We start from the raw sequence: 72,089 nt of genomic DNA, 5'->3' as shown, positions 1-72,089 counted from the left end.
AAAAAAAAATCAATTTTTTGGAATTGAAAAAGTACTATGGCCCCTTAATCGGATTCGATTTCTTCTTCTTGATCACGGCTTTGGACCGAACACCGAGCGCTTTGTATTTATTTATAGCCAGCTTGAATCAAAATCTGACAACCCCAAATAAGCTATCGGCCAAATCATATAAGCATTTAATCTTCCTTCATTCAAGAGTAGTTCTGGTATAGGGGATAAGACGTTTGCATTCTATGCGATATGTCATGAGTTCAATCCCGGTTGAAGGAGGAGCAATTTTTGAAAATGTATGAAAGTTTTTTTCTGTGCTATTTGTGAATGTTCTCGAAAGCAGTTGTTTATTTTTGACAATTTCGTCTAAATAAAATGTCGATATAGCAGATAAAGGCAAAGAAGTTTTTGTTATATTTTAACAAAATTGTAACAAAACCTGTTAGATATATGACAACAAATTTTGATATAATTTTGTTCTAAACATAACAAATTTTGTTATGTTTTGCTACAACTGCATATAAGTTCTGATAGAATTTTTGATATTTTAACTACTAACGAGACCAAAATTATAACAAATCATGTTAGAAAAACCGTCGTAACAGAATATCATGATTTGTAATAATTTTGTTACGTTTGTCTGATCGGGTTATTATTACGTTCATTTGAGTTTCGGCCATTCGTAGATAATTCAACTCACCCTATACGCATTGATTTTTAAACTGAGTAGATTGGACCTCTTGGAAACCAACAATGGATTTCTTAACGGCCATTATGCCTACTATACATTACGCCTTCCGCACATTATGCCTATCGTCCTTATGCCTAACGTCCATTATGCCTAATGTATTCATGCCTATCATCCATTATGCCCAACGTCCGTATGCCTAATGGGGTACACTCCTCTCCAAATGCCGTTTCGCTTCCCAAGCAACAATGTGAGTTTTATTGTACTCTTATGGTGGTCTTCAAGACCAATTTTGGTCTTAAATGCCATCATAAGAGTGTAATAAAACCTAAATTGTTACTTGGGTTAGCACTTTCCGCATAAATGAAAACAATTGTGAGAATGGTCATAACAACATCGCTGTTATAATAATCTTTATAATCACCATAAGATCAAAGGTTACGGTACATTCCAAAAGCAGAATTTTTCAGTAGTGTTATCATTTATATTAGGGTTCAACCATTATCATTATGTTCATCATATCCCACACTTCAAAAATGTGTATGGAAAATCACTCGTTTTCGTATGGTGAACATTCTTAACGAGCTATCGTTTTTATGGTTACTTGACGAATAACCATAACTAATATACTTGATATTATACCAGGCAACAGTTTGGATATGGTACCCAACCATTTCACAAACGGTTCTAGATTGGAAGACAAACGATAATAATTATGGTTAGAATACGGTTCCAATTAATGCGGACTGGAATGAATACACGCGTTTCATCTGCATCTGTAATTATATACGACAATATCCGATTAAGCCCGACCCGGCCCGTACTACTATACAAGTCTGTGCCGAATATCATATGTATGTCAATTATTATCGTTAAATACGACTGACAATCAACTTGGGCGCACTTTATGAGGCATTAGTTATGATTCCGAATTTGTTAAGAGTTATTTACGATAATTTTCGGTTATTGATGTACGATTTGGTGCTCGCTGGGTGATCAACTCATCTCGGAGGTTATCGTCATGCAGCGTTCCGGGAAGTCCTTCACCGAGCAGCTTCAAACTGTAATGTCTATCGTCAGTATCAGCATCTTTGGCTCGAGCAGCACGTCTATCGTCAGTAAGTATGGACCATGAAGCCCCCACCACCCTAACCAAAGGTTAGCGTGTACCTTCGAGACTCGACTGAACCTGCGCAGGATGAGGACTTGAAGTCATCGAGGCCGTCGCACAGTCGGTGGGACGGACATCGATATTTGTGACGAAACTATTAGAGTTATCACATTAGTGGCTTCTGTGAAGCTTCTTTGTTTTATAAGAGCTTTCTACTAGTATTTTAATAACTTTAAACTAACTTTTTTGTTTCAAGCTTAACAGCTTTGTCCGCCCAGTTAGCTCCAAGGTACGATGCTGGCCTAATAAGCCAGTCGCCGTATGTTCGAGTCTCGACTGGGCGGTTCTGCTCATTTAAGTAGTAATAGAATCACCACACTACGATTATCTCAAAACATTGTTTAGAAAGGTCGGGTGCCCCTCCTTATGTTGAAATCTGGGCACGCTAGTGATCTATACCCATGAAAACGAATTTCTGTCTGGCTATTTGTCTGTATGTTCCTTATTGACTCGGGAATTACTGAACCGATCGGCGTGAAAATTGTATGCATGGGTTTTTTGGGCCGGATTTTGGAATGCTTAGATACCCCTCCCCTTCTAAGAAGGGAGGGGGGCTCCCATACAAACGAATGACGAATTTCCTGACGATTCGAGAACTAATCAAGCAAATGGAGCCAAATTTGATATATGGGGGTTTTAAGAGGCATGAATATTGAATCAAACTTGGCGTGTGGGGGTTTTTGGTAGCGGATTTTTTTGACGTAGGACTACGTCTTTGTTTACTATACTAGGACTGGATAGCACTTTGTGAAAACGAAAATAGAAGTGTAACGTTTGAATGAAAGATTTCAAATGCTAATAACTACTAAACTACTGAACGAAACTGAACAATTTATATGTCGTTGGATAGATAAAATGACCAGCAATTTTATGGAGGGCTGAAAGAGCAATTTTAAGGAGAGCGTAAGAGGAGAGGGGGGGGCTCCTATACAAATGAAACACAAATTTCCTCATAACTCTAGAATTAATCAAGCAAATGGAACCAAATTTGGCACGTGGGGGTTTTAGGAGGCAAGAATTTTTTTTATGGTGAATTGAGACCCATCCCTTCTTTAGAAGGGGGGCTCCAATACAAATAATATGCAAATTTCCTCATAACTCGAGAACTAATCAAGCAAAAGGAACCAAATTTGGCATGTGGGGGTTTTAGGAGGCATGAATTTATTTTATGATGGTTTGAGACCCCTCACCCCTGTGGTAGAAGGATAAGGACTCTCATACAAATAAAACAGAAATTTTTGCGTATGTGACATAGTTTCTGCTAGCGGTAAGCTGTAAAAGTAAGCTAGTAAAATCTTCTCGAAGCAAAAGACAGTGAATCGACGTTGCTTACGTGCCTGTTGCCATTTAGGTCAAAAGAGAAGGACATTCGAATGTCATTTATATTAAAAGAGGAGGACATTATGAACCCCCGTCCACGTATTTTCAAAGCCACCATTGCATTCAATGAAGAATTGAATCTGAATATTTCACTCTTCTCTTTTAAACATTCACTTCAACAATGGTACTCACGAATTCTTATAAAATACATATACCAGAAATGTAGTTCACTAACCTTTGATGTAATGACCTGACAAAGTCCTAAGTCACCCTTTCGTACAACCCTTAGGGCTGTATACCTTGTAGTTTTTCTATGGTATACTGAGACCCCTCCCTCTTCTAAGAGGGGGGGTTCCCATACAATAAATGACGAATTTCCTCGCGATTCGAGAACTAATCAAGCAAATGGGACCAAATTTGGTAGGTGGGGCTTTTAGGAGGCATGTATTATTCCTATGGTAAATTGGGACCCCTCCCTCTAAGAGGGGGGTGGAGGGGTGGTCTTTCTAAACAAATGAAACACAATTTTTTTCAAGACTCGAGAACTAATCAAGCAAATGGAACCAAATTTGGCAAGTGGGGCTGTTTAGCGGCAGTAATTTTTTCTATGGTGTACCTCCTTTAAAGAAGGGGGGGGGGGCTTCCAAACAAATGAAACACAAATTTCCTGATCTCGAGTTATCTAATCTAGTCAAGCTAATGGAACCAAATCAAATTTTTGCATAGGAAACTGAGCATCTCCACTTATACAAAACTAATTTCATGCAATTCAATTTTGGGTTATATTTTTCTCTAATTAAATTATCTTTAGTTTCTCCGTAGGGTGTCAATGATATTATTTTTATTTATTTAAATAATACCTTAAACACGTTGGACAACATGGATTGCATTTAAGGGAAGGCGATGCTTTTGCTTTAAACTAATAAGTAATATGCATTTTGGAACAAACACCTTAAGTTGTTTGATTGAACCAAATACATACTTTCACAAAATTTTGTTTAACACTGAGAAGGTCTACAATTTTCGGTCACGTTGACGCAAAAATCCGTCATCATCCGTCAAACATCGATAGTTATTCATATGGCACCAAGAACCAGTTGTACTTCAGTTTATCAAACTCAACACAAAGACCTTGCAACTTAGCCTGCACACGACATTCAATTCAAAGGAGGCTATCACTCAGCAGCTCCAGCCAGTTTCCCAATTATAACGCTATCGTCCAAATAGGATCGAAACTTGCCGCTAGCCTGCGGCAGTCTTCAACCTAATCGAAACAAACCCTTCACTCCGCTTTTTTCCGCCAGCATTGTTCGTTCGTCGTGAGCATGAACTTTAAACACAATTAAGAATGATATTTCCTCCGGCTGGAAGGCCAAAATAGTGCACCGTGTCTGGGAAAATTGCGCACACCGGGCGCCACCCCGGTCGGTCGCTCCGTCTGCCAGCGGCCAACGCCATCCTTGAAGCTTGCGTGTCGTCTGAAAATTTATGAATTTCGAACGTGTCCTGCCGTGTTTCTCGGTAGGTATGCATATCGGTGTGTACGGTGCAGCCATCGATTCATCCAGCAAAACCTGTTTGCGAGAACCATGAGATGTGAGTTTCGTTGCACACTTTTGTACCAACTTTCTTTTGGGCGACGCGGCAGCCTTGCGTTCAGGGTATGTGGTTTCTACTAGAGGTGTGTGTTGGATCAGAGAATTCATGACTTGAGCCACTGAACGAACGACCGCTCTGATATGACCGCCGATTGGTGAAACCAGACAAAAAACAACAGCAACAATAACGCTAGTACCCTGAAGGCTTTCTGCTAACCTGGATTTGTTGACATTTGGTGGAATTGCTTATTTTCGAGCGGTGGAGGAGCCGAAAGGAGAGTGTAGAATGTTTCCGTCTCGTTGTTGGGGAAAATCGGAGGTTAGACGCGGTAGGTATTTTTATGAAGTAAAGGTGATTTTGATAAGACTAAATTGGAAACCCTTCGAATGCCTGGGGGGGAGTAAAAGAAGTGCATCGTTGGTGGTCATAAATTACCCGGGAAAAGATTCTTGTTAGTCGGTAAGGGTGCCGTTCCAAGTATTATGCTACGAGGGCTGCGAAATTTAGTGGTACTTGAGAGGAATAATAGAAAACGTCGATTCGTTGTTTGTGTGGTAAGGCAAAAGTTTACTTGTATAACAAATTATTGAATTGCTTCGGTTTGGAATCAATAATTTACGAAAATACATCAACAAGTAAACTTTCGGCTCATACGAGGTCGTCTACCCGTATAGTTGGAATTACAACATGTATGTATCCATAAATCAAACTGAACAAACGTAACCAATAAAATAATGAATATCCAATGTGCACAGTTTCGCGAAAAGAAAGCGGCGGATCTGATGTTTTCGTCTGGGGAAAAAAACTTTCTCGACCGGTTTGGAAAATATTTTATTCCAAACTTCCAAACATAACGAAACAACATCCTCGAATGATGGAAAGCGGGTGAGGTGCAGAATTGAATTTATAATCCACTTTTCCAGCCCACTTGTACTCCGCAACCGGGCGAGGGCCCTTCAGTATAAATGAAAATGACGGATCCTCCGTTGGCGACAAGTGGAAACATTTGTTAGGAATATTGGGATCAGATGCAATTTAAAAAATTTAACTAAAAAATAAAACTGATTTAAACTTTTTTCTTCCACTTTTTAAAACTTTCTTTTGAAAATCAATTCTAAAAATTTTCAACATCAGAAAGAATGCATTGTAAATCCTGATCTGACTAGTGTAAAATAAAAACATCCCGTTGTGCCGGCGTAGTTTCAAGAATAGTCTTCGCTCTGAGTAGCGTCAGCACCGATTGTTAAAATGCATTTTATATTTCGGTGTCTTCTATAGTAATTCCAAAATATGCTGGTTAGCGATGCCTAATAGTTATTATTACCGTATCGCTTGTCATTGTTCAAAAGTGGAATGGTTAAAAGTGGTTTCCCGTTACAACCGTAAGAGCTTTTTTGAATCTTTTATAAATTTAATTTTAACCTATTTGACAAAAAACATACTTTTTGAAATGTGAAAGGAGATGAAAGGTGAAAGCACACAATGCCGTCACAATTAAATAACATTTACTAAACTTGAGAACACCTCAAAGCAAGCGGCAGGCCAGTGTGAAACTTGTGACCGCTACCCCCAGAAGTCGTTCAGTGCATCCTTTTGCAGTGAAGCCGAACGTTCCAAGCATGAATTATTACGAGCATCTGGTCAGCTTTTTGACCGCAACAGATGGACCGGCGCCGGAGCCAGTAACGAGCGTTTGAATGCGTTCGACCCGGAACCCGGAAAACTGCACAGCAACAAAACGTCATAGTAAAGTAAATCGTAAGTATCTCGGATACGATGGTTTAGTGTCTGCTAATTGATCAAGTAATGTCCTTCTGGCCGATCTTGGCACTGACCGTGCCAGTACCAAGGAGTCGCTGTATTGCACAATCTACCACCCAGCAATAATGACGCAGAATGGTGAGGCTTTTTCACACCATTGAATCCGGCTGTTTCGTGAAACTCTAGAGCAACCGGATGAGTTTTCACACAGCAGCCAACACTGGCTGCAAGGACCGTCGATGAGGTGGCACTTTAGCGTAAGTGGCACTCGAGCCTCAATGGCACTTTTCGATCGAACTCAGTTGCCGTCGCACGATTTAATTCCACTCTCAAAACTTTCTACTGTCGACGGAGAAACTTTCCCATTGTTGTTGTACCTCGGACGCAACGGGTAATGAAAATAGGCAATTGTGAGTTGCAAAAAACGGAAAACAGCCCTGGCAGACACACTACAACAGAGTCCACCTCGTCCGGTTTCGTCACACAGAAGACGCCGATCAGTGTGGGCGCTGGCAAGGATGAGAAAATTGACTTTTTGTTGTACATATTCTGGCGTTCTGTAAAAAATATAAATCCGGTTTTTTCGTCTCCATTGTATACTGGAGATAGACTCTAACTTTCCGATTAACTTGAAGAGTTCGACTTCTTTCGAGCCCAATTTAACCAAGATGAAAAGTTTGCACCTTATTTATTGATGAATCATTGCATGGCGTAGCTGCGAGTAAAAAATTGAGCGTGGAGTTATTTACACCTTTTACCCCTGCCAATATAGATATAGTCTAGGCTGCTTTGGTTAATCCAAAGCAGTATAAAATATAATTTCATTTTCCAATAAAACTATATGAAATAGCCTTCTTTAGTCGGAGAAAGAAGTTAAGCAAATAAATTAAGCAGATTTGCGCCCTCCTTCGCCTCACGCACGAAGCGACTTGTTTCATTTGTTGAATAGAAGCTTTCACGCAAGCTTCGATTGAAGCTGGTGATTATTTCAGGCGACGGTGATTGAAAGTCAGGCGCAATTTGTCGATGTGGACTACATTAATTATTGCCTGAACCATGTTTTGCAAGTGAAAAAATACTGCAGGTTTTATATTTCGTTATGTGACTTAATGGTCACAGGTCAGTGCGGCCCGTAGCTTTCATAGAGAGATCTGATTTGGTCTGCACCATGCCTATAGTCGGGCATCACTGCGATCTCACATTTCTTTGCAGATGACTGTGAAGAAGGTCTTCTTAAGTTTAAAACTTGATTCCGTGTCCTGATGGAATTCCACCTATCGTACAGCTTCTGCAATCAGTCTTGAGTTCCACAGGGAAGTAACCTAGGACCGTTTCTATTCCTTATATTTGTTTTGCTATACTACTTGGCTTGAAGTTGATATACTCGTACGCTGACGATCTTAAAATAATCATTGCTGCGCGATCCACTAAAATTGCAAACAACGGCCAGAACTTATCGAAAAATTTACAGGATGATTTGTTAAAGAGCTACGAGTTGAACTGGATGCTAAATTTACCTTTCATAACCATAACCGTAACATAACATAACATCATTTCTATACTGAATCGCAGCCTGGGTTTTATCATGCGGTATGGCCAATGATTTCCGAGACGCATATTGCTTACGTGTTCTTTGATTTTTGCTCCATTCTTGACACGGCTTCTGTGGTTTGGAGTACGTGCACAAATTTTTGGCCATCAGGAATCGAAGCCGTGCAACGAAGGTTTAATATACTACACGCACTGAGATTTCTGTCATTGGCGGAGCCTTTCACGCTGTGAAGACCGCTGTAAGTCACTGTACATCGAGGCCTTACGCAAAAGGAGAGATGTGTCCAGTGCCGCCTTTGTCACCCAGTAACGACTTCTCGTATTTAAAACACTTGGCAAAAGAATTTGCATGAAATTGAGCTGCCGACGACCGAACAAGACTTCTTTTTAAATATGTGTGCGATGGCGATAGTGGTTAGATGGCCTCATTTGCCCAATTTTCAAAAAGAGACATCGACTGGAGTGTAAAAACTATCGAGGAATTACATTGCTCAATTCTGCCTACAAGGTGCTCTCCCGTATCCTGTTCTGCAGACTGAGACCGTTAGCGGCGTCCTTCGTCGGCGAGTACCAAGCTGGTTTTCGTAAGGGTCGCTCCACGACGGATCAGATGTTTACGCTGCGTCAGTTTCTAAACAAACTCCGGGAGTACAACTTGCAGACACACCATCTGTTTGTGGACTTTAAAGCGGCGTACGATTCAGTTAAACGAAATGAGCTGTGGCAGATAATGCTAGAACATGGTTTTCCGACGAAACTAGCTGATTCGTGCGGCGCTGGACGGATCCAAATCATGCGTTAAAATAGCGGGTGAGACCTCAGCTGCTTTCGTGACGTTGGATGGACTGAAGCAAGGGGATGCACTCTCTAACCTGCTATTCAACAATGCCTTGGAAGGTGCATTACGAAGGGCAAACGTGGAAAGGAATGGAACTATCATCACGAAATCTCACATGCTTCTTGGTTTTGCGGATGACGTCGATATCATCGGAATCAACCGTAGAGCAGTGGAGGCCTTCAGGCCCTTTAAAAGGGAAGCTGCGAGATTGGGACTTACCATTAACACCGCCCAAACGAAATACATGGTTGCTGGTAGGGAACGTGGGAGCCCAAGTGGCGTTGGTGCTGAGGTGGAGTTAGGTGGAACGATATGAAGTAGTGGAGGAATTTATATACCTTGGTAAACTCGTGATATGTGACAACGATGTAAGCCGCGAAGTGAAACGACGAGTTGCAGCCGCGAATCGGGCTTTCTACGGATTACGTAGCCAGCTGAAGTCCCGTAGTTTGCAAATTCTCACAAAACTGGCGCTCTACAGAAGCGTAAAATTCTGCGCTCTACACTTGGTGGCAAAATGGAAAATGGAGTATGTCGCAGACGCATGAATCACGAGCTGTCCCAAGTATACAAATATGCTGATATAGTGAAGGTAGTGCAATGTGACAGGCTGCGGTGGGCTGGAAGACCAATGAAAGAGTAGCCAAAATTATTTTCAGCAGAGAACCAGGAAGAGTCCGCAGACTCCGAGGCAGACCCCGCACCCGGTGGGTGTGTGCGGTCGAAGACGATGCACGTTCAGCTGGTGTTCGTGGGGATAGGAGAACGGCAGCCCAGGACCGACGGTACTGGAGGACCATAATTCGTTCAGCGCAGGATCGATAACGGACCGTTGCCACTAAAGTAAAGTAAGTGATGGTGAAAGTGAACTAAATTAATGGATAACTATTAGAGGTAAGTGAGAAAAACTTTTTTCATTTTCAACTAGTAATATTGGTAACCTGGTATACTGACTGGCTTTGAATCGCTTGGTAATGGCACCGTCCATGTAACATTTATAATGTATGATAACTTATCAATCACTTGTACCGCGAGAATTACCAAGCTGTAGAATAGTTGAATGAGCTATTCTTAAACAAAATTGATTTTTGGGCGAAGTTTCCATTTACTTGCCTTCTCGAGCAATTTCGGCCGTCAGCTTCTTTTTCCAAGGAACAATTCCAAAGCAGCTTGGGTTAATTTGAAGGTTTTATTGCGGTATTAATCATTATTAATCAATTAATCATTGATCAATCAATGATTAATTGATTAATAATGATCAATCAATCAATCAAAACCTCTGGTTTCGTCATGGTGTTGCGCAATATCGAGATGATACAGGTCAAAAACTACTTATAGCTAACTATGAAACCATATTAGAACTCTTTATTAAGCAAAATTATTGTGGTTACTTATATTACCCCTAGTTGAGCTCGAATCTTACGATCCGGAAAATAAAACTGTCTGTGAAGAATTCAGAAAACTGCGGATACATTCCATTGGCCAGAGTTTGCGAAGATGTTTAATCTTTGTATTAGTTCTTTGAGCGCCTATATTGCATAATATAGCTCTAAGATGTTGTACATAAAAGAGTCATTGCCAGAAACTGAAACAAATAGTTTTTTTTTGGTCGTATTGGATTTTATTTACCTGAATAAAAATATTATCTCCACTGTGCTGATTCTACAGGCGGGCAATATGGCTCGCTTATGTGAGTGGCTCTGAACCGTCTATTGTCTGCCGCAAACCGATTCATATCAAGCAGTCAAGCAGTTGAGTCGAGTAGTGCAGTCGAGCATTTGAATCGAATAGTTCAGTCGAGCAGTTGAGTCGAGCATTCGAATCGAACAGTTTAGTCAAGCAGTCGTGTCATGCGGCTCAGTCGAGCAGTTAAGTCAAATAGTTGAATCGAGCAGTTCAGTCGAGTAGTTCAGTCGAGCAGTTGAATCGAGCAGTTAAGTCGAGCTGTCGAATCAAACAGTCAAGTCAAGTAGTTGAGTCAAGCAGTCGAGTTTAGTGGCTAAGTCTAGCAGTCTAGTCGAACTGTTAAATCAACCTGTCAGTTGAGTTGAGCAATCAAATCGAGTTGTCTAGTCGAGCAGTTGAGTCGAGCAGCCGATTCGAATAGTACAGTCGAGCAATTGAGTCAAGCAGTTCATTCGAACAGATGAGTCGAGTAGTCCAGTCGAGCAGTTGATTCGAGCGTCGAAACGAACCGTTGAGTCGAACAGATGAGTCATACTGTCCAGTCAAGCAGTCCAGTCGAGCAGTCGAATCGAACAGTCCAATCGAGCAGTTGAATCGAGCAGTTGAGTCGAGCAGTCGGGTCGAGTAGTAAGCCAAGCAAATGTGTCAAGCAGTCAAGTCGAGTAGTTCACTCGAGCAGTTGAATCGAGCTATTCAGTCAAGCAATCAAGTCGATCTGTCCAATCAAGCAGTTGAGTCGAGCAGTCGAATCAAACAGTTCAGTCGAGCAATTAAACCGAGCAGTCTAATGGACCAGTCCACTCGAGCAGTCTAGTCAACCAGTTGAGCAATCGAGCAGTCCAGTAGTCGACCAGCGAGGTGACTGAGAATACAACCCATTGCTACGAAAGCATGACGTCCTGTCAGGGACCTGTTTTTAATTATCGATAAGCCTCTTATGACGTCCTGTCAGAGATCCGGTTTTTGGTTCAGATATAAGCCTATTATATAAATAGATAATAATACTGACTGAAGTTTTTGGAGCGTCTTAGTAGAATACGAAACCTAAAAATAAAAAATAAGAAAACTTATCCAATTTAATTCTACTATGTGTATTTTATTCACGACAGATACGTATTTCGATATTTATTTCGAACTCGAAAACAGACACTGAGGAAGCCAGCAAGTCGTAGGCGAAATACGTATCTGTCGTGAATAAAATACACATAGTAGAATTAAATTGGATAAGTTTTCTTATTTTTTATTTTTAGGTAATAATAGCAAAGGCTCTACACTGGGTTATTTCGAGGATTTGGGAGGAAGAAAAGCTACCGGAGGAATGGATGGAAGGAGTGGTTTGTCCCATCTACAAAAAGGGTGATCGGCTAGACTGCTGCAACTATCGTGGTATTACGCTGGTAAACGCCGCCTACAAGGTACTCTCCCAGATCCTGTTACGCCGGCTGTCACCGATAGCGAAAGGTTTCGTAGGGAATTATCAGGCGGGTTTCATGGGGGCTCGCGTAACTACGGACCAAATTTTTACTATCCGACAGATCTTGCAGAAATGTCGGGAGTACAACGTGCCCACGCATCACATCTTTATTGATTTCAAAGCAGCATACGATACAGTCGATCGAGACAAGCTATGGCAGATAATGCATGAATACGGTTTTCCGGACAAACTGGCGCGACTGATCAGAGCTACATTGGATCGAGTGATGTGTTTCGTACGCATCTCTGGGACACTCTCGAATCCCCTCGAGATGCGACGAGGGTTGAGACAAGGTGACGGTCTATCCTGCATGATGTTCAACATCGCTCTTGAGGGGGTGATCCGACTAGCGGGCATCGAAACGAGAAGCACGATTTTTACCAAGAGTAGCCAATTTCTAGGCTTTGCAGATGACTTCGATATCATTGCCATTGTTCCGTTTATTCTCTTTGTTAGTTCTGTTTTTCCTCTTTTTGTTTCATTTTTTCATATTTTTCTGTGCTTTTTACTTGATTTTAGCTCTAATTTTCTTCAATTTTTTCTCTTTTTCACTCGGGAGAGGCGTGAATGCTAACCACTACATTAACCGCAGCCATTTTTTTGTTTACAGTCCTGTTTTCACTCGTTTTTTATTATTTTCTTAGTCCCATTTTTCTTGTTTACAGTTTTCGTCTTTTTCAAACTTTTTTATCTTCTTCCCTTCTAGTTTGTTCTCCGTCTTTCTGGAGCCCCATATTTCCACCATTTCTGTCGCGTTTATTCCGTATTTTGTTCCCTTCTTCCTTTCAGTCACCGGTTTCTTTTTTCATATCCCGTTTTTTCTCCAGTTTATTATCGTTTTTTTTTCTCTATTCTTCTTTTCCCTATTGATTCTGCTAGTTTTCTGCTTCGCATTCCCTTTTCCCAAGTCTTTTTCGCACTCTCTTTTTTGCCCGCTGTTTCCTCTATATCCGTTCCCTTTCTTTTCTCTTTTCTGTCCCGTTTTCACCCTTTTCTTGAGCCCTGATTTTCTGTTCTATTTTTCTTTATTTCTATTCGGTTATTTCTCATTTTCTAGCACGTTTTTTCTGTTTTTCTATCTCGGTTTAGTCTGTCTATTCCGTTCTTCTTCTTATTATGTCCTGTGTTTTACCCTTTTCTGTCACGTTTGTCACGTCTGTCATGCTTTTCTGCCGTGAAATAATTTTCATTTTATTCATTTTTTTCTTCCATTTTCATTTTTTCACTCAAATATTTTCTTTCTCTGTTCCGTTTTTCTTCGTTTTCTGTTCTCGTTTCTCCATTTTCATGCTCCCGTATTTTCTTTTTTTCTTTTCCTCATTTTCTAACCCTTTTTTCTCCTTTTCATCCCGTTTTTCTTTCTGTGTTAATTTTTTCTTCATTTTTTCTTCATTGGTTTTCTTTTTCTATTTTTTCTACCGTTCTTCATCTCTTTCTGTTTAGTCTCCTTTTTTTTGTTTCGTTTTCCCTTTGTTTCTCGTTTTCCGCTTATTCTTATTTTCTCTTTTTATGTCCCGTTTTCGCTTCCATTCCACAGTAAGGATTTTTTCGAAAAAAAGTGCTTTATCGCTATATCTCAAAATGTCACTGGGTTGGGTTAAATCTGTTGATGTAAAAAGAAAGGTATTTTTATGAGGTGCTTGTTTATGGTACGCATCTATTTTTAGCAGTTTTGCAAAAAAAAAACCCTAATTTTTTCGCTCTTTAACTTTTTGTTAATCCTGCTTTTCGTTTTCGTCCATTTCGTTCTTCCTCTTATTAAGCCCTTCTGCGTCCTTTTTTCTGCCACGTTCTGTTTTTCTTATCCGTTTTACTCTTCATGTCTTCCGTTTGCATTTTCAGACGCCATTTTCTATTCACCAATTTTTCCTCTTTTTTATTTCGTTTTTTTGTCTCTTTCTGTCCGAGTTGACTTTTTTCTCTTATTCGGTCCCGGTTTTCGTCATTTTGCCCTTTTAACTCCTGTTCTATCCCGTTTTTCGTTTTCGTCTGTCCCGTTCTTCCTTTTACTATATCTCCCTTATCCTCCCTTTTCTATACCGTTCTGTTTTTCTTTTCCATTATTGTTCTCGTCTTCCCTTTTCATTTGCTCTCTTTCTCTTTTTTTTCTGTCCCGTTTTCCCTCTTTATATGTTCTCGTTTCTTCATTTTAAGGGCTAATATTCAGTTAGAATTTTCGAAAAATCGATTTTCTGTTTATATCATTTTCATAGTGCACATATATTTAAGTATGCACACAGAAAAAGCATATGCATATTTGTAACGACGTGTCAGAGCGATTGCAGAAGGAATGCGAAACTTTGAATGCGCGTTTCTCCAAACCGTGTTTTAAAAGTCGGTTTTAAAAAAGATTTCTTGAAAACGGCTGAACCGAATCACTGCAAATTTTGACACAAGTGTTCTAAGGATATATTCTACAGTTTAATCGAAGGTTTTTCCTCATCGATTAATATTTCTTATTTCATGGCCAATTTAAGAGCAAAATTTTCCCCAAAAATCGATTTTTTATGTTTAACAAGCCGCCATTTCGTCAAAAATAATTATATAGCGAAATCCTTCGATCAATCTATAGACAATATATTTTATCACCGATTCCATTTTGGTTTTTCGATTTTCGATGATTCAGTCCAAAGATAACGTGCTCACCGCAAGACGCCTTATTTTAGAAGAGTTCCAGGAGATTAACTATAGCAGCTATTTAAATAATTTTTTTCAAAAACAATATACGTTAAAATACAGCCAAAAGATGTATATAAACTTTTACTTTAATTAGTTTAATGGTTTTCTCTAGAAAAATTCTAGAAAAACCCACTTTTTAAGCCCTGTATATAACCCCTTAATGCTTTTGGTATTTTCTACCCCCCTTTTTCACCAGTTTTGACCCGTTTTGACTTCTTTTTTGTCCAGTTTATCCTCATTTTCTTTCTCGTTTTCTTTATTGTTTGTCCGTCTTTGCGCTCGTTTTTCATCTTTTCCCTTCCGTTCTTAATCTGTTTCTGTTTCTGATTTGGAATCAAGCATGTGGGTATGAAATGGGGAAGGCAACTAGGAAAAAGTGCCCAACATAGCTCTAGCCATCCCAAGCCCCTACCTAGCGCCTCCACGTGGCCATACATGGAAATATTTCAATTTGAATAATTGAGTAGCCAAGCTAAAAGGTGCGGGGTCGTGTGATTTTCTGTTCCTAATCTTACAACTGTAGTTTTAGGCAACCATAGAACCACACGACTTTATTTTCAAGTGTTATATGATTTAAACTAATATTTTTGGTAGACTATACTATTTCCTTGGTCGATTGCAGGCAGACTTTTGGTCTTAATACAATTTGTTCATCCTCGAGGGTCCGAAGTATCACTTAACCTTTATTAGCAATGATATTCCCAACGTCTGTAAATAAATCATTATCTGTGGGAATTAAATCAAATCATTATTATATGGGAAGCGTTTGGTACGGGAGGTCCACGCTTTCTTCCTTGATTTCAAGGAGTTTAATGGAATTAAGTATTATTTTTGGTTCCACTTGATTCCTTGGAATTCTCTCTGCGGTACATACTGCGCAGTTGGCCTGGCCGTTAAGAAAAAAAAATTATTGATTCAAGTAATCGTCATTTTCCAGGATGGTTTCAAGAATTGACTGCATTAGTGTGAGATTCTGATTTGGAATCAACCATGTGATCGTGTCTTGTACACAACCCCACTGATTTGATTTGATAAAGTACATATTTTCTCCGGACCGTTCAGTGCTGCAACGCATATTTAATAAGTTATGAAATATTTTTTTGGAAAAACATGTTATAAAATGGTACCGATGAGTGGCATGCAGCTCCGTGTCTGTATCGCACATCACCATACTGGATTACAAAATAACATCAGATACGTTTCTTGGCTTCAACCTTTTCATGCAATAGCTTTAGCTTTAATTGTTGGATTCATTCTGAACAAGCTATATATGTAAAGCTTTCAGGGCAAGCACAATGCTTACCAAGTTCTTATTTTTATAGAGTCTTTGAGTGACCAAAAGTTCGATTTAGACTTATTCAATTTTATATTTATCCTAACTTTGATTTACCGTGTTGAACTTTCCTTGGTATCCTATCGCTACCTGCACTAATTCTACAAACTTAAAAACTGAACAGCTTTCCAAGCGGTGGAAATTTTTGGCTTTCGTAGAATGTATTCTTCACATGGAAAAGCTTTTTCCCCAAGCTCCTTTACTATAAAAGTTCCACCGATATGAACTTTAACGTAACGCCCATCCTGTGCTTTCGTGTTCTTTCGCGTTGGAAAAGCTTGCAACTTCACCACCAAGGAAAAGCTACCATTCACCACATCGTTGCTGCCACCCATCGAGTAGCAACCGTCCACGGCAGCACCAGCTATGTATGCTTCAGGCAATTTCCCAACATCGCTCCGCTGCTGCTGCGTAGGTGCCATCAAAAATAGATATATTTTTTTGCCGAACGCTCACATCGCTGACTGCCCTTACTCGTGTGTAAAGTGCTCGTATGAGAGCGTCAACTTGAGATTGACACTTGAATGCATATTTGTTTAATGAGTTTATGGAACTGTTTTTTCATGTGGATTTAAATTTCATCCCATTCAAAACTTTTCTGTAAAAGCTGGCTAACGTGTACCTAGATAAACCAAGTGTGGAAAACTCTTTAAACTGTAACATACAGGAATATTAGGGGGGAAGTGAAGGCAGTCCCGTGATATCGACAGGCTTACCCCCCTGCCGTGGAATATGCCCGTGAATGTTCATTTCGCATCTGCCTGTACTAGAAAGCATGAAGAGGCTCTTCACCTTGGTGCTACTTACCGAGAATCAGAACGACGGAAACGAATCTCAGCAGTGTTACTAGCATGATGATATGTAATTTTTTCCACGTTTTTAACTTCTATCTTTGACGAAGCGGAAAAGTTTTTTTCCGTTTCCGCTGATATGGCTGTTGTGGTAACTTCGGTTGAAGATTAGAAGAGGTGTGCCTGGAAGAAGACATTAGAGGAAGCGAAAAAAACGTTATGTTAGATTAGCATTACCGTCGTGAGGAAGCACGTCTGATGTAACAGGGATACACACGCTACACACAACAGAACGGAGAAGTTGCTCACGGTTGCACGATGAAAATATTTTGATTAAAAGTGATGGCGCTAAAGGGTCGTAAAGATTGGGGCCTCTCCGAAGGCAACGAAACAGGATAGGGTTGATACAGCCCGGAACCACCAATTTCCGCTGTTGTTAAGAACAGCAGGAACGGGAAGAATTCAAGCAGTTGTGTGCAGAACGCGTAGAAGCTTTAAAATTTATTTGTCCCCCTTCACCTTTCTCTCGGCTCTTGATATCTACCCTAAGAGCAGCAGACAGGAGCAAGCAATGCAAATCGATGTCTGCTATCTGCGGCCGAATTTGGTTTGTCGCGAGTGTAAATAAAAAGTAACTGCGTAAGATAAGCACGATCTTTCTAAAAGAATTGTAAAAGCATACCAACTGTCTGGAAGCTTTCAGCAGAGTTGTTACGATATCTACAATTGTTCACACTATTTCAATGGATGTTTTAATAGGATAAATACTATTGCTTTAAAGTGCATCACACCGAGCTGGTCACCCTAGGCTCTCGAGAAAATCAATATTTACCATTGAAATATTCTTTTATGGGCATTTTGGGTATTGCAGTGAAATGTTACTTCGCCAGCAGCGGTGCCGTCAAATGCCGAACGACGATCGATTTTGGCTACACGGAAGATTTGTTTTGCAGCCGCGCTTGATTTGGATTCAGGTCGATTGCTCCGAAGGGATTGCTGAATTTGCTTTGGTAATAATAGAGTTTAAGAGTATAAAATTATTATGCGTAGCCTTTTCGCTAAGAGGTTGGTTTGCGGTAAAGAATTGTTTTGTGATTTTTATTCGGATTTAAATATTTTACGGACGTATACTGTCTCAATGGCGACCAACATGGCTTCCATCCTTTCACGGCCACCCTCGCAAGGTTTTTTGACACGCCGTCATTTACCTTCTTGTATAGCACTCCCTATTCTCGGAAGTGATACTGATAGGAATTATCCTTGCAATAACGCATACTACATCAAATGATACCGCGCTGTATGCGCTCTCAACTCGCATGACCATAAGTCGGAATGTGTTGTTCAGCTTCGCTACGTTTCGTTCGGTACGCTGGAATCCGCTGGTCCTCCGTATCTGAGGATCGATAAGGAAACAGTAGCCAAAAAAGGACATTTGCTACTGCTAGATCCGTAGCTGTTTGGCATAATGCTATCCTAAGTTTCCTAAGCTAAGTTTCTCCATGTAACTCGGTTGAGGGCTACCGCTCTCCAATTCCTCGGACACCGAGTACTCTCCGCCAGATCTCGCTCCACCTGGTCTAACCATCTTGCTCGCTGCGCTCCTGGTCGTCTTGTTCCTACCGGATTTGAGGCGAACACCATCTTTGCAGGGCAGTTGTCCAGCATTCTTGCAACATGTCCTACCCATCGTATCTGTCCAACTTTAGCCACCTTCTGGATACTGGGTTCGCCATAGAGCTGTGCGAGTTCACGGTTCATCCTCCGCCTCCATACTCCGTTCTCCAGTACGCCACCGAAGATCGTTCTTAGCACTCGTCGCTCAAAAACTCCGAGTACTTGCACGTCCTCCTCGAGCATTGTCCATGTTTCATGCCCGTAGAGAACAACCGGTCTAATAAGCGTTTTGTACAGGGTGCACTTCGTACGGGGACTTAGTCTGCTCGACCGCAATTGGTTGTGGAGCCCATAGCAAGCACGACTTCCGCTGATAATACGCCTCCGAATCTCACGGCTGGTATCATTGTCCGCTTAGTCGTCTCAGAAGTCGCAAATCGCTTTGGACCTGGTCGAGCCATCGTGCACGTTGAGCCCCCTATTCCTGGTGCCGGTGGGATTGTTGAAGAGGACTATTTTCGTCGCACTGTCGTCCAGCATCCTTACGACGTGTCCGGTTGGTTGGTTGGTTTTTATTTGTTAACGGAGACTTTAAATCAGAAAATTCATTCGTCTCCGATGTACGATGGGAGTCTCCCAAAGTAGTGCCTGTAGCTCGTTATTCATACGCCTCCGCCACTCTCCGCTTTCAGTTTGTACTCCGCCAAATATCGTCCGCAGCACTTTCCGCTCGAACACGGCAAGGGCGCGTATGTCCTCCGTGAGCAGCGTCACGAATGCTTCCTGACCGTAACGTTTTACGAAAGGCAAAGTAGGCCCGATTTCCCGCTTGGATGCGCCCCGCTGGATCTCCTTACTAGTGTTGTCCGCGGTCACCAGCGATCCCAAATACACAAACTCCTCTACCACTTTTAGTTCATCGCGTGCCGCGAAAATATCGGTTTTGCTCTGTCCAGCCTCTTCTTCGTTGTAGCCTCCGTTACCCCGTGAACCTTGCGTTTCTTGTACGGCTTGCATCCCAGGTGCTTCGCTATGATGGTGTGGGCAGTCCCGATCGACACATCCAGGTCAACAGCGGTCTTCCGGATCGAGCGGTTAATTTTTCGACGAACCCGCTCCCTCACCACTTTGATGGCTGCAGGCATCCTCGCCGAACGCGACCACCCGGATCTAGCACGGCCCTTGGCCGAGCCCGTCTCCCGCTAACGACGCATGGTGTTATGGATGAAGTTCCGCTTCACCCCGGGGGATTTCAACCGCCGAAATGTGGCGTTGGGTCGCTCACCTCTCGCAAACAACTTTACTACGACGTTGCGGTACTCCTTCATCGCGCGCAGTAAACAAATAACAAATGACATCAAGTCGACACCTTGCGCGTCGGTTAGCATATATATAAAAGAATGCAGAAAGCATAGAAAGCACATGATGCGCACTTACACAACGATGAAAAGTTGTATTCGAACTTATTGAACACCCTGTATAACCGATACACCACTTCTACAACTTCGTCGATGGAGACCTCCTCTACCCGCTCGGCATCTTCGACGTCTACGTCACAGTACGGTGTAGGTGGCCACTGGTTTGGGTTATGCCTCGGAAAATCCTCTCAACTTTTCTGGAGATAACTCCATTGTCATCGTTAATCCTTTAACCATCGCTATCACAATATGATACGCGGTGGCCCAGGGGTTGGCATCAGTGTCACGGTACAGCTCGCTTTTATCTCTCTTTTTAGTGTGGCTCTGACTGCTTGGAAAACCAACCTGTGCTTTTCTCGGGCTGAGGCAATTCTCGCTCTATGTACTCTTTTTCTGATTCTGAGGTAACTACTGCGGAAGTTGCTGAATTACTCATTCCACCAGTACACTGGTCGACGTTGGTTCCGTTGTTCCAGCTTTCTGGCATGGTCGCGTCACATGCCCTTACCAACATATCCGCCAACTCTTTTTGCCCTACTTACTGTTACGGCCTCTTGTTACCCTACGGTGTACCGGATCGCCTGATGATCGTTGTAGGTGTGGCTACTCATCGGATACCCTTCAGTTTGCTACTAGTGACGGACTGCAGAAGGTAACGTCGATTATAGATTTAGGACCGTTCTTAAAGAAAGTACTAGTCATACCTATGTTCAACAGCAGCAACATCTAACTTTGCGAGGGCTTCTAGCAGGCTTACAAACTCTCTGGCATTAGTCCATCTACTACCTCACTCTATTGCCCAAGGATTAAAATCCCCTCCGATGCTTATCGGCCGTCTTCCGATAAGCTTCTCCGTAACTGCGTCCAGCATGTGATGGAACTGCTCCGTAGTCTACCTAGGAGGCGCGTAACAACTTAATATGTAGATCCTGTTGATTTTGGCTATCACGAATCCTTCAGATGCGTCGAAAATCACATCCTGGATGGGAAACCTCCCCATCACATGTATGGCAGCCATTGTTTTATTAACCTTAACTTCTTTCCCATTGTCGGATGGAACTCGATACGGTTCTGTGATTATTGCGACATCGCACTTAGTTTCCGTTGTCGACTGCCACAACGGGAGCTGTGCTGTGTCGCAATGGTTGAGGTTAATTTGGGTTACCTCCATCAATGCTGGCCAGCTAACGCCACCTTGTATGCCTGGCAATTAAAACCTGTCGTCATATAGTTGTTACCATCCTCTTTTCTGCACCTTCTGAGCAGGCACCTTGGTTGCTTAGTGCAGTCTCTTGCAACGTGCCCCTTTTCGTCGCATTTCCTACACAGATCAGTTCTGTCAGGGCTTTTGCAGCCTCTCGCCAAATGACCGAAACCCATGCATTTGAAGCATCTCTCTATTTGCTTTGTAATTCGTGGGGTGGTTCTCAGGGAGCACACTGACCAACCGACTCTCATTCTGCCTACCCACAACAGCTTGTTTGCAACAGCCGTCGACAATCGCATCGATGCAGTTTGCATACCACTATGTGTTCTAAGCATTCGGATGGTCATTGGGACATCTCCCACCCCGCACTGTATGGTGATCTTATCCAAGTTTCTACATTCGATCACTGGCTCTTGGAACCTTTGCCTCGTTCGCCAAGAACTTATCGATGATTTCTTTGAAGGCCGAACTCTTAATTAACGGGTCTCTCTTCAGCTCGAAGAGCATCTCTTCTTTTTGTGTGCGCCTGGTTCTTACCACACTCTCCTTTAGTTCCCGCAGTTTGCGGTCTTTTCTTACTCTCCAGAGAATTTCTGGTTTCCGACAGTACGGCACCCGCTGCTTTTGGCAACCCCCTCGGGATCCGCGGTGACCCTCTGATCATCCTTATATTTTTGACATCCTCATACTCTCCAGATGTTTCCCTTTTCCATTTCTCTAACCTTGGATCTGAGGGTCCCCTTGGCGTCTTGTTTTCCACCGCTATTTTTTCACAGACCTCAATCAGCACCTTCTCAGGTCCCTAATTTTTAAATGGACATAGCTCGGGTCTTTATTGAACTCATAGAGTTCATACGCATTCCGTTTAACATCCAGCATAACGGATCTCTCAAGCTTCAGACCAAGTTGTAAACCACCGTTAGCCTTAGGAGTAATTAACTGGCTTGTCCCAGGGCTGGCCCCTCCTTGAGCTCCTTGCTACCCTTGTTGAGATTCTATCCCTATGGTACTTGCTGTGGCCACTAAGCTAGAAACTTCCATATTCTTGAGTCCCCCTCCAGGCAGGCCGCTATCTCCACTCCACTTGAAGTGAGTCGCCTTCCGTGATCTCATGGTTATCTTTGCAAGCAGTGACGCGATGCTAGGGTTGACACGGTCCCTTATGAGGACCGTGTTCAGAGCCAGATCGGCGTAAGTTAGGAAAGCTCCATCTGAGCCTACTATCCACCAGCTTTGGTGACGAGTTTCGAACGTACCCGGTGGCCTGCCCAGGGCTTGAAAAGGGATCGCAAGTTGAATGTGACTGCCGTGAATGCGAACTTTCCGCATTCAAACTCCGCTTTTTGAACGATCATTTGACTGTTTTTCTTATCCAGTCAATCTGCCGCTTGCGCTGCTGCCGTCTTACAATTCATGCGGCATCTCAGCAAAAGCAAACAGTCAATCTCCCGTTTTGCTTTGCGCTTTGAGAATTTAAACTGCAAACTGACTGGAAGCATACGGTGACGTATTTTTTCGTTTCTCTTTTTGTCTCCAAATCGGCTGCTCACAGTAATAGTTTGTCACCCGGACGTCGGTCCGACGCAAGCAAAATATTCGTTTGTATTGGACGGAGTCCGACCGACTTCTTCTATGCACATGTAGTGGTTGTTTTTTTGTAGTATTGAATCATACGATTGTGCGGTTGCTTTTCGTTAGCGTGGTGATTGCCAGTCATTTGACTATTTTGCAGTCATTCGCTGCTCCAAACGGTAAAGGCAACTTGATCGAAACGAAAATGTCAAAAAGCTCTAGAACGCGTTCATTCTGTTGCGTGCATTCGGCGTTTGACTGAGCAAACTGCCAGTTGTGTTATGCATAGCGTTCGTATTCCACTTCTAAACGGACGGTGTGAACTTGAATGCGCGTTGGTGTGACTGCGGTAGAAAAAAAGGATCGGTCGAAGTCCTGGGCCTGCCAAGGTTTTAACGGGACGGGGGCAGTCGGACTATTAGCCCACTACGATTTCTAGAAAGTGTCACCTTTCCATACTTGGGTAGTAGAATAGGACGACTACCAGTTCTGATGCGCCATATCCCATCTTTGAACTATCTCGTGCCCTTGCCATGGCATTTTCCCAATAAACCATAATCAGGATCTTACTGGCGTCGGTCTCGACGCCCTGAGCAGCCACTTCGACGGAGTTGTATTCGCGTCTAAAGATCTCAAGGCATTTTTCAGAAGTTCAATAGAGCCAGCTGTCAAACTCAACCACATCCTAGGCAGACTCCCCGCCTCGTAGAAATGCCGGGGGAGGGTCGTCAAGCCCCTTGCCTATTGTCCCTGCTTTTTTTTATCGTAAGGAAAAACTCAACGCCTGGCGCACTGATGGTGTACTACATCATGTGGTATGGTGTGGGATTCTAACCACCTAAAAACCTTACTACTCCTGACCCAAAAATCCTTCCGGGACAGCCGCTAGGCCTTACTTCGGGAGGAGGGCGTGCTTATGCACTACTCCGCTACCTGTTGAGACTGTCGAGACGTGCACCGATGCTGAGATGACGACTAACTTAACGTCCATCCCCTTAGAGCCACCCTCGCAGGGTTTCTTTCCGTGAGTGTTGTTATTTTGTCAACTTTCACTGTGCTATCGTCGACTCGAGTAGTCCCTGGCAGTGGAGCTACCCTACTCCGACGAGAAGTTCCCCGGTGGTGAAACATTCCCAGAGACCGATTTCACGCGACTCAAAAGACTCGACTCTTGATTTTCGTACAATTTTCGCTGCAGTGCCATCATGATTTGTGTGATCGTTCCGTTAATTACATTCCACGTGTGAACGTCACGACAAATTTTTGGACGACATTATCTGGGCTGGAGTCCACACCGCTGATGGCAAACATTGCGCTTCGCATTGCACCAAATCGTGGGCAGTCAAATACCACGTGCTCCCGAGTTTCTTCTACATCAGCGCACTCCGGACAGAGAGACGACTCCGCGTGGCCGAATCTATGCAGGTACTTCCTGAAACAACCATGACCTGATAGGAATTGTGTCAGGTGGAAGTTGACTTCTCCGTGTTTCCTGTTCATCCACGTGGACACATTCGGTATCAGCCGATGTATCCATCTTCCATTGACCGCGTTATCCCATTCTACTTGCCACTTACGTTTGCTCGTTTTCGAGCTCCGCGGATGCCTGTATTTCTGTAGCATTCTAGATCCTCCTCTAATACTAATCCAATGGGGATTATGCCGGCAATAACGCAGACCGCTTCCAGTGATATGGTGCGGTAGGCACTCACTACTCTCATGCGTATCAATCTGTACGTGCTATTCAAACACGACAGATTTCTATTCGTTCTTATTGCCCAGATCCATGCAGGGCTACCATACCTAAGTATCGACGTGGCTACACTAACCACGAGCCTCCTCCTGCTACTATTTATCGCCGAATTGTTCGGCAAGATTCTGGTTAACGCTGTGATCGCTTTTGCTGCCTTCTGATAGACATAATCTACGTGACTATTGAAATTTAGTCGGTCGTCGATGATCCCGCCCAGAGGCTTCACGTCACGCTTAGAGTCGATGATGCATTCCCCTACTAAGATCTTTGCCTACTGCACTGCCTTTCGGTTGCTAATCACTACCACCTCTGTTTTACGATGAGCTATTGCCAGCCTATTCTCTCCCATACAATTTTCCACCATACGTATGGATTCCATGGCGAGTACCTTCTCTTGATTCACCAGTTACTATCAGTGCCACATCAGCAACGAATCCGACAATCTTCACACCCCTGCCCTGGAGAGGTACAACTTCAATACTCCATCGTATATCGCGTTTCCATTGCGTCGGGCCAAGGATGGAGCCCTGAGGAACGCCTGCCGTGATTGTAATCCTTCTCTCCCCTCTGTCTGTCTCGTATATCAGCGTACGATTATGAAGGTAACTTTTCAAAATCCTGCAGAGATACACAGGAACCGTCACGCTAAGCAGTGAACGTATCTATTGTAGACCTGCCTTTCCGGACGCCGAACTGCTTGTTTGACAGACCGTACTCGCTCTCCGTGTACTTGGTGAACCTATTCAGGATTACTCTCTTTACCAGCTTGCCAACCGTATTCAACAGGCATATACCCTACTAGCACAGTTGTTATAAAGCAATTGTGGCAACTGATTTAGAACCAATTTCAGTTGTAAACCATTTTCTTCATTTAAAAGTGCCAAAACTGTGCTGCTTGGGTAGGCCTATACGCTGAGGGATCTCCGGAGGGTTTTCCCGGCTTCGGCAGCAATACCAGCTTCTGGCGCTTCCAGGTATCGGGGAAGTTACCTTCGTCAATGCATTTCTACAGTGTGGTTCTAAACATATTTGGATTCCCCAGGATTGCTACTTTCAAAGCCATGCTCGAATTTCCGTCTGGTCCTGAAGTCTTCTTTCCCTTCATGACCATCGCCAGCTCGATTAGCTTCTCGTTGGTTACTCGAGCTTCCTCTACGTGCTCCGCCTCCTCGCCGTACGGTGGACTTGGCCAGGGCGTTGTTTCATGCTGCGGAAACAACCCGTCGATAATGGGTTTCAATCTTCTCCGGACACCTTTTGGGTGGTATGGAAGGACCTCTAATCTTTGACATGGCAACTCTGTAGGCAACTCACCAAGGATTCGCGTCGACGCTACGCAAAGCTCCTCAAAGCCAGATTTCTTGCTGAGTTTAAATGCTTTGTTAAGTACGGTTCTTGCTACACTGTGTCCTAGTCTTCTTTCTCCTTTATCGGCATCATTGCAAGCCCGCTGACTTCTTCTTTTGGCATGAATGCAATTTGCCCGTAATTCAGCAATCGTCGTGTTCCACCAGTAGACTGGATGGTGACCGTTCTGCGGTCTTCTAATCCTCGGCATAGTGGCATCGCACGCTCGTGTTAATACTACTGTCAGTCCTTCCGTACTTAGGTTCGAAGGAATGCTTTGAAACCTGCACGGACTGCGAAAGCGGTTGTCGTGCTGTATCGCAGAGATTCAGGTTTATTTACGTCACCTGCACTGTGCTCTAGCTGCCGCCGCCTGTTTAGAGCTCGGACCTCTCGGGTCTCCTGTCACGTGATTATTGCCTTCTTCATTTGGATAGTTCAGTCCAACAGACAAATCGGTGGCTTCCTACAGTCATGAGCTTTATGACCATCTTCACCGCACCTTCTGCATATATTGCTTTTATCAGGTCCTTTGCAATTTCTTGCAATGTGGCCGAACTCTTGGCAATTAAAGCATACTTCCGATTGCTTTGAGATACTCAACGCAGATGCCGACTGTTGTTGGCTGCTTCAATAGGAGGTTTTATTGAAGCAACTTGCGTTCCAAGAGGTTCCTTTCTCATGCCGATGGGCATTCGAACTTCCCCCAACTCGCATTGCTTCTTCAAGGCTAGTCTGATTTCTTTCTCCGAAGTAACCTCGTCTAAATCTTTGCCCTGGACTGTCGCTTCCGGGCGCAAAGCTCCCGCCACTACTGTGATCAACAGCCATTTACCTGGTAGAGCAATACTAAGAGCATAACCTTGAAATAAGCCGTTTCTTTCCAGCATAGTTATCACAAATTGTTTCAAATTGCTTTTCATGCCATTCCGAACTCGTAATCGTGAATAATTTTTCTTCCTCATTCCAATCCAACCCTCTCGACGGCCATCTTTGCGCGTGATATCACAAAACTAAGAGTTTCGTGGGTATTTTTACTTTTCATCGTATGCAGTAAATACTTATTTACCCGGCATTGCTAGAAATACACAGAAAACAACACTTATTTATCAAAAGAAAAGCTTTACAACCTGGTTTTTCACAGCACTCCGACCGGTAAAAACAAAACGAAGCATAATGGTGCACTTGTTTTGGCCAACGCAGACCAGACTGGTGCTTGTCAACAAAACACTGCCAGGGTGCTGTCAACAACATGACATGTAACAGCTGAACCGTGAAGCATAAATCTAGGCTTCTGAACCATCAGCTACAGTATATTGCTATGTTTCGATTTAGGAACTTTGAAGTTTAATGAAACTTTTTATCTTTGCATAATGTGAGCTGCAAATGTTTTATCCAATTTTGTAGCTGTGGATCAAAACGAGAAATTTTTCGTGCTGAGGCATCATCCATCACAATCAGTGCAACCTGTACCACATATCTGGTTTTATTTTTTGCAGTATTGGTATACCGATAATTGTCTAACATTAAATTTCTTCAGATTTTTCCATCGACAAAGTTTTCAGCTTCCGTTACAGTTTATCGAAATCTATTTACGACTTCACGTCATTCGCTTTATTTCAATCACTCAATTTAAATCACATACCGTGGAACGAAAGACCATAAACAGCGCAATCCTTCGGTACGTTATACGCCGTTTAAGCTTCCGGCCGGTTCCGATCGCGTCGTTCGCAGCATTCAGTCAATCTTTTGCCACGCCAGTACTACCTTGCGGCTCAGGTTTTACCTGCCAGAACGGATAACACGAGGCACAAAACCACTTCCGACAGATGTGCTCCAATCGGCCTTCCTTTTATATGGAAGAGCATGAAACTGGAGCAGGCTGACTGCCGTCTTTCGTTGTTTCATTTCTTTTATGTTCTTTTGTTTTCTAAGAACCAAACAGATTGGATGGTCACGGTTCCGGAAATAAGCCACTTACCGTTGTTCGTTCGGTTTGACCTCGAAAAATAGACCGTTTTTTGCGCTACACAAACAAGGGGGAAAAGTTGGTTCTGTCAGCTAGCCTGGCTGTTCGTTTTTGTAAATTTTCACTAACTTCCATTTGATGCTCGGGATGATCCCAGCGTCTTAGCATTCCACGGCACCTACCAGGAAAAAGGGAAGGAAGCCCACCCAACGAAAGTAAGTTTGTTTTTCGGTGACTGCCATATCCCAGCAGCAGGAAGTATGTCGAATCACAAAGCAACAGGATGACAAGTTGCGGTACCGCTGCTGCTGCCAGGACAATATACTTTGTTGCGCAGTTGTGAAACTTTTCCCCAACCCTAGCTACCGTTTCCCTGCGGTGCTAGTGGCTACTTAGCAGGTCAAAAGTGTTGCCTTTAAGAAGCGCACACGAGCACACCCTGGCCACCACGTCGTACGTGTTGTCGTTATGCCCAGGAGGACTTTTGGTGCGACGTTATGCGGTATTAGCAGTCATTTGGTGGTGAGCGACAGAAAACAGAGACAGCAACTGTTAAATTGCCAATTTCCAATGGGATTATTACGTGGTCTAGGAATTTAGGAACTTTGACACTAATCGGTTTCCGAAACTTTCTAGTTTCCTTTCCAGTCCACTAGGCATAAGTGAAAGAATTATAGGCTGTTTCTTGAGCGGTTGGTGAGTTACTAAGAAAACCTTTTTCTTTTATCTGTGTGTCCATAAAGGGACCGGTTATGTTGAAGTTTTAAAATAAGAGGTAGATTTGAAGTTTATTTTGGGAAAATTAACATCCCTCGAGACTGATAAATAATTTTTCGGGGCGTTCGACATTTATTTACTACGCTTGCCCTTTGCCCAAAGGCTTAGGGATAAAAAACCTAAGAGACGCTTTGCAAAACGGCCACGATATTGAATGAAGGCATAAATACGTAAGTTACGGATCCTTTGATCCTCTTTCCTTCAATGCAAATAAGATGAATTTCGATGTTAATTTACGAAAACGCCGGAAAACATTCCCGTAGAATAACTTTAGCAAGCGACGGTGATGAAATTTTCGTAGACTGCGGGGCGAATACCGATTAACCAAACAAGCTTAGAGCAGGACTTGCTATATCGATCAACATCAAAGAACAAAATTGTTCTAAACTGATCCAACCATAGACTGCTGATTTCGGTTTCATCATCTGAACCAACAAACAACAATCATGCTCTGATGACCATACAATCGACTGTCTGGGAAATCAAAGGCTTACAGTCAAAAAGGCCGTCCGTTTCCTTCTTCCGTGGTCACCGTTTGCCGTTTCCTCCGGCTCCGGCAGAGGATTGCAAATTGAATGAGACATTTTCATTCAATGTGACTGAGAGAAAGACTGTGTGTGTGTGTAAGTGTTTGTCTCTCGCTTTCCGATGTCACTTTACTTTTGTAGACAGAGCCACCGACGACGTTGCAATTTTCCGGTGCCCAGACTGTTTGCCCCCTTCGGAGGTTTCGGTGTGGGAATCACAAGCTAAAATCAATTGACAGTTCTTTCGGATGTCCATTCGGTTTTACTTTTTCGACAATTTAAGATGACACTTTTGTTGGCGAATGGTTTTTAGCGGCACTACTCGACTAGCGATGGGATTGGTGTGGCAGTAATCATTAAACTTTTAGACTTTTTTTGCTTAGTTTTACTGGAGCCATATAGTTTTCTCGTTATGTATTCATCATGCATGAGTTTTCACAGTTTTGGTTTGCCATCCGTCGTACCGTATATGATTCAACGTTTTCTATTGTAACTGTGAAAGAATGTAAATAGGTTAAGCAATGTTTGTTAAAGTGGAATTATGACAGGTGACAAATTTCCCTAACTGATGCATTTATTCTCTTATTTTGAATACTAGTTGAGCCCGAATCTTACGATCCTGAAAATATAAATGTCTGTTCAGAATTCAGAAAACTGCGGATGCATTCCATTGGACAGTGTTTGCGAAGATATCTAATCTTTGTATTAGTTCTTTGAGTTCTTATATTGCATAATATAGCCATAACCGGAAACAGAAACAAATAGTTTTTATGGTCGTATTGGATTTTATTTAATTGAATAAAAACTTCTGGCTGTTTGCAATATTTATGTAGTCTGGATTAGAGTAAAATGTTGCTTAGAAAATTCTTGATCGTTTGCTATCATTAACTGATTTTTTAAAACTTTGCGACTTGGTCGGGTCTGACTTAACACCGACCATATGATTTCGCGACAAGTAATCGAGTTGAGCAGGCGAGTTGGGCAGTCGAATCAAGCAATCGAGTCAAGCAGTTGGGTCGAGCAGTCGAGTCGAACAGTCAAATCGAGCAGTTAAATTAGGCTGTTAAATCAAGCAGTCCGATCGAGCAGTTGAGTCGAGCAGTCGAGTCGAGTAGTTGAATCGAGTGGTCGAGTCGAGCAGTCAAGTCGAGCAGTTAAATCGAGCAGTCCAGTCGAGCAGTTAAGTCGATTAGTCCAGTCGAGCAGGTAAGTCGAGTAGTTCAGTCGAGCAGTTGAATCAAGTAGTCTAGTCGAGCACATGAGTCTAGCAGTCGAATCGAATATTTTAGTCAAGTAGTCGGGTCAAGTGCTTAAGTCGAACAGTTGAGTCGAGCAATTCATTCGAGCAGTCGAGTTGAGCAGCTGAGTCGAGCAGTCGAGTCGAGCAGCTGAGTCGAGTTGTCCAGTCGAGTAGTTGAATCGAACAGTTAAGTCGAGCTATCGAATCAAACTGAAGTCAAGCAGTTGAGTTGAGCAGTTGAGTTGAGCAGTTAAATCGAGCAATTAAATCAAGCTGTTCAGTCAAGCGGTCTAGCTGAGCAATTTAGTCGAGCAGTCGAGTTGGGCAATTGAACCGAGCAGTCAAGTCGAGCAGTTTAATCGAGCAGTCGAGTTGGGCAACTGAACCGAGCAGTCGAGTCGAGCAGTTTAATCGAGCAGTCCAGTCGAGCAGTTGAATCGAGTGGTCTAGTCGAGCAATTGCGTCGAGCAGTCGGGTCAAGCGGTTCAGTCGAGCAGTTAAGTCGAACAGTTGAGTTGAGCTGTCGAATCAAACAGTTAAGTCAAGTAGTTGAGTCGAGCAATCGGGTTGAAGAGTTGAGTCGAGCAGCCGATTTGAATAGTCCAATCGAGTAGTTAAGTCAAGCAGTTCATTCAAGCAGTCGAGTCAAGCAATTGAGTCGAGAAGTCCAGTCGAGCAGTGGAATCAAGCAGTTGAGTCGAATCGAACAGCTGAGTCGAGCAGATGAATCATGCTGTCCAGTCAAGCAGTCCAGTCGAGCATTCGAATCGAATAGTCCAATTACTTGTTCAATCGTGCAGTTAAGTCGAGCATTCGGGTCGAGTAGTAAGTCAAGCAAATGTGTTATGTGTTAAGCAGTCGAATCAAGTAGTTAAGTCGAGTAGTCCACTCGAGCAGTTAAATCGAGCTGTTCAGTCAAGCAGTCTAGGTGATCTGTTCAATCAAGCAGTTGAGTCGAGCAATCGTATCGAACAGTTCAGTCGAGCAGTACATTTAAGCAGTCCAGTCGAGCAGTCTAGTCAATCAGTTGCGCAATCGAGCAGTCCAGCAGTCGACCAGTGAGGTGACTGAGAATACAACCCATTGCTACGAAAGCATGCCGTCCTGTCAGGGACATGATTTTAGTTACCGATAAGCCTCTTATGACGTCCTCTCAGAGACCTGGTTTTCGGTACAGACATAAGCCTCTTATATAAATTGGTTATATAAATAAATTATTGAAAAGATTCCAATGAGGGAATCATCAGTGATAAACATTAAATTTCACAGAGCGATACAAATGCGATGTTAATCCATTGATGAAGCGTCAGTGGGAGGCAAATTTTGTTTTCTCTGGAGCCTCTTCCCAAAGCCGTAGCGTGACATTGTGGTGCCCTTGGCGAAGACCCGATTCAGCACTCCCTCGTTTCTTAAATCAGTCATTCTTCCAATTTTATTAGTTGTGTTAAGATTTTAAACCACTAACCAGATTCTGAGCTTGCACTAAATTATGAACCATTTTTTTATCAAACTTTGTTCCAAATTTTGCAACAAATTTTAGAACAGATTTGGACTAGATTCTGGACCAGATTTTACAACAGATTTTGGGCCAAATCTTGGATCAGATATTGGACTACATTCTGGATCAAATTATGGACCTGAACTACATTTAGGTCCATATTTTTTATCAGATTGCGGACTAAACTTTGAAGCAGATTCTGAAGTTGGACCAGGTTATAAACCAGATTTTGGGCCACATTTTTTATCAGATTTCTTGGGCCAGATTTTGGACCTGGACTACATCGTTGACCACATTTTTAGTCAACTTTTGTTTCATATTTTGAAACAGATTTGGACTAGATTCTGAACCAAATTTTGAACCACTTTTTTCATCAGATTTTGAACCCAGATTTGGATTAAATTTTGGACCACCTTTATAACAGATTTGGACCAGATTTTGGATAAAATTTTGAGATACCTTTTTAATCACATTTTGAACCTCATTTTGGATCAAATTTTGGATCAGATTCTTGAGTTGAACCAGATCTGGGAGCTGCGTCAGATCCTAGACTAGATTTTGGACCACATTTTTATCAGATTTAGACCAGATTTGTGGTAATATTTTGGACCACATTTTTTTTATCAAATTTTGGACCAGATTCTGGACTTGGACCCCATTTTGGACCTTACTTGTTGTGGCCCTTGCCTTGGTTCTGGACCACAATTTATATCAGATTTTGGACTAGATTTTCAATCAAATTTGGGTCTAGATTTTGAACCTGGACCAGAATATAAACCAGATTTTGGGTCACATTTTTGATCAGATTTTAAACAACACACCAGATTTTGGATCAGGGTTTGAACCAGATTCTAGGCCAGATTTTGGACTACATTTTCGACTAGATATTGAACATATTTTGGACTAGATTCTGAACCTGAACCAGATATTGCACCTCCGTCAGATTTCAGATTTTAGGCCACATGCTTATCATATTTAAACCAGGTTTTGAATAATATTTTGGACCCGTTTTATGATCAGATTTTGGATCAAATGTGAGTCGTTATTGTGAACCACATTTTGTACCAAGACAATATTTTGGGCCTGGACTTGATTCTAGACCACCTTTTTATCAAATTTTGTATCAAATATTGGACAAGATTCTTAAACTGGGCCAGACTATAAACCAGAATTTGATCAGATCTTACAGAGCTGATTTTGGACCATATTTTTAATCAGATTTTAAACCAGCAACCAGGCTTTGGATCGTATTTTAAACCAGATCCTAGACCTAGACCATATTTTGGATCTGGACTATATCTTATTAAATTTTGTTCCAAATTTCGGAACAAATTTGGACTAAATTGTGGACCACTTTTTTTGTCAGATTTTGGATCAGATTTTGGACCCAGATTTTAGACCTGGTCCCAGAACCGTAGCGTGACGTTCTGGCGACGAAGTCCCGATTTGGTGCCTCCCAATGTCAGTGTTTTATAGAAATTTATTATTTCTTTAGAATGAGACTGTCGGATATAATTTGTACAACTCCCTATATCCAGTACATCGCTACACATGAGAGTGCCTTACTGAGGTACACGCCGTTTCTGGCGCCCCTAGGACTAGCGCCATTGGCCGGGGCCAGTCTGGCCAACTACACCCTACGGCGCTGTCTTCCTACCATATAGGCCACTGGATAGTATTTTCGGCATGTTTTTAATTATTCTGCCTACTCTGTTTTCGTGATGTCTGAACCTGAAGAACCAACTAATCACTACGAAAGGAATGCGCAATGATAATAGCGTGTATCGGTAAGAAATAATAATAGATTTTTCCCGTAGGAAGTGGTAAACTGAGGGTAGGCCCAAAATAGAAACGGGCTGAAACACTGATACTCGGACCCTATATGGTTTTCGACGCATTGATTTCTATCCCAATATTCATAACCTCCGTTTCCAGTCTGGCGTAGATTGCCTCCACCGTCCCAAGGTTTCTAGTAATAATGTCCAGGTCGTCTGCGAAGACTAGGAGCTAGCTAATCTCGCTGAAGATCATTCCTCTCGTTTCGACGCCCGCTTGTCGGATCACACTTTCAATAGCGATGTTGAATAACATACAGGACAGTCAATCGCCTGGCCGTAATCCTCAGTGCGATTCAAAACGACTCGAGAGTGCCTTTGAAACGCACACGTAGCACAACACTCGCTCCAGAGTCGCTCACTTGATCAGTCGTGTCAGTCTGTCTGCCATAGCTGTTCACACCCGATAGTATCGTATCCTGCCCTGAAATTCACGAAAATATAATGCGTCGGTATGCTGTACTCCCAACATTTCCGGAGAATTTGTCGGAGTAAAAATTTGATCCGTAGTAGCACGGACCCTTTAAAACCTGCCTGAAATTGCCATACGAACTCTTTTACTATTGAGGATAGACGACGTAATAAAATATGGGAAAGCACCTTGTAGGCGGCATTGACCAGAGTAACGCCGCGGTTATTACAGCAATCTAGCCGATCGCCTCTAGTTGTAGATGGAACAAACCACACCCTCCATCTATTTCTCCGGTAGTTTATCCTCCTCCCAAATGCTTGAAAGTCGGTCATGTTTGAGAAGTGTAGAAATCGTGGAGCTCACAATCGCTCTAAGCCTCTTATAAAGGTCAGGAAACGCCGAAAAGCAAAATTATCCCAAATTGAGCTCAGAATCGCCCTAAACCCCTTACAAAGCCCGGAAAATACATAAAAAGAAAGTGATCCAAAATTAAGCCTAGAATTTTGGATGGTAAATGGTTGAATAATGCGCTTAAGAACCTCGCGGTCTATTTCATACATGAAGTTATAAAATAGAGTCCATGGAGGTCCACAGCCTCTTATTCAGCAACTCCGGTGGAAACTAGGGTCGCATGCGGACAGGGAAGTAGGCACTCATGCGAATGCTGAGTGTAAATGCTCCGCCAGCAAATGACAAATCCCGGTAGGAACCGGTTCGAAAAAACCCAAAAATACTGGGAACCAGAGCAGAGAGTCCAAAGCCCCTAACAGGAGGATGGTTTTAATAGCTGTTATCCATGGCTATAGCGTAAAATGCAATTGAATAAAACCCACAATCCAAGGCGTCATGCGACCCGTGCCGAGGGATGAATCGTGCCAGCTTTACGTTGGGAGTTCTACAAATACTCAGCCGCAAACGGAGCCTGTAGAGTACCAGGGCCTCCACAGTAATCTGCCCTTACTGCATCATGAGGGGCTCTGATGTGGCGGACTTTTTTTTCCCCTCCACTCATGGGATTCTTTATATTATTCGCAATTATTCGAACTAAGGATGAAGAACTGGACGAAACCTTCACCCTCGACAGCGACTCACTGTACGGAGGACCTTCACTCTCTTCACTGATCCTGAGTTGCCCAAAAGGGGGTGTGGAAAGTCGAGCGGATAATCTTCCCGATTCGGAGACGCAACCAGATGATGTTGGGGTACCAACGTCGTCTCGTGTTGGTCTCAAGAGGCTCTCCAGTGCCCAGGAAAGGTGGTATCTCAGCAAGCGATTCAAAGAGGAAGAGGCCAGGAAACTGGCCCTTTGCTCTGTCGACCAGCTACCGCAACCTCTCGAGCAGAGCAAACGGCAATAGTCGGAGGAGACTGTGTCGCCAAACACTAGCACAAAAGGTCCAAGTACTAAACCATCTATAGTGCGCAAAAATAAAAGGCCGTCTGCGCCCAAACCTCAAACAGGGGTTTCGAATAATGAGATGGTGGATGCCTCCAGCATCGTAATCACGTCGAGTGACGGAGGCCCCATGCACTATACAAACTGCGGATCAGCTTACGACTATTCGCAAAGAAATCCTGAACTGTACTGCGGGACAGGATTCTCCAGCCATACGGTTACAGTTCAAGAGCTGACAGCCCACGAACGGCTACCTGCTGGGATGAAACACTGCTGAGAACATACACCATAAAGGACCTCCCGAGGCCCCTTGTCTTCATGGGGTATTTCTCGAGCAGTGTGGATACTTCGAGCGAGAGGATCCTCCGTCTCCGTCCCTACACAAACGTGGCGAGTACTTCGTCGCAGCGTGACAGGGAACACCATCGAACTGGCGTTGGAGATAGGCCCTTTGTCTGCTAACCTGATTGTCAAGCAGGGCTTCATGCTCATCGATATGTTCGACAAGGCTTGCATGCGACAGTTTGCCATCAGGTTCTCAGTCTAACAACTCTGCCACGGACGTCAAACCAGTAACATAGCGGGCAGCCTTCGCTGCGTGCAAGCGAAGCTTCATCATGCCAAGGGCGCTTCCAGTGTCCTTGGTCGAAGGTTCGTTAACCAGCAGCTAACAGCTGCCTTAATCCAAGAACCTTGCGTTCACAGCACTAGAATTCTCGGCCTAGAAAACTACGGTAAGTGAATCTACTGTAACATGCTGTCCAAGCCGAGGACTGCAATTCTGCTAACGAAACAAATACAATTTTCTCCGAGAATTCGTTCATTCAACGCCAAGTCGTCGCTGTCAAATTGGATGTTCCAACGACTACGGGAAAGCAGGACCTGGTTGTGAGGTCCGCATACTTCCCGGGTGACAAGGACGACATACCGCGCAATTCTGCTAACGAAACAAATACAATTTTCTCCGAGAATTCGTTCATTCAACGCCAAGTCGTCGCTGTCAAATTGGATGTTCCAACGACTACGGGAAAGCAGGACCTGGTTGTGAGGTCCGCATACTTCCCGGGTGACAAGGACGACATACCGCCATCCGCAGTTGCCGATCTCGTGCGGTACTGCAGGACCATCAACGTACCGTTCCTGATCGGCTGCGATGCCAACGCGTAACGCCCCCACTTTTGTAAATGCTATCAGAGATGAGGTCCTAGACCAGTGGTGCCCAGGCATAGGCGTGGTACGGGCCAAATCAGATCGCCCCATGAGTCCGCGGGCCACAATGACCTCTGACCATTCTTGCACATACCAAAATGTAAAATAGGCGGCAGCAAAAGGCGACTAAAAGGCGATTAAAAGGCGAAGGGGTTGGTAAACGGCTAGATAATGCGGAATATAGACCCCATAGTGGTCGTTAGCCTCTTATCCAGCAACTCCGATCCCGACCTCCTCGTGGTACCAGCCGGAATACGAGCAACCTTAGCGGAGATCGGGTTACCAACCCCGGTGGAAACTAAGGTCGTATACTAACCGGGAAGGAGGTATAGTGCGTCTCGGCACTATGAGATGGCAGCCCCATCGCGAGACTCGGTAGTGTTGCCCCAGTACGGCTACACACCTAAACTAAACTTAACTAACAACATTCAAGCATATTCGGAGCGGAATATTCGGCATCGACCTAGGCGACGAAATAAGGACGACGAATGGAGACTCGGGACTTGGAACTGCAGATCGCAAAATTTCGCAGGTTGCGAGCGGGTGCTGATTGAACAGCTGGAACCCCGCAAACTCGGCATCGTAGCTCTGCAGGAAATCTGTCGCAAAGGAGAGAAGGTATGGAAGATCCGTGGCGGAAAGGCCCAGTTTTACCAGAGCGGTGGCGCTACCAACGAACTGGGAACGGGCTTTGTAGTGCTGGGCGGAATGCAGGATCGCGTGATAGATTGGAAGGCGATCAACGAGAGAATGTGTGTATTGAGGATAAAGGGCCGTTTCTTCAATTATAGCATCATTAACGTGCACTGCCCGCACGAAGGTAGACCCGACGATGAGAAAGAAGCGTTCTACGCGAGGCTGGAGGCTACGTACGACAGCTGCTCGTCACGGGACATCAAGATCGTCATCGGGGATATGAACGCCCAGGTCGGTAGGGAAGAAATGTATAGACCGGTGGTAGGACCCCATAGCCTGCACACCGACACAAACGATAACGGCCAACGATGTATAAACTTCGCAGCTTCCCGAGGCCTGGTGATCCGAAGTACCTTTTTCCCGCGCAAGGATATCCACAAAGCCACCTGGAGATCACCTGACCAACGTACAATGAACCAAATTGACCACGTTCTCATAGAGGGTCGGTTCTTCTCTAACATCACGAACGTACGCTCCCGTCGGGGTGCGGATATCGATTCTGACCATTACCTAGTAGCAGTACATGTGCGCTCAAAGCTGTCCACCGTATACCGGACACGTCAAAGCCGCCCTCCTCGGCTGAACATCAGGCAGCTAGATAACCCGCAAGCTGCCGAAAACTACACGCGAATACTGAATGAGGCACTGTCTTCTTCCGAGGAGTTAGGTGCTTCAAACCTCGAAGACGGTTGGGGCAGAATACGGTCGGCCATCGGAGGCACTAGGTATTGAGCCTCGGAGTACACAAAATGATTGGTTTGATGGGGAATGCCAACAAGCGGTGGAGGAGAAAAAAAAAACGCTTGGAAAAATTATCTAAGTATTGCCACTAGAGAGAACCTGGCCAAGTACCGACGAGCTAGGAACCAGTTGACCACGATCCTGAGGAGAAAAAAGCGCCAAAAGGAGAACAGAGATCGTGAAGAATTAGAACAACTATTCCGAGATAATGACACGCGCAAGTTTTATGAGAAGGTGAACCAAACTCGAAAGGGCTACACACCGAAACCTGACATGTGTAGGGACGAGGGAGGGAATCTAATTACAAACGAGCGCGAGGTGGTCGACAGGTGGAAGCAGTTCTTCGATGAACACCTCAATGGCGAAGTCGCAGAAGGAGGCGGAACGGAAATTAACCTAGGAGCGCCCATGGAAGATAGTGATGTCCTAGCACCTGATCTCCAAGAAGTCAAACGAGAAATCAGGTTGCTGAAGACCAATAAAGCCGCTGGGAAGGACCGCCTACCGGCAGAGCTTTATAAACATGGCGGGGAAACGCTAGCAAAGGCTCTACACTAGGTTATTTCGAGGATTTGGGAGGAGGAAAAGCTACCGGAGGAATGGATGGAAGGAGTGGTTTGTCCCATCTACAAAAAGGGTGATCGGCTAGACTGCTGCAACTATCGTGATATTACGCTGGTAAACGCCGCCTACAAGGTACTCTCCCAGATCCTGTTACGCCGGCTGTCACCGATAGCACAAGGTTTCGTAGGGAATTATCAGGCGGGTTTCATGGGGGCTCGCGCAACTGCGGACCAAATGTTTACTATCCGACAGATCTTGCAGGAATGTCGGGAGTACAACGTGCCCACGCATCACATCTTTATCGATTTCAAAGCAGCATACGATACAGTCGATCGAGACAAGCTATGGCAGATAATGCACGAATACGGTTTTCCGGACAAACTGACGCGACTGATCCGAGCTACATTGGATCGAGTGATGTGTTTCGTACGCATCTCTGGGACACTCTCGAGTCCCTTCGAGACGCGACGAGGGTTGAGACAAGGTGACGGTTTATCCTGCATGCTGTTCAACATCGCTCTTGAGGGGGTGATCCGACGAGCGGGCATTGAAACGAGAGGCACGATTTTTACCAAGAGTAGCCAACTTCTAGGCTTTGCAGATGACTTCGATATCATAGCCAGGAACTTTGCGACGGCGGAGGCAATCTACGCCAGACTGAAAGCGGAGTCTAGGAGAATTGGGCTAAAAATAAATGCGTCGAAGACCAAATACATGAAAGGAAGAGGCTCAAAGGAAACAAATGCGCGCCTCCCACGGACGGTAACCGTTGACGGCGACGAACTAGAAGTGGTAGAAGAGTTCGTGTATTTGGGATCACTGGTGACCGCGGACAACCACACTAGTAAGGAGATCCAGCGGCGCATCCAAGCGGGAAATCGGGCCTACTTTGCCCTTCGTAAAACGCTACGATCAGGAAGCATACGCCGCCGCACGAAGCTAACAATGTACAAAACCATTATTAGACCGGTAGTTCTTTATGGACTTGAAGCCGTGACGCTGCTTACGGAGGACATACGCGCCCTTGCCGTGTTTGAGCGGAAAGTGCTGCGGACGATATTTGGCGGAGTACAAACTGAAAGCGGAGAGCGGCGGAGGCGTATGAATCACGAGCTACAGGCACTGCTTGGGGAGACTCCCATCGTACATCTAGCGAAAGTTAGCAGGCTACGGTGGGCCGGACACGTCGTAAGGATGCCGGACGACAGTGCGACGAAAACGGTCCTCTTCAACAACCCCACCGGCACCAGGAACAGGGGGGCCCAACGTGCACGAAGGCTCGACTAGGTCGAAAGCGATTTGCGACTTCTGAGACGACTAGGAAATTGGCGACGAGTGGCCCAAGACCGAGTTGAATGGAGACGAGTGCTTGAAACAGCACGAGCCACCCCGGCTCTATGCTGCTGAAGAAGAAGAAGAAAAGGCGACTTTTAGGAATAACCACAAGATTTAAACCGGAAAGCAATCAGATCTGCAATATGCACGAGGTATTACGACTAAACTGAGTGACCCCTGTGTCATCAAAAAAATGATTCATAAGTCTGCCATCCCTCAAATCAGTCCGCGGGCCGCATGAATCATCACGAAGGGCCCCATGCCGCCCGCGGGCCGCGGTTTGGCCATCACTGTCCTAGACCTCACTCTGTGTAGCACTTCTATAGCTGAGAAGGTCACAAACTGGTATGTCTCTCATGAACCTAGTTTATCAGACCATAGGCATATCGTTTTAGATATTGAAGCAAACTCTCTCAGGAGAGAACAATACAGAAAACCACTGTTACTACTAGGGAAACGTTGGAGATTCTTATGAACTGCATTTCCCTGGTTCGGCAGTGTCCACTGGAAGCGACGTCGACGCTCAGTAGCAAATTGAGTCATCACGCAATGTGTCAAACGACTTGGTTATACTTGCACGTCCACTGTTTACGGAGGCTTCAATCAATTGGGCACTCAGCTCCTTTGAACCAATGAAATTAACCGGATGGCGTACTACCCATCTTCTTACAAAAAGCAGACTATAATGTCCGAGCTCATCAACCTCTTTCGTGTCAGCTTTACGTTGGGACATGTCCCGGCTAGCTGGCGGAAGGTCAGGGTGGTGTTCATACCCAAGGCAGTCAAAAAAGATAAAACCATGCCAAAAGCTTTCCCACCAATTAGTCATCAGACATCAACGTTTCTCAAGTTGATAGAAAAAATCACGGATAATCACATCCGTGATAAGTTTTTAAAGAACTGCCCTCTACATGGCAATCAACATGCTTACCAACGCGGCAAATCTACGGAAACCGCACTTAATTGCCTAGTGACGCTGATTGAAAAGTCGCTTCAATACCAAGAAACGGCACTTTGTGCTTTTCTTGACATTGAAGGCGCTTTCGACAACACGTCCTTCGCTTCAATTAATACGACTCTCCTTAATAAAGGAACTGATCAGCTGACAATGAGCTGGATTCAAGCAATACTGTCAAGCAGGGAAATCACAGCCTCATTGCGAGATACGTCGATTACAATCTCAGCGTTCAAAGCATGTCCTCAAGGAGAAGTTCTCTCCCCTTGCTTTGGTCACTGGTGGTCGACGCACTCTTACGCAACCTATCACAGCATGGTTATTTATTTATTTGTTTATTTGTTTAATTAAAATTCAACTAACGAAAATGTCTTATTGAATATTCTGCGTCATGTTAATAAAAATCTTACATTATTTAATTTTTATGCAAACTTATACGACGGTTCGTTAAACTCAAGAAGGCTTTCAACGGCAGAGAAAGTTCGAATGCAGGCAGTTATTGGTTCGTGAACTCCAAAGGTTGTCCAGTGAAATCGCGGCTGCAGTAATCCGGTCGATCGGAGTGAGCGTTGCGACGCACGAAAGTTTAAGACACACCGGATTGTCGGTGAATCGATCTTGCCATTTAATATCTTCGCCACACACACACTGCTTGCTGAACCTTCCTACGATACTCGAGTGTCTGAAGACCCCAGAGACGACATCTATTGGGGTACGGCGGTAGATTTGCTGGATCACGCCAAGGTAAATCTCTCAACGCAAGCCTCATAAAACGTTTTTGAACTCGTTCGATGCGTAGATTCCATGCCAGCTGGTAAGGGCACCATACCAAGCAAGTATTTTCAATGAGTGGACGTACTAATGAACAATATAGTGGTGCCTTCAGACAGTGAGGATCATTGAAATCACGAGCGACTTTAGCGATGAAATCTAATTGTCGAGAAGCTTTTGCTTTTGCAGTGGTGCGATGCAAGTTGAAGGTGAGTATGGCGTCAAGGTCGATAACTTCATCAACTCTAGTGAGTGCATGCTCATTTATTTGATAGTTGTAGGCGATTGGACTGGCAATGCAGTGGAAAGTCATTACTTGACATTTCGGAATGCTGATCACAAGCCAGTTTTTCCTGTAGCAATCTACAAACAAATCTAAGAGCCTCTGCAACCGGACACAGTCATCTATAGAACAAACCACCGAATATAATTTCAGATCATCTGCATACATCAGTATACATCCCACTCCAAGTAGCGTCGCAATATCGTTGAAAAACAACACAAATAGGAGAGGTCCCATGTTGCTGCCTTGAGGGACACCCGAGCAGTTGGTGAACTGGGAAGAGAAACAGGAGTCGAGCTGCACACGTGCCGCACAGAAAGGAACTGAGCCATTGTACAATTCCGAGATGCGCCAAGACGCGAAATTTTCTGCAGCTGTATTTAATGGTCAATACGATCGAATGCGGCTTTCAGATCAGCATAGATCACGTCAATCTGTGCTTTTTGTTCCATGTAGGATATACAGGTGGACTATAGTTACTATATATATAGTTCGGCTGATAGAAAACCAGGCGAATTGGCATCCCTGATTTTTAAAATTAAATTTGAAATTATGGAGAAATGTACAGGTTTTTACGGAAAATAATCGCTAGCGGGTGTTGAAAATGGCTAGTTCCATGAAAATAAAATGTGTTTATTAACATTAATCCCACAATTCGAATTTTGTAAAACGTTTGGCTCCGCTTTTGACGTTTAATTGGCTCCCGATTTTTGTATCCGCCGAACTATATATATAGTAACTATAAGGTGGACGTGAAACCCATAAGGTTCGTGCATACGGATCGACCAGGCATAAATCCGTGTTGGTCGGTAGAGATATAGCATTTTGTTCTAAAAAAAAAGGCTAGTAATACCACGATAGTTTCGAACATTCCGACGATTGCCACTTTTGAACACAGGAAACATAACTGACTCCTTCCAGATATCCGGAGATAAGGCACAAAGGCTCCATTAGCACCAATGCACAACGGGCGAAAACTACAGCTGGAATTTCAGCAGGTCCAGGACAGCACGAACGTTTGAATTTTTAGCAGCTAACAAAATCATAACTGGAGTTATCTCGAAAGTACTTATCTATACCTATAAAAGAGGATTTCTGTCTGTCTGTCTGTCCGTATGTTCCTTATAGAATCGAAAACTACTGAACCGATCGGAGTGAAGATTAGCATGTAGGGGTTTTTGGTGCCAGGAAAAGTTCTTATGATGGTTAGAGATCCCTCCCCCTACTAAGAGGGGGGGCTCCCATACAAATGAAACACAAATTTCTGCATAACTCGAGAACTAATCAAGCAAATAGAACAAAATTTGGCATGTGGGTGTTTTTGGCGACAAGAATTTATTCTATGGTAAATTGGGACCCCTATCCTCTCTAGAAGGGGAATTATGATTCCTCTCCCCTTTAAGAGGGGGGCCTTCCATACAAATAATATACAAATTTCCTCATAACTCGAGAACTAATCAAGCAAATGGAACCAAATTTGACATGTGAAGGTTTTCCAGGGCAAAAGAATTTTCTATGGTGAATAAGGACCCCTCCCCACTTTAAGAGGGGGGGCTCCTGTAGCAATGAAATACAAATTTCCTCATAACTCGAGAACTAATCAAACAAATGGAACCAAATTTGGCATGTGAATGTTTTTGGAGACAAAATTTTTTTCTATGATGAATTGGAACCCCTCCCCACTTTAGGAGGGGGGGGGGGCTCCTATATAAATGAAATACAAATTTCCTCATAACTTGAGAACTAATCAAGCAAATGGAACAAAATTTGGCATGTGAAAGTTTTCGAGGGCAAGAATAATTTCTATGGTGAATTAGGACCCCTCCCCACTTTAAGAGGGGGGGTCCTATACAAACGAAATACAAATTTCTTCATAACTCGAGAACTAATCAAGCAAATGGAACCAAATTTGGCATACAGGTGTTTCTGGAGGCAAGAATTTTTTCTATGATGAATTAGGACCCCTTCCCATTTTAGGAGGGGGGGCGCTCCTATACAAATGAAACACAAATTTCCTCATAACTCGAGAACTAATCAAGCAAATAGAACCAAATTTGGCATGTGCGTGTTTTTGTAGGCAAGAATATTTTCTATGGTGAATCAGACCCCTCCCAACTCTAGGAGAGGGGGGGCTCCTATACAAATGAAAAACAAATTTCCTTATAACTCGAGAACTAATCAAGCAAATGGAACCAAATTTGACATGTAAGTGGTTTTGGAGGCAAGATTTTTTTCTATGGTGAATTGAGACCCCTCTCCTCTTTAGAAAACGAGTTATGACCCATCGCCCCTTTAAGAGGGTGGGCTTCCATACAAATGAAATACAAATTTCTTTATAATTCGAGTACTAATCAAGCAAATGGAACCAAATTTGGCATGTGGGGCTTTTAGGGGGCAGAATTTTTTTCTATGATGAATTAAGACCCCTCCCCTGTTTAGGACGGGGGGCTCCCATACAAATGAATTTCAAATTTCCTTATAACTTGAGAACTAATCAAGCAAATGGAACCAAATTTGGCATGTGGGAGATTTTGGAGTCTTGAATTTATTTCATGATAGTTAGACACCTCTCACCCCTGTGGTAGGGGGAAGTGGACTCTCATACAAATAAAACAAAAATTTTTGCGAAACTCAAAAACTAATCGAACTCGAGAAATTCGAGACTCTTCGATAAAACATTAGTCAATAACAAGACCACAAAAACTATCTATAGTAACACTAGATCATTCAGGACGAGACGGCCACGAGTGTTGCTGGCGTCCCGCAGTCGGAAGCGCTACCCACTGGGGGGATGCACCTCCCCGTAGAAATCATTACTGTCTAGGTTTATTTGTTTTCCTAGGTCTACCTGGGTTTCCTGGAACGAGCGATAGCGAGTAAGGAGAGGATCGCGAAATGGTACTTTCCACAAAAAAGTTTTCCGTGAAATGGTACGTTCCGCTTAAGGTTTTTCGCAAAATTATATTCGGCGAAATGTTGTACAATCATGGCGAATATTACTATCCGCTTTCTGGCTATACAATGAGGGGACAGGGGAGTTGTTTTCTACTTTACTGTGAGGAAAAATTGCAAATTTGTATATTAAAATACCCATTCCTGGTAACTAATAAGCATTAACATAAGCTGCAAATCAGCATTTCTGGCATTTTATACTGCACGTTGTTGTATATTAGCTTTTTGACTGCATAGGTGTTGTAAATTGGCATCCAAAATTGTGTTCGAATTCTTCGTGTCGGTAATTAGCTGTAAATTAGCATTGTCAGCACTATAAGAAGGTTATCAGTAAAGTAGCTGTATATTTTGCCAAAATAGCATTTAAGTAGCATTTAAGGCGACTGAAATGCTTATTGGCCTACATTTGAATAGCATTGGTGATGCTTATTGGTTACCTGGGATGCTTTCATAGTTACGTAACTGCCAAAATTAATCATCTAAGGTTGAACTCCTCAGAAACTTGCAAAACTTGAGACGGAAAATAAACGGAAACGAAAAATCGCATGAATCCATAGTGGTTTTAGCTTCGGTTTCGTCGAGATAGACATTAGAAGGTATGGCGGAATGTTTCGAATTGACAAAGTTCTAAAGTTCCTTTAGGGTTTCTGCGGAGATCGATCTGAACCCGCATGACGTGCGATTTGTATAATGCAGCATTCATGAGGTCATTGCGTACGCCGACGACGTAGTACTTATTGCCACAGGTAAATTTGACGCAGTGCTGTATAGTCGTATGCAAGCAGCTTTACACCACTATATCGTGGTCACACGATGCCATTTACTAGGCGAAGGAGACATACTCTTATTCTGAACACTGAATGGCATCAGACTAAGCTTCAGCAATAAATTTAAACATCTGGGTTTTATCCTGGGTCATAAACTGAACTGGACTGCTCACTTAGCTATGCTGTCAAGAAAGTAACTACAGCCATCTGGGCATGCAGTTCACTGCTTGGCAAAACCTGAGGACTGAAACCTCAACTAGCCCTTTGGTCATACACTACTACCGCACGACCGAGGTTAAATTATGCCGCCCTTGGATGGTTGCCAAAGATGAATGAGATGACAGCGCAGGCCAAGCTTAACAAAGTTCAACGCCTGGCATGTTTGTCAGTGACCAGCGCTATGCGCACAACACCAACTGCAGCCATGGAGGTCATCCATGTTATGCTTGCTGCCTTTACATCTTCATGTGAAGAAGGAAGCCGAACTCGGAGCACTAAGGTTTGCAACCTTAGGTGTCGTAAAATACTTGAGGGGGACCAAATTGGTCACCTTTGCGTACTAAGGGAGTTCAAACTATCACCCCTAGTAACGACAATCTCTGACTGGATGGAGCCACGGCCAAACACGGATGTTCCGTACAATGCAATTGATACTGATCGCACTGTATGGAGCAATTGAGGGCTTCTAAATCCCTTAAAAAGGCCGGAAAACACTTAAAAAAATATGATCCCAAATTAAGCTCAGAATCGCTCTAAACCCCTTAGAAAGGCCGGAAAACAACAAAAATGAAAATGGGTAAATCTGTCTCTCGTACGTTTGTTCACTCTCTGCTGTTTGACAGAGTCATAGGCGATAGTTTGCTTGTAAGCAAGTGATCGCTTGCTTGCGAGATTTTGTGCGTCAAAGATGAAATGTCATCGTCATGTCGGTTTGTCAGTGTTCTAACATTAAGTAACAAACCGGCAGTTAAGTCGTAATTGAAAGTCAAGCGGAAGGCGTATATTGAAGAGCAAACCCTTAAAATAATTAAATCTGTTCTCTGCTCGGGATGCCCGCTAAGTAAACGTCTTCTAGTGTTTTCCTTTTAATGTCTATTTTCTATTCACCCTCGGGACCTCGAACATCGAACAGTTAACGACCCTTCACGAAACTTCAAATGGTTAGTTGAAATTCCCTTCACAACTCATTTTCACTATCTCGAGCACAACCTCGAACGAATGGGAAAATATCCGAAATTGAGGCATTGCACCGCTGATGCTCGCTCGTTCTATCGGTAGATATCTATCCAAAAATGTCCCGTAAGTATGCTAAAATAGCCCAAGGGTCATTTCTCCCGAACCTGCTCGAACCAACGACCAGTCACAAGCATCACCCCACGCCGCGGCGAGAGCCCGTCCGGGCCATAGAGTGAACCCTCATGTACTGCATGCACTTCATTAGCCAACTTCAAAGTGACCGGCAAATATGTTTCCCATTCTGGCCTGATTGAATACTCTTCCTGCGGAGAATAGCGTCTCCTACTTGGCAGGTCGTTTCCACCCGATAACGTGGAGTGCTTTTGCACACATGTGCTACTTTTTCCTCTGTTAGTGTGTATTTTTTTTCATGCAGTGCAACCAGTTCTGCTTCGATGGTCAGAACGTGGATTTTCCCCCCACACATGATAAATTTCCGCTAGAGACGAGAACCGTCACTGTGAAACTGTGACGGTGTACTCAATATTTGAAATCTGTTTCACCAAAACCCTTAATCAGTAATGTTAATTTCAATTGCAACCGGCGCCGAAGTCTGTTTATGCCAACAGAAAAAAAACGAATAAACAGAAGGGTACACCAAGGGGGTAGAGAACAAGCCGGGTCTAATCATCACGTTTCAATCGGTTAATTTTTTCTGCGCTGCTGGTACAAGCAGGCAGGACGTGACGGGATCAGGTGGCTCTAGCCGTCCGCACCCCGGCGAAGTACATAATTTCCGAACACTCGTCACGCTCGTGAACGGTAATTAAGTGCTACATGATGAACAGATTTTAGCGGGAATCTGGTTAGCGGACGTCGGCTGGCTGGCCGTTATTTGGACTAGCTGCAAGACATGGTGCCCTTCCGCTGTTCGTGGCAAACGATGATGGCCGGGGTTTTAAAGGTCGCTACCAAGTTGAAAGTATGGCGTGTCAGATAATTACTAATTAATGGCGATTGAACGGGCAGGGTGCTGCTGGCTGATAATAAAATTGTTTTTTCACTAAAACGAAGCTCAAATTAGTGAATAACGCGTGAAAAGCGTAATGTTACTCAAACTGCTTTGACAGGTGCTGTCAGTAAGTGGGGATATCAAAGTTAAATTGATTATACACGAGAGTTGGAGAGTTTCTCGTATCGTGATGTTCTCGATTGGTTCTAATTACACAGAACTAGGTACAGTCAAAAAACCAGAAAGCGTGCCAGAATAAAGCATTTGACCTTCTGTTGGGCATTTGGTTCCCACGGCACTTCAATCAAATCGCCTAACGAATCGGTTCACGTAACACGTAAATCTACGCCAAACCGGGTGCGAGTGGGAAATTAATGATCTCCTGATGATGATTCGTTGGAATCGATGCCTAGGCTTAATTGAGGGCAACCGTCGGTAGGGCAGAGGTTACATCCATACACCCACACATACCGATCGTTGAGCCTCTGTTACAGCTCTCCGGAGGCGAAATGCTCCACTGGACCAACTTGTGGAATACAGACTAATAGCAAGCTGGGTGCTGCGGTAATGGCGGCAGCCACCACCGAGATGGAATATATTGCTCCCTGTGGTCTGCTGTTTGATCCATGCTATCTGGTTGGGGCTTGGCAGCATTCGAGATTGAAGAAGTGATGGAATCCATTAGTGCCTAGTATAGATGGGCATACATAGCTGGGTGCGCCTACACACAGGTACGGAACCAGGCAGCGCGTTCTCCGGCAGGATTACTAGCTTAATTGCGCACACTGGCTGGCGGCAGACTGCCTGAGGAAATGAAGCAAACAAAAACTTACATACATCTCGATGTGCGGGTGACGCAACAGCTTATTAGAAATAGTTGCTACATTTGTAACAGAAAAGACGTGAGACAGGGTGTTTACATTGGACTAGTAAGTAAATATATCTTGTAGGAGGGAAAAGGGAAATTAGAAGGGATACGTTTAGTAAAACTCTGTACGTAATATTTGTACTTTAATATCTATGGAAACTTGAATAAAAAGTACTTTTTCGAATGGAATTGACATGAATCTTATATATAAAAATGGATTTCTGTTTGTCTGTCGGGATGTTCCTTATAGAATCGAAAACTACTGAACCAATTGGCATGAAAATTTGCATGTAGAGGTTTTTGGGGCCAGGAAAGGTTTTATTGATGGTTAGAGACCCCTCCCCCCACTAAGACGGGGGGCTCCCATACAAATGAAACGCAAATTTCTGCATAACTCGAGAACTAATCAAGCAAATAGAACAAAATTTGGCATGTGGGTGTTTTTGGTGACAAGAATTTATTCTATGGTAAATTGAGACGCGTCCCCTCTTTAGAAGGGGAATTATAACTCCTCTCCCCTTTAAGAGGGGGGACTTCCATACAAATTTCCTCATAACTCGAGAACTAATCAAGCAAATGGAACCAAATTTGGCATGTGAAGGTTTTCGAGGGCAAAAAAAATTTCTATGGTGAATTAGGACCCCTCCCCACTTTGGGACGGGGGGCTCCTGTACAAATGAAACAAAAATTTCCTTATAACTCGAGATCAAGCAAATGGAACCAAATTTGGCATGTGTGTGTTCTTGGAGACAAATTTTTTTTCTATTATGAACTGAGACCCCTTCCCCTTTTAAGAGGGGGGGCTCCCATACAAATGAAATACAAATTTCTTCATAATTCAAGAACTAATCAAGCAAATGGAACCATATTTGGCATAAGTAAAAAGAAAAACCCGATTTAATCCACCTATTGGTGAAAGGAACCTTTGTTATACCATATCATTTGTCATTTGAGATAGAATTCGTTAAAAAGTTAGAAGCTGGCCGTTTTCCTTGCACATTTTATACGACTTCCAATGGTCTAGTTGTGCAATTTCGAGTACTTGGAGGTGTCGCATGACGGGTTTGTTATGATTCAAGGTGCTTCTATGTTCAAGTTTCATAAATTCCGGAACTTGTTCCGGACATATCTTCGGAACCGTACATCCGTTCCAAATTCTGTTCAATAGAATTCTTCTAGGCCACAAAACTTTGCGTTTGGTAGTTATTGGCAGTTAAATCGGTCCTGGCATTTCTTAAAAACAGCTGTTTATTGTTATATTTTCACTACTGAGACTGTTTTTTGTAAATTGTGACTGACAAAGTTTGATATTTTTTTCAAAATTTTGGGAACAAACTTAACATTACGGTTTGAAATATTGAAAGCATGAACAATTTAAAGATGATTCCTAGGATTATCTCAAAAGTGGTGAAATTCACATGGAACTGTTATGGGCAGTAATGGCAGTTATCATCAACACATATGCATGTATATGTAATATACTGATAAATTTGTAGAATATTTTTTTCTTGAGCAGGATTGATATTTAAGGGGGAGGCTTTTATCTTCAGAAATGTTGAGCCCAGAGTATTTTTCGGTACGTGGTCTCGTTGAGAATTTACAGTAAAACTGTGGGATTCCTTGAAGGGAAGTGCAATGCTGTACCTACAATAGTTTAAACGCGCTCTCCTCGAAACCATATGTTTACAGCGACGGTGCGTGTATCTCAGTATCTAGTGGACCGATTTCGCTGTTTTTTGTTTTGACGTGTGAAAATTAATTATCTAAATTGTGACGTAGCCGCTTTTCGATATCTCAATTTTTCAATTTTCGCTGTATTTAAAAAAAATCGTTACTCTTCACAACCAGTAAGAGGTAGATAGTTACTATGTATGGCAAAGTTGCTTATTTTATTGTGTTCTACAACTTTTGTTGAGACTCTGTACTTTTTTGGACGCATTTAAAAACACAAAAATTTGTTACACCCTAATAGGTAGATTTACGGTCACCCTAATAGTGTAAAAAGTTGCGCCAGATTTTTTAAATAAACTTTTTCAAAGACACACCTCCAGGAAAATTAAACATTTTTACGCTAGAGCACATGATCGCGTTTTTTTCTGTTTGGTTCATATCAGTAAAGTTTGCTTAAATAATTTCATCAATGTTTTTCAAATAACTTTTGACTGGTAAGGCCAATTCTAATAATATTTAGTAGATATGTTCACAGCATTAAGGCCTCCTGTTTGATACTAAAATAATTAAAATCTGATTAATTATCTGGTTAAAAACGTTATAAATAATTGTAACTTTTATTATGCTGTACACGACTGCTCATAACTTTCAAATTAAACATCCAATCAAAAAACAAATCAATAGTGATCTATGAGGCTATATTACCTACCAAATGAGACTAATAGCGCATAAATCGGTTTGGCCATCTCTGAGAAACGTTCGACTAATTGACACCTTGAAAAAGTACATTTTTAAGCATAACTTTTGAACCGCTTGATTGTTTGCGATAAAACTCTCCACAAAAAATTTGCAGTAGCAAGAGCCTTCATTTGATACTAAAATTGTTGAAATCGGTTGAGCTGTTCCGGAGAAAATCATGTCACGTAATTTTTACATTTTTGCTTATAACTTTTAAACAAAATGTCGGACCGTAAAACCATTCAATAGTGATCTACAAGGTGATAACACCTTTCAAATAAGCGTAATAGCAAACGAATCGGTTTAGCCATTTCCGAGAAACAGACGACTAAAGTCAAGCGTCACACACACATACACACATACACACACACATACACACACATACACACACACATACACACACACATACACAGGCACTGCTCAATTCGTCGAACCTTATCGATTGGTATATGTGGTATTGTTATAGTATAACAAAGGTAAAAATGAATCTTTTAAAGCGAGCGTCGTGATGAAGTGAAACCTACGCTAATTCGAGCTAATTTTGAATTGAAGCGGTGCTATTTCAGTTCAGAAGAATTATTGTTATTGAAGTCAGCCGAGAGGATCTGCATGTACATTTTAAGATCACCTGCATACGAGAGTCGCGGGCCCTTAATGGTCAAATTAACGTCGATGAAATAAAGCAGAAAAAATGAGAGGGACTAGGTGGCTTCCTTGAGGTATACCTGACGAAACTGGATGACTATCGGCTAGATCATTTCGAACTGCAACCACCAACTGTCGATCCGTAAGGTATGAGCAAAACCATCACAAAAGGTTATCGCTAACACCCAGTCTATTCAGTTTTGTATTTGTGACGAATCACTTGCGTTCATGTTCGTATTGTTCTCTACATTCATTAATTCTCGACAATAATGAATGAAATCAAATGTGAATCATTCATTAATTTTGAACTGCCGACAACGGCAAATAATATTACACTAAACGTATTCATTGCTTCAAAGTTTTAATTTATTTCTTTCATTTCCGTGGTTGATATTAAAGCAGGCAGTTTAAACTTGAAGATCTAAAATATCAGTCAAGAGCAAGAAAATTAACTGACAGGTTAGACGAGCAATCATTCAGCACCGCATTTCATCAATGAATTGTTTTGAAGAGTAGAAAACTGAGACAGACAAACACTGTCAGCATTTCAGTAGACATGTTCATGGACTGACAGATAAAAGAATATTACCACAGGGGCGAAAGTGTATGCACTGAATACGTTTTATAATCGCCTTCAGGTAGAGTTGTTATTTTTGTGGAGCACTGCATGCTATCAGATATCGTAAACTGCTTCATCTATCCCGGTAAATGAGTTACTTATTCATGTCAGCACACGATGTGTTGTCTTAAAATGTTATCGAGACGTATTGGAATACCTGACTATTTTTTTTATAAACCTAATATATTGGTAGTGAAAGTTATCAAGCATTTTATGTATTGGTATGGTATTGGTAATTACCTAAATGACCCGCGTGAGACTGTGATGTTGTCGTGTGTTTAATTCATCGACATCGACAACGAAAACTGTCCGAAAACGAGAACGAATTCGAAGGCCGCCCACCCAAAACAATTCGACATATTTCGTAGAATCGAATGCATGGTGATAAAAGTTAAAACCCTCCTTCGCCGATCATACAACGTAACTCCACGAACCATATTAATATAAGAATGAAATACAGATAGTGTGAAACAGTGCTTCAAGCGATTGCGCTCCCAAATCATTGCGTCAAAAGCCAAATATATGCTAGGAAGTCCTCAGAGAAAACAACGTTTGCCTCCCATGGACCGTAACTATCGCCGGTTACCTTGAAGTAGTTGATGAGTTCACATATCTGAAAACTCTCTAATTACCACTTAGCTGGAAGTCGGGCCCACTTTTCCCTTCGCAAGACGTTTAGATCAAGGAGCATACGCCGCAGTACAAAATTGACAATGTACAAAACGCTAATCGCGGTAGTCCTTTACGGTCTTGAGACTGTAACTTTGCTTACGGAAAGCGGAGAGTGGCGAAGGCAAATGAACTACGAGCTGCAGGAACTACTTGGTTGGATTTCCGTCGTACGCCTTGCAAAAGTCGGGTGGCTACGGTGGGCCGGCCACATCACAAGGATATTTACCGGACTCTACAAGAACAGCTACATCCTTAACAACCATCTGCTGAGTAGTTCTCCAGATATAAATTAATTGCAGGGAACTTGGACACACTTATTTTCCTGTATGGACTCTTCACTGCGACCAGTATCGTTGATCTATTGTGATATCGTCCGGGTGTTTGCTGCATACTGCGGGTCACTTGACATCAAATGACCATCCTACTGTAATCAGATTACAGTCTGAACGTCGCTAAGCCTAGTAATGTCATTCGCTTGTTCGTTCGGAAAAGATGTTTCTACTCTGTTGTTTGGACTCGATCTTGAAATGCAGAATATCGCTTTAAATTCCTCATCGTGGCCAGCTGGTTTACTGTTTCAGGAGTTCATTGACCAGCTTCTATACGTGCTAATATCTACACGGTTCTGATGCGCACTCCGTCACAGACTCCTGTGAAACATTTGCATCTTTCTTCCCCTCTGTATTCACCAATATATTAGACATTAATAATGAAGCTGAACAGGCTGTGATAAACGTTTCCGAAGGATTAGTCGACCTAGATACCATTGAAATTACACTAATAATGGTTGCTAAAGCAGTAAATAAATTGAAGCATCCTTCTCCGCTGGGCTCGATGGAATGCCTACCGCTGTTTTATACCGGTGAGCATCAGAATTATCCATGCCCCTGTATCGTATTTTCAACAAGTTCTTTACGCAATATCTGGATATCTGGAAACATTCCGTCATGTTCTTCGTCCATAAGAGTGGTGATCGCCGAAATGTACAGAACTACAGAGGTATTAAAGGCTTGTCTGCTGCCTCCAAGCTTTTTTGAAATTATCGTTAGCAGTAAAAATCTTAATCCTACGAAGATCTATATATCCACCTACCAGCACAGGTTCATACCTGGGGGACCTCTTCGTGTATTGCGCTACTCAAGGAAAAAGCACAAGTGGACGCAGTATACACTGATTTGAAAACTGCATTTGATCGTATCGATCACCGTATCCTTCTAGGAAAACTTCAGCATCCGGGTGCCTCACAACGGTTATTGTCGTGGATTCGTTCATATTTTTGTGCGACAGAGGCTTGCAAGTCGAACTGGAATCTGCCGTTCCATCTGTGTTTATCAATAAATCTGATGTTCCCCAAGGAAGCAACTTTTGCTGTTCTTTCTATATTTCAACAACGTAGCTACATTGCTTGAAGCCGGATGCGTAATTATCTGCGCTGACGATCTGAAATTGTTTCTTGCCGTGCGTTTCATCGCCGATTGTCGCCGGCTGCAAGGGTTACTAGACGTCTTAGTGAACTCGCGCAAAAATATTCAGCATCAATCTAAACGACGAAACAAGAACGACGAATGGAAACTCGGTACTTGGAACTGGATATCGCTAAATTATGCAGATGGCGACCGAGTGCTGCTCGAACAGCTTGAACTCCATTAACTCGGCATCGCAGCAAGGTTTCGAAGATCCACGGTGGAAAGCCGCAACACTGGCACTATCAACGAACTAGAAACGGGCTTTGTTGTTTTGGACAGAATGCAAGATCGCATGCCGGATTGCAAGGCGATCAACGAGAGAATGTATTTATAGAAAATAAAGGTCGTTTATTCAATTACAGCATCATCATGAAAGTGCACGAATCGCACGAAGTTACACCCGACGATGCAAAGGAAGCGTTCTACGCGAGGCTGGAGACAATGTACAGCTGTTCGCCACCGGACCTAAAGATGCCATGAGACCGGTGATAGGACCCCATAGTCTGCACACCGACATGAACAATAACAACCAAAGGTGGATAAACTTCGCAGTTTACCGAGGCCTGGTGATCCAAAACACTATTTTCCTACGCAAAGATATCTACAACGCCACCTGGAGATCACCTGACCAACGTATAATGAACCAAGATTGACTACGTTCTCATAGATGATCGGTTCTTCTCTATCAACACGAACATACGTTTCCTCTGGGGTGCGGACTCTGACCAGCATCTAGTAGCAGTATATGTGCGCTTAAAACTGCCTATTGTACACCAGACACGTCAACGGCGTCCTCCCTGGCTGAACATCAGGCAGCTGGATAACCCACCATATGCCAGGAACAGCCGAGAACGTGAAGAGTCTTGCAGTATCCAAAATCGTTGGTTTGATGGGGAAGGCCAAAGTGTGGTGGAGCGAAAGAAAATGCTTGGAAAAATTTTCTGCGCATTGCCACTAGAGAGAAGTTGACCAAATACCGAAGCAAGGAACCAGTTGACCATGATCCTCAAGTGTAAAAAGTACCAAAAGGAGGACAGTGTAGAAATATAACAAATATTTCGAGCTAATGCCATGTACAAGTTTTACTAGCAGATGAATCAAACTCGTTACTCAAGTAGCACATCTTAGGTCCAGTTAGTTGAAGCAACCAAATTACGACTAAAATTAGTCATAATTCGGTTACCACAACTACTTTGTAACAACCGTGCTAGTAGGGAAGGGGTACTCACCGAAACCTGACATGTGTAGGGAAGAGGAAAGGAATTTAATCACAAATGAGCGTTAACTGGTCGACAGGTGGAAGCATTTTGATGAACACCTCGATGGCGGGCGAAGTTTCAGAAGGAGGCGGGACGGAAGATGGACCTAAGAGTCCAAGGAAGATGGTAATCTCCTAGCACCTGATCTCCTCGAAGTGAAACAAAATATCGGATTGCTGAAGACCAACAAAGCTGTTGGTAACGAATGCCTATCAGCAGACCTTTATAAATATGGCCAAGATAGACTGGCAAAGGTTCTCAATGTTGCGAATCGAACGAGAAGTCAACCATGCCTACTCATAAGCGAAAGAGTATGAGAAACATAGCATTCAATGCTTACGCCGCACACGCAGGCGTAAAAGAAACAGCCGCCGGTGCTGTGTGCAGACATTCTGCTACCCACACACTTGCGCACGCACTTCCTCACATTGTCTTCCTGCATAGCTTATTTCCGAGGCAAAAAATTCGTGGGGAATCAGGTGTCCGTGACGCTGGTGGTGCATTGGGATACAAATTTTGCATTACTTGTTCTTTTTCTTCTTCATCTTCGCCCTCGATTCTACTCACCGGCGGGAGTACCAGTCGTCGTGAGTAATCGGAATCAGCAGATCGGGCTGCAACGGCGAGCGACGACTATAGCTGTTAGCTAAACACACAGTCGCAAAAACTCGCTGCAGTGCATGAAGAAATAAGAGCGGGAGTTTTAAAGGGATGCTTATGCCGGCGTGTTCGTTAGAATGAGTACGCGTGTGTAAGAAAAGTAGACCACACGAGTGTGGGCTTCGCAACACTGACGGGTGTAGCGGGATTACACTGGAAGGAATAAAAGCTACCGGATGAATGGATGTAAAGAACGGTTTGTCCCATTTACAAAAAGTGATCCGCTCGACTACTGCATTTCTCGTGGCATACAGCTAGTAAATGCAGTCCACAAGGTGCTTTCCCAGATCGTGTTACGTCGGCTGTCACGGCTAGCACAGAGTGTCGCAGGGAATTGCCAAGCGACCTTCATGGGGCCTCGCGCAACTACGGAACAGATTTTTATCATCCGACAGATCTTGCAGAAATGTCGGGAATAAAACGTGCCCACGCATCACATCTTTATTGATTTCAAAGCAGCATACGCTAGAGTCGATCGAGACCGTCTATGATAGATAATACACGAATGCGGTTCTGTTAAACATTGCTCTTGAATGCGTGGCTTTGCAGATGACTATGATATCATTTTTTTCCTGTATGGACTCATCACTGCGACCAGTATCGTTTGATCTATTGTGATATCACCCGAGTGTTTGCTGTATAACCCGCACTGAATTTATTTTTGCTATAATCGCTATTGAGTGAGCGATATGCTTGTTGAATTTTATGCGTGCTTGTGTGTAATTGGGTACCTTTCCTTCAATGCTTTTCTCTACATTACCCACCTCGTTCCACATGATAGCGCTGTCCCCAAATAAGGGTCTCATCTTTGCACTGTCAATAGGCCATATCGGGATAACAAAGAATTCAGCATGAAGGAAGGGTGAGTGAGGGGCCTGAGAATAAACCCATGCTAAAGTCACTTTGACATCCAATAACCTGATTCTACTAAGATTCGAACCCATGAACGTTCGCTTGTCAAAGCAGACTCGGTAACCTTGCGACTACAGAGCCCCCCCCCTTTGATATCATAGTCAGGAGCTTTGTGATAATGGAGGCAATTTATGCACTCCAGATTGAAAGCGAAGTCTAGAAGGACTGAGCTGAAAATAAATGCTTCGAAGACCAAATACATTAAAAGAAGAGGCTCAAAGGAAACCAACGGTTGCTTCCCGCAGACGGTATCCGTTGAAGGCGACGAACTAGAAGTGGTGTATGAGTTTCTTGTATTTGGGATCGCTGGTGACTGTGGACAAGCGGCGCATTCAAGCGGGAAATCGGACCTACTTTTCCTTTCACAACACGCTACGATGAAGAAGCATACGCCGCCGTATGAAGCTAACAATGTACAAAATCCTTAAAAGACCAATAGTTCTTTATGGACTTGAAACTGTGACGCTGTTCACAGAGGACATACGCGCCTTTGCCATGTTCGAGCGGAAGGTACTACGAACGATGTTTGGTGGAGTACAAACTGAAAGCGGAGAGTGTCGGAGGCGCATGCATCACAAGCCATAGGCACTTAGAGAGATTCCCAACATACATCTGGCGAAAGTCGATTGACTACGGTGGGCCTGACACGTCGTAAAAATGCCGGATGACAGTGCGACGAAAACAGTTTTACTCAATAACCCCACCGACACCAAGAACAGTTTCAACGTGCAAGATGGCTCGATCAGCTCGAATGTGATTTGCGACTTCTGAAACAACTAGAACATTGGCGACGAGTGGCCCAAGATCGAGTTGAATGGAGACGACCGCTTGAATTAGCACAAGCTACTCTGGCTCTAGATTGCTGACAATGACGAACGACAATTGCTTGCTGTTAAACATGACATAGTACATTGACGGTTGCGGCAATGGGGAAGCCGACAGGACAGAATACGTTCAGTCGTGATGGAACAGTATTGGATGGCATCAAAATAACGAGCTTACTTCATGTTATTGCAAGCGTAGACAAACGTATGCTTTAATGCAGGGTGATTTGAATTTTGGTAAAGCCTAATCAAGCGACCGTTTTTATTATTGCCAAATATTTTATTTTGACGATTTGCCATTTCTACAACAAATTTTTTAGAAGTGTTCAACTGTGAAATGAAACAGAACAGATACAACGGGACAAAAATTTCCATCTTGGTATGGCCCGATATTGGTACTGGTATTTTACAAGCAAACAGGCAAAGGTGATTGTAATCGTAACAAGCGCATTTGTAAAAAGATTGTAATATTCAATGTAGCAGAGTTGAATGCAACATTTTCATCGTTTTCTTGTAAATTCAGGAACTCTACTGAGACGCTTGAAAATAATATATAATTATTCCATACATTGCCTTCCCCCGGGGCCGTTCTGCGCTCGAAATTTGCATATTAATTCGAGTTAAATTTTCTTCCATCCCGAGAACACAAACGAAACGCTCGGTCACTTAACTAAAAGTAACTCTTTACACCAGTTTTGAATCAACAGAATTATTCATCCATAAGGCTACCCATTTAATACACTCATAATACCCATAACAGATCCCGACGTTATCCCAATTCACAGGAATCGTTCCACCTTTTTCGAGTCCGTGCGGAACAGCCAGGGCACAGCCCCTCTCTCGAGGCGATCATGTCTAACCGCGTAGCACAGCAGGCCGAGCGGGACGTGAGTCGAGACCGAAATTAAGCTTAATTTTTAACCCCTCCCCTCAGCCCGCCGGAGCAGCTTCTGGCACTCCTGCACCAGCCCGCGCGCGCTGTGAGCTTCGGTCGGAGTCGGAAGTGGTATTGAATAATGAATGGCTGCGACATGCTGCTCTCCTGCAGTGAACCATTAATTATACACGGGTCATTCACGGCCAGTCTTGGCCGTTGCCACACCACGTTGGTTCCTCTTTATCACGCATTTTGATGAGCATCCTGCCTTGGTAGGTAGCAGAACGATTGTTGTTTTTGCTATACGACCATGTTTTCCTACCATGTCATTCGTGTTGACACGTGTGTGGCCCCAGTCCGGGCCGCACTCTGGCCATTCGGTCAACCTAAGCGTGATGCTCACCCCGTATACGCACACTGACCAACATTCGACAAAACAAGGACCATAACATCGTTAGTAGGTGGGCGTAGCCACCGGAGAAGGGGGAAAAGCGCTACAAATTTCAATCCACTCCAGCAGAAGCATCGCATGAGGTGCATCGTAAATGTGTCAGCATTAATTTTCACGTGCCTGTCGACAGCTACGTTTACGCCTCTCGCCGGCTCCGGTTGGTTCGTATTTAACGGTTTTCATATAGGACGACAGTCTTTAAATATGAAAGGTAGGTGCGGGGTTAAAACCCCTTGCGGACACCGTTCCTTCTCTATCGGCCATTTCGTGCGTGTCGATGGCAGTGTCAATTTGTCTAAGGATCATTTTCGTGTTGTTCATTCAATTCGGACGAGGACAGCTTTCAAAAAGGCAAACCGAAGGTAGGTACTCCTCCTGGTGCGCTGGTTGAAGTTTGAATTGATAATTTGATCTTTTAGGGGAGCGCCCGTCAGCAGTGGCCGACGGACGGACAGTTTCGTGTGGAAACATTATTGGCAGCTTGGCTAACCCTGCAAGTTTGGAATGGCGATACAGGTTAAACACTCGATCCATCATCGATGACGCGGTGAGGTGTTGTTTGTTCGGTTTCGGTGTTCGGCGGAGTCGTCTGCGGCCACCAACCTGCCGCGCGCGCCGGTACTGTGAACATTCGACAGCCAAACAATAATTAGTGTTTATAAACCCTGCGAGCAGGATTTTACCTGTAACCGACAGAAGATAATGTTGAGTAAAAAAGCTTAATATGTTACTGTTAATTTAATTTAATTTTTAATTACAACTAAATACCTAAAAAAGTTTCAATAATTTCAATTTTAATGAGTGATTCTGTTCCTGTTCACCATGATTAGATGACATTCAAATGACACTTTTATTAACGACAGTTACTCTTAACCGCTGTGAAGTGAAAGCTTTGACTTGGTTTTCCGCTTGTTTCCACTATCAAAGAAGGAACAAAACAAACAATCGTGCCATCAAAAAGCAGCTAGCCGCTTTCCACGGACAGCAGAAGCAGCTTGTAGAAATCGTTAAAAAACATTCACACTTCACGTTTCGTTAGTCAAGGTTGTCCTGCACCGGCTGGCGGCAGTAGAATGACCGACAGCAAACCGGACCGGACGGCACTGCTGCTGACGATGACGCTGACGATGCCGTTGACGATGACGGTGCTGATGGTGATGATGATGATGATGACGACGCGATAATGGAAAAACAGACAAATCGCTGATTCGAACTGGGTGGTTGGTGCTTTTTCGTGCTGAACTCATCCACATTCCCAGGGGGCAGCAATCACCGGCGAGGGACAGCCATCATGCGGCGGTGATGCAAACGGAAGACGAAGAAGAAAAAAAACGCTACAAAGGAAGGAACCGACGGAAGTTCCCACCAAATTGGACGGAATCAGCGATTGTTAGCGTGCGGGGAACACCGACGCAGTCTGAGCGAGCTTGGGAAATATGTGGAAACTTGGGTTGTTTTTTTAAACGCGAAATGACGATTTTATCTTTATTTTATCATTGAATTGTAACAACCGTTTGAACATTCCAATTGGGCGGAGCTTTTTGCTATCGTAATTTCAGATTTTTTTTTTCGCAGGAAACGGTCTATTACAGTTTTCCTCCCGATGACGATGAAAATCAAATTCTACCAATTTAACATCATCGCAGCTGATGAAAATTGATATTGATTTTCTCCCGAAGCTGCGTTACCGGCCGGATGTTTCCAGCGAGCGTTTGTAAAAGTGACTGTAACGCTCAATTTGGCGATCTGATTGGACCGGAGATCATGATGAGACCAGGTGCTGGGGGGTTTGAAACTGGCACAAACCGGGTGGAGGATTTTTTTTCGTCATTTTATTTTCAATCCAGTCGGCCATGCGGTCTGGATGGAATGATTGAAATATGAAATCATTCATTACGAGGAAGATTTATTGATGGGTAACAGAATAGTTAGTTGATATTTCATTGATTGAATACTTGCTTATGGATGAAACTTTTTTTTTGGGAAAATGCTGTATCAGAACTGAATTCGCAAAGTAACATTGATTTTTCTGTATAACCGGTTTCATAACATAGCCCGAGAACTTATGGTCAAATTTTGGAATAAATTTTAAATTTTAATTTTGCAGACCCTTTCGATTTCGAAAACCTAGACAGAGCAACTTGCCTCCTCATGATGATTAGCAATCAATCTGTTCCCAATAATGTATGTCGCAAACTAATATTTTACTACTTTTACTGTATTTTACTCCCCGTTTCCTCCGAATGAAGCAGTTTCGCATTAAATGGTTTCAAATAATGATGATTTTTGTGTCACAGTACCACAGAGAAGCAACCTTGGACCTCTGCTAGTCTTCTTCTTCTTCAGCATAGAGCCGGGTTGGCTCGTGCTGTTTCAAGCACTCGTCTCGATTCAACTTGGTCTTGGGCCTCTCGTCGCCAATTTCCTAGTCGTCTCAGAAGTCGCAAATCGCTTTCGACCTGGTCGAGCCATCGTGCACGTTGGGCCCCCTGTTCCTGGTGTCGACGGAATTGTTGAAGAGGACTATTTTCGTCGCACTGTCGTCCGGCATCCTTACGACGTGTCCGGCACACCGTAGCCTGCTAACTTTCGCTAGATGTACGATGGGAATCTTCCCAAGCAGTGCCTGTAGCTCGTGATTCATACGCCTCCGCCACTCTCCGCTTTCAGTTTGTACTCCGCCAAATATCGTCCGCAGCACTTTCCGCTCGAACACGGCAGCCCTTGCCGTGTATGTCCTCCGTGAGCGGCGTCACGGCTTCAATTCCATAAAGAACTACCGGTCTAATAAGGGTTTTGCTCATTGTTAGCTTCATGCGGCGGCGTATGCTTCCTGATCGTAGCGTTTTACGAAGGGCAAAGTAGGCCCGATTTCCCGCTTGGATGCGCCGCTGGATCTCCTTACTAGTGTGGTTCTCCGCGGTCACCAGCGATCCCAAATACACGAACTCCTCTACCACTTCTAGTTCGTCGCCGTCAATGGTTACCGTCCGTGGGTGACGCGCGTTTGTTTCCTTTGAGCCTCTTCCTTTCATGTATTTGGTCTTCGACGCACTTATTATTAGCCCAATTTTCCTAGACTCCGCTTGCAGTTTGGTGTAGATTGCCTCCACCGTCGCAAAGTTCCTGGATATGATACCGAAGTCATCTGCAAAGCCTAGAAGTTGGCAACCCTTGGTAAAAATCGTGCCTCTTGTTTCGATGCCCGCTCGTCGGATCACCCCCTCAAGAGCGATGTCAAACAACATGTAGGATAAACCGTCACCTTATCTCAACCCTCGCCGTATCTCGAAGGGACTCGAGTGTCTCAGAGATGCGTACGAAACACATTACTCGATCCAATGTAGCTCTGATCAGTCGCGTCAGTTTGTACATAAAACCGTGTTAGTGCATTATCTGCCTTAGCTTGTCTCGAACGACTGTATCGTCTGCTGCTTGGAAATCAAGACAGATGTGATGCGTGGACACGTTGTACTCCCGAGGGTCTGGGAAGGTACTCGGTAGGCGGCATTTACCAGCGTAATACCACGATAGTTGCAGCAGTCTAGCCGATCACCCTTTTTGTAGATTGGACAAACCACTCCTTCCATCCATTCGTCCGGTAGCTTTTCCTCCTCCCAAATCCTCAAAATAACGCAGTGTAGAGCCTTTGCTAGCGTTTCTACGCCATGTTTACAAAGCTCTGCCGGCAGGCGGTCCTTCCCAGCGGCTTTATTGGTCATCAGCAGCGCGATTTCTCGTTTGACTTGTTGGAGATCAGGTGCTAAGACATTACTATCTTCCATAGGCTTACTTACTTACTTACTTAATTGGCCTTACGTCTTACGACAAGGCCTGCGCAGTATAATTTTTCCATCTGTTTCGGTCCATGGCAACTGATCTCCAGTTCCGCGGGCACCCAGTGCTCGCCAGATCTCGCTCCACCTGGTCTTGCCACCTCGCTCGCTGTGCCCCTCTTCGTCTTGTTGCTACCGGATTTGATGCGAAAACCATTTTTGCAGGATAGTTGCCGGCATTCTAGCAACATGTCCTGCCCAACGTATCCGTCCAGCTTTAACCACTTTCTGAATACTTGGTTCGCCGTAGAGACGCACGAGCTCGTGGTTCATTCTTCGCCTCCATACACTGTTCTCTTACACTCCGCCAAAGATGGTTCTTAGCACCCGCCATTCGAAAACTCCGAGTGCTCGTAGGTCCTCTTCTAGCAGTGTCCACGTTTCGTGCCCGTAGAGGACAACCGGTCTAATTAGCGTTTTGTACAGTGTGCACTTTGTACGGGGGCTCAAATTGTTCGACCGCAAGTGTTTGTGGAGTCCGTAGTAGGCCCGACTTCCGCTGATAATACGTCTTTTAATCTCACGGCTGGTATTGTTGTCCTCTGTTGCCAGTGAGCCAAGGTATACGAACTCGTCGACTACCTCGAACTCATCCCCGTCGATTACCACGGTGCTGCCCTGTCGCGCTCGGCCCCGCCCGCCTGTATATCCTTCGTTTTAGACGTATTTATCTTCAATCCAATCTTCTCTGCTTCGCGTTTTAGTCTGGTGTACTGATCTTCCACCACCTCAAATGTTCTACCGACAGCATCCACGTCGTCAGCAAAGTAGATAAATTGACTGGATTTATTGAAAATCGTGCCCCGCATTTAGATCGCCGCTCGTCTTATAACACCTTCAAGCGCAATGTTGAATAGCAGGCAGGAAAGACCATCTGTCGAAGTCCCCTGTGAGATTCGAATGGGTCCGACAATCCACCCGAGATTCTCACACAGCACTGGATCCCATCCATCGTAGCCATGATAAGTCTAGTAAGCTTACCCGGAAAGCCGTTTTTGTCCAAAATTTTCCATAGCTCTTGCCGGTTTACGCTATCATATGCGGCTTTGAAATCGATGAACAGGTGGTGCGTGCGGACTCGGAATTCGCGGCACTTCTGGAGGATCTGCCGCAGGGTGAAGATTTGGTCCGTTGTAGACCGACCCTCCATGAAGCCGGCCTGGTAACTCCCCACAAATCTATTGGCTATTGGCGATAGTCGATGAAAGAGGACTTGGGACAGCACTTTGTAGGCGGTATTTAGCATAGTGATTGCTCGGTAGTTCTCACAATCCAGCTTATCACCTTTCTTGTAGATAGGGCAGATAACCCCGTCTTTCCACTCCTCCGGTAGTCGTTCCGTATCCCAAATCTTGACAATCAGTTGATGCAGACAGCCGTCTAATTTGTCCGGGCCCATTTCCCGCTGCTTTGTTGTTCTTCAGCCGCTGGATGGCTTCTTTAACTTCCCTTATCGATGGGGGTGGCACATCTTCGTCGCTTGCTGCACCAATGTGGTCACTTCCTTCGCTATCATGATCTTCCGCCTGCACGCCATTCGGGTGTTCATCGTAGTACTTTGTGATATCCGTTCCGTGTGTCGTGAAAGCGGTACAGCTGTTCGAGTTCTTCGCACTCCTTCTCCTGTTGGTGGCGCTTCTTCTCCTTGAAAAGTCGGGCTTGCTGCCTCCGCGTCTGTTTGTATCGCTCCACATTCTGACGGGTGGCTCTACGCGCGCTCGTTCTTCTCATCCAATATCTGCTGGCATTCCTCGTCAAACCATTTGTTCCGTCGATTCAGTGCCACACGGCCTAGGACGTTCTCCGCTATGCTCTGTTAATGGCTTTTTTTCACGGCATTTCAACAGTCCTCAAGACGGGCTTCATCCAGCTCACCCTCTTCCAGCAGCGCGGTTTTGAGAGATAACGCGTAGTCTTCCATAGGCGCTCCTAGGTTATTTTCCGTTCCGCCTTTTTCTGCGACTTCGCCATTGAGGTGTTCATCGAAGAACTGCTTCGCGCTCGTTTGTGATTAGATTCCCTCCCTCGTCCCTACACATGACGGGTTTCGGTATGTAGCCCTTCCGAGTTTGGTTCACCTTCTCATAAAACTTGCGCGTGTCATTAGCTGGGAATAGTTGTTCTAATTCTTCACGATCTCTTTTCTCCTTTTGGCGCTTTTTCCTCCACAGGATCGTGGTCAACTGATTCCTAGCTCGTCGGTATTTGGCCAGGTCTCTCTAGTGGCAATACTTAAACAATTTTTGCAAACAGTTTTTTTCCCTCCAGCGCTTGTTGGCATTCCCCATCAGACCAATCATTTTGTGTACTCCGAGGCTCGATACCTAGTGCCACGGTAGCGGCCTCTCCGATGGCCGAGCGTATTCTGCCCCAACCGTCTTCGAGGTTTGAAGCACCTAACTCCTTGGAAGAAGGCAGTGCCTCATTTAGTATTCGCGCGTATGTCTCGGCAGCTTGCGGGTTATCTAGCTGCCTAATGTTCAGCCGAGGAGGGCGGCTTTGATGTGTCCGGTATACGGTGGATAGCTTTGAGCGCACATGTACTGCTACTAGGTAATGGTCAGAATCAATGTCCGCACCCCGTCGGGAGCGTACGTTCATGATGTTAGAGAAAACCCGGCCCTCTGTGAGAACGTGGTCAATTTGGTTCTTTGTACGTTGGTCAGGTGATCTCCTGGTGGCTTTGTGGATATCCTTGCGCGGGAAAAAGGTGCTTCGAATCACCAGGCCTCGGAAAGCTGCGAAGTTTATACATCGTTGGTCGTTATCGTTCGTGTCGGTGTGCAGGCTATGGGGTCCTACCACCGGTCTATACATCTCTTCCCTAACGACCTGGGCGTTCATATCTCCGATGTCCCGTGACGCGCAGCTGTCGTACGCTGCCTCCAGCCTCGCGTAGAACGCTTCTTTCTCATCATCGGGTTTACCTTCGTGCGGGCAGTGACCAGAACGCCTAACCTAAGCAGTAATTTAAGTTTTTTTGTTTCGCTAATGGTTTATAAGACTAATTTCGTATAACCACTAATAAAACTATGATCTCCACTAAAACCTTCTGATGACCGCTAAAAAACCTCTTTTCAACCAAGAAGTCCACTTTTCAGAAAGTTTTTATATCTCTTGAAGAGTCAGGTCATAAACTCAACAAACCGATTATGTCTTTCGCTGCAATAAATTAATGAAGCTTTTCGCTTTGTTCGACAAAGCTATGAAGTATAAAGCTTGCTGCGTAAAAAGTTAAATCACCCAGACAATTTGAAGTACAATTAATAATAAATTTCCAGCAGTTTCCGTAGTTGTGCAGCATACGCGCATTAAATTTTATCGTGCATATTGGAATAATAAGTAGCTAAAATTACGCAAATAATGTCAAAATCTTTTTACCTATCAAGACTGACAGTGATTGTCTTAAGACACAACTTGACGTGGATAACATTGGAATAATCTGTTCGAATAGCGGCTTGAACATCAAACCAGATAAATGCTCTGTTATGACTTTTTGCCGAAAACTACGTCCAATCGAATTTCAATACTCCTACAACGGAATCGTTTTGCCACGCAAGGAAACCATTCGTGACCTAGGAATCATATTTGATCGTTCACTTTCGTTTACAAGTCACATAGACAACGTTATTAAAGACTGCTTAAAGCTATTCGCTCTTGTGAGACGATACGGTCGTGACCTTAAGGATCCATATGCAATACTAGCAATATAAGTAGGCCTTGTGCGAAGTAAATTAGACTTTGCAAGTGTAGTTTGGCGTCCGCAATATGTAACCTGTATACAACGGATAGAGACAATCCAAAAAAAGTTTGTTCGTTTTGCATTGCGGAACTTGAGGTGCAATGGAGATGAACTACCGCCGTATCACGATGCTATGCTCTCTAGTCAACATTGACACAATCCACTGTAGACATAAGATTGCCGACATAGTGTTCTTCACAAACATCCTATCTGGACGAGACGACAGTCAAATGCTTGCTTCAAGGTTGCACTTCAATCACAGCCAAGTTGCACTTCGGAATACCCGAGTGTTTAATCCACCTCATCGAAACAGGAATTACTCCCAACATGAGCCAACGTGCCGTTTCATGAAAGCTTTGGCACCATGGCACCAGCGAATATTAAAAATAGACTTAGTTTGTATTTTGAGGGACCATTGCATCCCATTTTGTAATAATGAAAAACACGCGGTTTAACTTTTTAACTTTTTATTTTGCGTCCGCTTGCGTTGGTGGTTCGTACAGAAGTGACAGTTCGGAAGTGTTGCGGAACAGACGAAACGGAATTTTCATGCACTGAACAAAATATAGTCGGAAGGAAATGTATACACTCTAATTAATTACTGAGAAGGAAAATGACACTACAACTCGGCCATTCCTGACCAGTGATCGTCTCGATCATCAAGTTAGGTAATAAACAGAGTACATAACATAAAAGTCTAATTACTTCTGACGAGTGTTGCTTTGTCTATCTGTGCATCTCTCTCTTTACCAGAAACCCTCCAGTCCGCCCAACTCTTGATACGAGCAGCCTCTATTATACCATCATAAGGATGCTGGGAGATTTGACAATTTTCAATGTCCCGAATAACATAACGGTTATTTGGCAGCACTTTGTGTATGCGATACGGCCCTCGATACTTCGGAATAAATTTCTCATTGGTCCCGATCCTAGTATCAACATTGCGTATTACGACGTATTCATCCTCGAAGAATGTATTCGGCGTTGTGTGTTTTGTCACAAAAGAAGCGGAATTCTTATTCTGGGAATTCTCAATATGGCGAGAAGCAGCGTCACGTAAAGTTGTTAGATCTCGAACTACTTCAAAATTAGACCTATCCTCCAAATATTCGGACAAACTATCAATCTCTCGTCCTCTTTGACCGACTCCAAACAATAAGACAGAAGGGGTTTGATGTGTGCTTGCGTGAACGGAATTATTCATAGCGTATTCAACTTTAGTTAACATTCTAGTCCAATCAGCATGTTGAACTGGTTCCGAAAGCTTCCCTAGCATTGACTTGAGGACGCGGTTAACCCGCTCCACCTGGGCATTGGCCTGTGCAGACGCGGTAGCTACCTTTACGTGTTCGACATTGTTTTCCAACAAATAAGCTCCGAATTCCAATGAAGGAAAACACGATCCCCGATCGCTAATAATACTTCGCGGCCGACTATAACAATCAAAGTACTTGTTCAGACATGCACATACTTCTTTCGTACTCGTAGAACTAACAGCGTATAACTTAACGAACTTCGTAAAAGCATCAATAACGACCAGAATGTGTTTCCTCTTAGATATAATTGACGGAAGAGGTCCGAAGTGATCAACGTGAATGGTGTCAAACGGAATTGGTTTCTTCGGAATGCTATGTAAGGCACGACCGACATCGGAATTTGAATCGGAATACATAATACAACGGACACAGTTCTTAACATAATTTTCAACCTTGTCTTTCATTTTTGGGAACCAATAATGCATTCGCAACTGATCTAGGGTCTTCGTAATACCCATATGGCATAGCTTCTCGTGAATATTGCGTATAATATGGCTTTCCATTTCACTAGGAACATAAAACAGGAGCTTTCCATCTGATGAACCACGATAAATTAATCCATCATCCAAAACATAATTCTTCACCAATCCTTTTTCTAGCTGTTCTCTTAACTTTAGAGCTGTAGCGTCACGTCCTTGAGCCAATTGCAATTGAAAGTCAATATCTTCTGGATTAATAGCGGAAACAACCCGATCAGGATTGGAGGGTAAACGGCTCAATGCGTCAACATGAATGATAAGTTTTCCACTCCGGAGTTGGATAGAGTAATGGTAATTTTCTAACTCTAATGCCCACCGAGCAATCCTAGCATTGACACTTTTCCGATTAAGTGTCATGGCAAGAGAATTACAATCCGTGATGATTCGGAACGGAATACCCTCCAAATAGATTCGGAACTTGCGCAGGGAATAGATAATGGCTAGCGTCTCCAACTCAAAACTGTGATAACGTGACTCAGCAGCCAAAACCGTTCGTTTCGAGAAATAAGCTATCGGATGCAGCTTACCGTCATCTTGTTTCTGTAATAATATTCCGCCAAAACCTTCGGAACTAGCATCGCAGTGTAACTCAGTTTCACGTAATGGGTTGTATAAAGCCAAGACTGGGGCGGAAACTAGCTTATCACGTAAAGCAGCAAACGCGTGTTTGCAATTTACATCAAATTCAAACTTCGTACCAGGTTTCACGGGGTTCCGTAGCGGCAATGTAATAGAAGAAAAAGACGGAACAAAGCGCCGGAAGTGTGAGAATAATCCAAGACATTTAGTCATTTGCTTGGCATCTGACGGAAATGGCATACTTTTAATGCCTTCCAGATGCGAATTATTTGGCTTAATACCTTTACTGCTAACTGTAAATCCTAAAAGTTCGATCTCTGTGAAACAGAATTGACATTTCTTTATTCTAATTTCCAGGCGGAACTCGGCCAACCTGCGAAGGACGCGTCTCAAAAGATGCTCGTTTATCGTGTCGGTAGCTAACGTAACATCATCCATGTACACTACAATGGAACCTTTCTTAATAAATGGCTCTAAGACCATATTAATGAACCGCTGGAATACTGCTGGGGCATTTCGTAGTCCAAAAGGCATTTTGACGTATTCGTATTGTCCACCAGGAGTCACAAAAGCGGTAAACGGGATGGAATCAGGAGCTACATTTACTTGATGAAACCCGTTCTTCAAGTCTAAGACCGTAAAATATTCTATCACGATAAAATACTCTATCACGAACAGTAATCTTATTTAAAGACCGATAATCAATGCACATGCGTCGCTCACCAGATTTCTTCGTCCTCAATACAATCGGAAATGAATACGGTGAACTACTAGGTCGTATCACCCCAGCAGATAGCAAACCTTCAACGATGTTGTCTACTTCAACTTTGTCGGCATACGAAAGCCGACGAGGACCGTAACTGATAGGTATATCGGAAGTCAGTTTAAGCCTCATTTCGTAAGAGTGTTGTTTCTCCGGAATGTTCTCTGTATCTAGATAATTCTCCTTGATAATTGACATAATCTCACTTTGAACATGTTTTCCTAATTTTGGGTTGATATAAATCTCTTCGTCAAGCTCGATTGCATAAATGTCCGGAATTATATCATTGCCTGCTAAATTATTGGTACTGCCTATACGGAAATGTTTTAAACAGACAGAACAACTTTTCCAGGTATTCACTCGACTCTTCTATGACAGATCATACACACAATGTAACAGATTATTTGAGATTTGTATTTCATTGATGTTTTTCACTTTAATTTTATATATATTTCATGGGTATGAAATGGGGAAGGCAAATGAGCGTCCAATATAGCTCTAGCCATCCCAAGCCCCTACCTAGCGCCTCCACGTGGCCATACCTGGTAATGCTCTATTGAGTAGCCAAGCTAGGAGGTGCGTTGCTGGGTGGTTCCCGGCTGCCTGGTCTCAAAACCGCGGTTTTGGGCAGACGGCGGAGCCACACGGCCTAGCTAATAGGTAAGCCTAATAAGTTATTTTAATTATTTTTTTCGTTTTAGCTTATGAAGCATCTCCTGCTATATAGTAAAAACTGGCCAAAACGAGTTTTAATACTGCACATGGATACCAGAATGAAAAATTAAATTAACTTTTAAAAATTAAAATTAAATAAGAAGCATTTATGGAACCCAAAGGACGCTACTCTATTCCATACGAAGGACTGCTGGTGAGATTGTTCTATTTTTATCATTTATACCACATTTCATCTTAATATCATATCATATATTAACAGTATTATAATTGATATCATAAATGTGGAAGGCTGGATGACGGAGTGGATTGCCAACTTGAATCCTTAAGGTCTGAAGCAAATATGGCACTTCTCAATTCAAAACAAACAAATCATCACGTGGGTTAAAGTTGGTATAGCGAAATTGATTATTACATGGAAGGATCCTAATGCTGGAAGGCGACTCTTATAACCCCGGAATGCGCACAAGTGCCTCTGCTTGTGGGTCCGCCCAATCCCTTTTGGCCCTTCTGTAACAGCATTAGTGTGAAATTCATTTGACAATCAAATTTGGATCTACTGTAATTCTACCCACATACATTGGCAAGTCCTTGAAATGATGGTGGCTTTCCCCTACTACTACTACCTACTACTACTTAATTTTATATATATTTCATCGCGTATTGAATAAAATGATTCCGAATTTCTTTAAAAAATCACGTCCCAGCAAAAGAGAATGCATCATAAAATGATCTGGGACGACATAAACCTTCAGCCGCTCGGAATGACCTTCAAACGTTATACGGACCGGAATAACAGCATAGGTACACAACGGAAAGCCTCCTATGCTACGGAAACCGGAAAACTTCTCCTCAGCGGAAATGAGCTCGCTGGGAACAACTGACCGTTTAATCAGATTGATTGGACTACCCATATCAAAAAGAGAGAGAAAACTACTTCTTGTATGCACCTTTGTTTGAGATAGAAAAGCAACACTTACCATGTTTAATTCAGAAAGAGCTGCACTCGGTTGAACCTTCGGGTCTTCAGCTGATTTGCCCCGACGGAACTCATCAACCAGCGCCACCTCATCCTTATTACGCGGTGGGGGTTTGGGACAATTCCTGATGATGTGTTCACCGGAACCACAGC

This window comes from Sabethes cyaneus, chromosome 1 (genome assembly GCF_943734655.1).
Source record: "Sabethes cyaneus chromosome 1, idSabCyanKW18_F2, whole genome shotgun sequence".
Classification (NCBI taxonomy): domain Eukaryota; kingdom Metazoa; phylum Arthropoda; class Insecta; order Diptera; family Culicidae; genus Sabethes; species Sabethes cyaneus.
Note: the sequence above shows the minus strand (reverse complement) of the source record.